This window comes from Colletotrichum costaricense (genome assembly GCF_030867565.1).
Source record: "Colletotrichum costaricense strain IMI 309622 chromosome Unknown Scaffold_35.1, whole genome shotgun sequence".
Lineage (NCBI taxonomy): Eukaryota > Fungi > Ascomycota > Sordariomycetes > Glomerellales > Glomerellaceae > Colletotrichum > Colletotrichum costaricense.
Window position 1 is genome coordinate 146,626 of NW_026848264.1, and position 72,089 is coordinate 218,714.

Consider the following 72,089-nt stretch of genomic DNA (forward strand, 5'->3'; position numbering starts at 1 on the left):
TTAATAAATTTATGTAATAGATTTATTTAATAAATTTATTTAATTTAAATAAAGAGTAGCTTTAAGTAATATTAAAAATAATAAAGATAAAAAGAATCTTTATAAGCTCTAATATAAATAAGAAATATTAACCTATTTAGCCCTTTTTTCAAAAAACCTCTATATTATTATTAAAATTTAAAACCTCTATAATTAAAAAAGACCGCCTCTAATTATTATAACTAACTATTATAACTACCTATATTAAATTAAATAGTAGTTTTTATATTAAAATTATTATATTATATTAAGTATATATTTAAAATATATTATATATATTATATAATTAAAAAATATACTATATTATATAATTTCTTTTAAAAACGTAATCCTATTAAGGTCGATCTTTTATACTTATAAAGCAAAAAGAAAATAAAAAAAACTATTATATATAATATTAATAAATACTCTCACTATCTCGAGAGACTAATCTCTGTTTTAAATTTTCTACCTTTTTAACTTTCCCTCTTATAAAGTTCATAACCACGTTTTATATTACTATATAACTCTTTTTATTAAAATTTATTTAATTTAATAAACATTTTAAAATCCTTAATTATTTTAAAACCTTTAAAAAACCGAAATATTTTAAAGTTAAGATTTTAAATAAGACCGATATTAACTTATTAAAGCCTTAGCCTCAAGCTATATAGGACTTTTTATCGGAATCGACTTTATCTAAAGTCGGTAATTCAGCTTTATTAAATGCACTAGAAAACCACTCGTTAATATTCTAGTCGCTGGGTGAATAAGCTCAGGCAGAAGATTTCCACGTTTAGGTATTTGAAATTTCTCAGGATCAAATGTACTCTTCATACGTTTCATGGGAAATGATCGTCGATCAAGTGGTACAAAGTATTTAGGTCTAGACGTCCTGACGTAACACGTACTCAATATTCTTTAACTAAGTTAAATTATGACGTAAAGGTAATGCCTAAAGAAGTTCTGAAAGTTTAAACATTTACTTTGGCATAGAAATTGAAAATCCTGCTCTCGAATATCCGAAGCTTTTTCTCTCCCTTATCGAAACAGGTTCGTCCATCTAGTTAATTAGCGAGACGGGCCCCTTTAGAACCTTAAATAAATCTTTCTTTCGCTTAACGCAATAAGGTTCGTGTCTCGCAGAAGAGTGCGTTATGTTGCAATACAATAATCGCTGAAATTTCAACACACCCATTCAAGCCTCCGTTATCGACTGGACTAGACGGGAGGTATATTATACCTCTATTACGCGGCGTAATAACAAGCTTGAACTACTCATACGCCGAGACCCCTTCTTGACGTTTATCTTCGCTTGAGATATCTTTTTGCCAATACTCTCGCGGAGCCGCTTTACCGTAATGAAGCTTTTCTCACTCTCAAGCCTTCTTTTTGCGACTGTTGTGCTTCGGCCTGTTTTTTGTAAAGTAAGTGTCAACTTCCCTAAGACATGACGAACACCTTAGGGGAAAGTACCCGTGCTTACGAATTGTCTTTTGCAGCTTGCGGTATGCAACCATGATGATGTGGAAGCTTCGAAGTTACTATAAGACTCACTATCTGCTTAGGGCCATAGCGCGTACGATGTCACGGAAGATGGAAATGAATATTCCGTCTTTACCAATGGTTACGAGAGAGGTCGAATCGCTGTGACTAGGGTCATCATCAAGAAGCCAAAGACACTCGAGATCAAGACGGCATATAACGGCAAGGATACGACCAACTCGAAACTACACCTTAATCAAATTCTGATGGCGCTGTGGACGGAAAAGGGAGGTTTACGAGCTTCATCTTTAAAACGCGTCAAGTTTCTTGAAGTGGCAAACGACAGTGTCAAGGCTGCCATACAAGCAGCTCGACAAGAATTGGAACTAGAGGATGTTGATGACTTCGAGTTGGACGTGGAAGACGCCGATGAGGATCTCTTGTCTAATTTCCGAAACTCTGTGTTTGGTAAGGTCGTCGCCAGATTGTGTGAGGCTTCTGGGCATACACCGGAGTCTATTTCAATTGAGCACACGGCTGGCTGGGACGATATCACCTGGGATCTCGCGTGAGACTCGCCGGCTGCCAGTTGTTTTCAGACATTTTCTTTCACTAGTGGCACCTATTCATCATAGACTTTGAGGTCTTGAGTCAACAGTGAATAAATAATGGCTGAGATGCCAGCATCAATAATTTCCAACCGGCATTCAGATGTTGACGGAAGCACACTTATTCTCAAGCCAACCACATCCGTCTATAGCAATACTCAGTGATGACACAGAACTTTCTTTTCCTGTTTTCCTGCCAACTACGTCTGACTACCTTCCATAATTTGACTGTTATGATCAAGGTAGGTATATCATATGAAGCATCAACGCGGCCGAGAAGTTAGTAGAAGATATCGAACGCAGTTTTATACTTGCCTACGATTGCTCTTGACGTGGTATACAAGTAGAAGGGCCGTTTTTATGGCTTGACTACCGTGCAGATTCATAAATCTTCGAACTGTGCAATCAAACAGTCTTATCTATACCATCTTCCGGTGCCAATTATTCGAAAGGACGGCAGTCCGAGGGCTTCTGAATAAGCTCGGAGAAGGGCTAATAAAAGCTGCCAAAGTTACATTACAGCTTCATACATTCGTTTGTCTCGCGGGCGGACCCCAAAACGGACTGCGTAGTGGTTTGGCTTATAAAGTCCCCTCGTGAGTCAGATCACCTCATGTCTCGGTGATCGCTTCAGAATGAACTCCGAAAGAAGGAAAGTTCGATGTATTGCAGCACATAATCGTTCAAGGTGTTTGAAAAGAAATAGGACCAGTCCCAGATCTCTTTAGCTCAGCTGGGGCAGACAACTCATCGGTTTCTCTTCCAATTGATCAGCTCAAGCTGGTAAACTCTTTCACTCTCAATTAGAATTTCCCTAAGCATCTTATACTCATGATCCTTGCCAATCGATAGAGAAACATTCTGCATCACCACATAAGTACATAGATTGAGCTAAGAAATTTAAGGATAGCTGCTACGAGGGCACGACCAGTAGTGCAATGCGAGGGAAAAGATGACAAGATATCACTTGAATAAGTTGAATAGCTGCTTCATTTACCGTGGCAAAAGGATTTGAAATGCAATATTTGTCAGTAAGTGAGCGCGTGTGAGAAAGAGAGAGAAGGGAGGGCTTAATGTGGGACGCGAGATCTGAAGTATGAGGTCTCGAGTCGACGATCAGTCGAGACATTAGAATACACGCACATGATAGATAGATATCACAGAAATGTTTAAACTTTCCCTTTTCCTTCCCAAGAAATACGCGAGTACTTTCCCCTTGGATACCTATTTAGGTCGCTCAGAAATTTCGGCAGAAAGATTGGCTAAGCAAAATGGGTGGTACGGCAGATGAGAGTCCTGCTACAGGTTGAATCATCTACTATTCCACCTTAATTCCTCTGAAGTTATTGCGAAAATCGAGTCAGCAAAGCACCGAAGAGCAATAACAACAGCGTGGCCTACAGGAATATGCACATAGTTCACGATTAGTATACTAACTTGTGTACGTAACCTAGGGTCAATTTAGCTATTCTTCTTGCCACATCTGGTAGAAGCCTTACTCATAATGATGAACCTAGGCCATAGAGATAGATCATTGTGGACTTCGACCCAAAAAGCAGCAGGCACAATAGTCTTTCACGCCCAAGACTTCTCATGGGGCTGAATCTGGGCACAACAAGTGGCAGAGTCATGGGCTGCAGCAACCCTCCTCACAGACGGAGAATAAAGAAGGAGACAAAACTAATCAATCAGATCATCTTGATGAAGTGATGAGCCGTCATGCTATCAAACACTGCTTTGAGAAGAGATTCCAGGATGCGGTTTTGGTGGTGCTGCAAACGCCCGAGGCCATGACTGATGTTCTGTGGTTTCCTCACTTTTTGGCCTCTTATCAAGCTTTCTTAGGTCGGAAAGCAGGGAATGATGGATTTGTATCTTCATTAAGATGAAAGAAACCTTATTACTCAAGTGGGCATTCATACACCGATGTGCTCTAAGTCCCTGACACTCCACATGACACCTAGCTGCAAGAGCTGTTGTCATCACATCTGCAGACCTACTCTAATCGGAGATCTACTCATAGAATTTCTCCTAAATCGTGATTGTACCTTAACGTCGGCGGTTCCTGATCTTTTGTGGCGAGATGTTTTTCGTCCCCGAGAAATGGCCATTCGCAGAATCACGAACTGGCTTCTACTTCTAGGCGTGGTATTTTTGGATTGGCATCGTGATGAGACGAAAGCCGGCATTATCGTAGTCAGAAACTCTTTTTTTTTTCAGGGCGAACCGAGTCAGTAGACATTACCGGACCTCCTGGCGGTCGTGTTTCTTGGCGGTCTGAAGCAAATTGAGTTTCATAATGTCGCTGTCAATCTCAGTAAGGTTTATCTATGCGCCAAGTGCTTTACTTCATTTAATTGACTTTCTGCTCAGACTTGTGTTCAAACTCTAATCGTAACATTTCCGGATCAGCTCGGTTGACTGAAATGAAAGACGAGCGAATTTCAGCGTCTCCAATGAAAGTCTAACAAAGGCCTTTGGGGCATTTGTAAGCCTGTCGTCTCATGTCATTCCCATGTGGAAGGCGGGAAAGTTCAATCACGATCAAATCAGCTCTTGGTCGCATAGGTCCTGCAACTCCATCCGATTGTGATTAGCTTTTTGTCTCAGTCTTGGTTGTCAGCAAAATCGAAAATGGCCAAACAGACCTTTCCTAGAAGTTTCGTCACCCCGAGAGTTCGTCCCAGAACTTTGCTTTTGCTGGCTTTTGCTGGCATTGTCATTCATTTTTGCTTCAAATTGAGAAACGAATCGAGTGTGCAGCTTGTCTCCTGGCACGATGTTACACACGAACCTCCTCCCGAGGGCCTTGTCGACCAACCGCCTGTCTCCTCTATCGAGCAGCCCATTTCACCTATCGACCTGTCCAAGAACAAAGACGAAGAACTGCAACAAGAAAAGGCAAAGGCATCGGAACAAGAGGCTGAGAGCTTGAAACAAGAGGCTGAAGCATTGCAACAAGAGGCGGAGGCATTGAAGAAGGAGGAGGAAGCATTGAAAAAGGAAGAAGAAGCCCTCAAACATGAAGCAGAGGCTGTAAAGCAGACCGAAAAGAAGCAGAAACAGGAAGAAGAAGCAAGGAAGCATAAGGAGGAAGAACACGAACAGAAGCTACGGGACCAGTTTGCTAGGGAATACGACGCGGCTAAGAAGTGAGTATTGTACAAACGTTCTGCCGTCATCGTATACACACACAGAGCTGACTTGACTTTGACACTAGGCTTCCCGGTAGTGGTGCGATCTATGGCAATACCTTGAACTCCCTGGTCGACATAGACAACAGAACAGATCTACATGCGGCGCGATTACGAGAATCCAGCGAGGAAGAACAGCCATATTCAAATCATCGACCTGTCCATTTCAACCCATATCCCGATTATAACGGAGAGGATTGGAAGAAGGAGAAACATCGCCCATATGTACCATGTATCGGTGCTACTGGGGAGCTTGTGGAGGACTTACTTGTGTTCAAGGGCAGGCCTGCTAAGTTTCCGAAGCCGTCCTTTGGCAGCTTCGACATTTTCAACATGGACGGCAATCTCTGCTATGAACGCGAAAGTAGACTGGGACCTTACGGCCACACATTGCAACTCAAAGCGAACAGTCTACCAGTAAATTGGGACAGCGTCGATTGGGGTAGCCTTCAAGAAAACTGCGTCAAGAAAAACGCCGCTCGTTTTGGTACTGGAAAGCCCAATGCATTTGTTGACACCGTTTATGGAACTTCTGGGACCGCTCAGAGACGAGAGGTCAGAGCAGATGGAGGGGTCATGGAGGTCCCGAACAAACTGTCAACAACATCAGCAGGGACTGAGTCCCGAACTGCTGTTCTTCTTCGCACTTTCACTGGCAAACGATATACGGAAAACGATAAACAAGCTATCAGATCGTTGATTTCTGAGCTTTCCCTCCGTTCGGGCGGCGAGTACCAAGTCTTTCTTCTATTGCACGTTCACGACCGTTCAGTCAACCTGAAGGGCGACAAGACAGCGTATCAACATGTTCTAGATGAACACGTGCCTCGAGAGTTCCACGGAATTACCAAACTATGGAACGACCAAATCGTGTGGGACATCTATACAGCTCTCACCGAAGATGACGAGAAAAGTGTTCACCATGCGCAATGGCTATCAGTTCAGAAGTTTAGCATGGATCATCCCGAATTCGATTATATATGGAATTGGGAGATGGATGTACGGGTCGTCGGGCATAACTATGATTTCTTGGAGAGTCTGAGGGGATTCGCGAGGAAGCAACCACGAAGGGGTCTTTGGGAACGCAATGAGCGTTACTACATTCCTGATCATCACGGAACGTGGGCTGAGTTCCGCGACTATGTCGAGAAGCAAACCGCTGGTACCCAGGTTTGGGGTCCACCAAGCGTACCCTTCATCAATCCGGTCGGACCGAAGCCACCTACTGGAGATCCCCGAGATGACCAATATGACTGGGGAGTGAACGAGGAAGCAGATCTGATCACTCTCGGTCCCATTTTCAACCCGATCAATAGTAGCTGGATTTTCGCAGACCACATTTGGGGCTACAAAGATCAACAGCATCCAGCAACGTCGCTACCTCGACGATGTACTATTGTTACACAATCGCGCATATCGAAGCGTCTCCTAGATATCATGCACGTCGAAAATCTTCGTGGTAACCACATCGCCTCGGAAATGACGCCCCAAACAGTTGCACTTCTCCATGGGCTGAAAGCAGTCTTTGCTCCCCATCCCACTTGGTTTGATCGACCTTGGAACGGAAAGTTTCTTGATCATTGGTTCAACCCTGGGCCAAAAGGTGAAAGTGGTGGTCAAGGGAGTGCAATGGGGTACGGGAGAGAACGCAGATACCAAGGGATTACTTGGTACTATCGTGCTGAGCCTCCTTCTAGGTTGTACAACAATTGGATGGGGTATATAGATACCGATATTGGGGGTCGGGACTGGGAAATAACCAACGGCAGACCTTGCTTGCCGCCCATGATTTTACATCCCATCAAGGATGTCAATCCAACCAGCCCGGGGTTCGCGACTAAATTCGAGCTTTTCTACGGCTAGTAACCTCCAACAAAAGAAACCATGGTGTGATGGATCTTAATCATGAATAGAACTCAATTACGAAAGGAGACCCTAGTGCTATATGTGATGAAGAGTTGTTTCCATCCTGCGAAGAGCATGGAAATTCGTGGCCGTTAAAAGACCTGTCAGACAGGAAAGGTGATCCAGTAGAAAGCACGCAGAATAAAAGTTAGGTTTAATATCATCACAGGCTTGACGCCGAGAATCGTAGATTCAAAGGACAGGAAGGATAGATGAAAGATAAAAGATGCTAAATCTTCACTTCCTAAAGTCATATTAGTTAGCCACGTCAAACCTTTTAGTGAGGTCTCCGCTATTTAATCCGCAACTTTTGCAGCACGAATAACCTTTATTTAACGAGTCTCACGGCCTATGCATGTCAGGAATGTTTTGTTACGACGCTCATTTCATCGAGGAAAGTACAGGTTGACTCCAAAAGGTCATTATGTAGTCCACGGAGTATTTGCTTGGACTATAAGTATTAAAAAGTCATCACGTAATACCAGAAACAGCCGTATAAGTATTTCACACGGTCTGGACCCCAGAGGGACAAAGCCAATGACTGGTAGGTCCACTTCGAGGTCTCATGTTCTTATGCAATATTCTGCCCATGCTTGAAGTCTCAAGGTTGAGATCATTTGCCTTACCAATATTCCCTAGCTTTATGACCATAAGTAGAAACATTGAGGGCAGATCCTTAACTGGAACTGAGACAACTACGGTAGACTATAGACATAGCACACAGTCAAACCATGAATTTGGACAGCACTGAGACTGCTTTGCACAACAAGGGCCAAGTCAGGGGTTATAGTTGAAACAATCTTTTTGCTAATCTTCCCACTTTAGTTGTTTCAATGCAGAATCGATCTTGACCATATTGAATAAGAGAAACATCCGTATTTCTGGTATTAAGGATTGTCATGCTCATAGTGGACGAGTCTTCCTTTGTCTCTGATTGAACGCGAAAATAATGCCCTCTACGGACACTTCGCAGTGGCCAGCTTAGTTGACTGTTTGACGACACCATCAAGCTCTGTGATAGAGATCTCACCCTCGCCCGGGCCATCACTACTCATGCTCAAGTAGTTATTGATGATCATAGTGAACTTGCCTCCGTTAGAGTTGCAACCAGACTGGAATTCGGTGGAAAGATTGTTGGTGAACTCGGTTGCAGCATCGATCGGTGCTTTGAAGGGCCATTCCAGGTTGATAGTTCCCCGGCTTCCTTTGAACTTGTATTGGTTCTGGTTCTTGGCCCACGCCCCTTCGGTCAATCTGACGTGTCCCTTATAGGTTCCGCTGCGAATTGTCAGTGTGTCAAACATTTCTAAAACGTTTGGCCACATAAGAGTCGCCATGTGAAGATCTTGATGCATACCTCAAAATAACCAGCTGTCTATCAGCAGCTGTCTGGATGTCGACTTCGATCTGACACTTGACCTTTACTTTGTGGTCTCCAGCCTCTGAGAGAGACATTCAGTGGTTAGTATAAGGCGCTTGCATTTATTCTCGAAAAACGTACTGATCGTGGTGTTCAAGGCTTCATATAGCACATCAAAGCTACCACTAGGGTCGAGATTTCCACTCAGGGACCCAACAGGACAGCCCTCTCCAGTGTATCTGATACCAGTGACGGCAAGAGTAGCATTATCTCCAGAAACCTGACGTCCTAGGACGTCACGTGGCGGACTGGCAACAGCAGCACCGGCAAGGAATGAAACTAGGATCGAAGATATATGGACCATGGTTGCGATGCAATCAAAAAATCTGGAAAGCCTAAGATAGTACAATATAGTATATCGTGAGGACACGAAAGATTTAGTCCTCATGAAACAATCGATCCCCAGGTTAGTACTTATAGCTCTTCAAAGAGCCAAGGAGAAATGATAATGTTCAAGGTGGCAGAAACTTAAGTTTCGGGAAGCCCGAATCTCAATTTCATCAAGTGGAGCTGACACGAACAGATCTACATTGGCCGGTTTTCACTTTCAACTACCCTTGCTAGATTCGGGATTTGTCTAATGAATTAACAAATCTTTATACAGATTCTATAGAACATAATGCCTCAGTGAGTTGGACGCCGGTGCGGTCTTAAATGTTTATTATAAAACTCGTATCATCTCTAATTTAGCAGCTAATCCCTAACCTAACACTCCTAAGATAAATATTTTCTCATTTTTACGCTTCTTTTTAATTTACAAAATTACTATTCGATTTTCTAAGACTTACTTTACCCTCGTATTAAGTTTATATTAGTCTTACGTATTAATAAGTTAATAGTTAGTAGTTAGTTCATTAAATTAAAAAAAACTTTTTAATATACTAACTAAGTTTAATTATAAGAGAATTCTACTTAAACTAATTTTAAACTAAATAAATAATATTATTATAACTTAACATAGGCTTTATACTTAAATAATTATATATATTTATTTTTATATTCTATTTTTCCTAGCTACTTAGCCAGTTCTTAATATTATTTATATAACATTAAAATATAGTATTAATAAATACTTTTACTATTTTAATAAACTATTTTTTAAATTTCCTTTCTCTTTTTTAACTTTTTCTTTAATAAAGCTTATAACGGATTTTAATTAAAATATTATTTTTAAATACTAAAATAGAGTAAGACGACTAGTCTTAGTAGTTCTTTTTTAAAGCTAATTAAGTAAAAATAATAATAAAAAAGCTAATTAAGTATTATAGCTAGTTAGTTATAATAAGTATATTAATAAAAATTAAGGCTACGAGTACTAAATAAATAGTATTATAATTATAAATAACCTTTTTAAAACTATATTTATAAGTTATAAAATAAATAAAGCTTTAATAATTAATTATAATTTAATTAAAAGGGGTTTTTAATAAAAATAGTTAAGAATAATTATAAAATTTAATACTAAGTTAATTTTAAAAAAAGCTATCAAAAGTCTATTCTTAAGCCTAGTTTAAGTTTATATTATATATATAAGTCTCGTTTTTGAATATATTTTTTATAATATTTTTATTTATTATTATTTAACTATTTATTAAATAGTCGTTTATTTTACTTATTTATAATTATCTATTTTATTTATTTACGGATTTTTATTTTTTATTTTATTATATAATTATAGTTACATAACTTATTTTATAGTTTTTTTATTTTAAAAGAAGTTATTTTACGTTCGGTTTTATATATATATAATACAATAGCTACTATTAGTCTTATGGGGCGGCCCTAGCCTTATTATATATATTAAGTCGTAATATTAAAATAAAAATAAAGAGAGGGGCCCTAATTAAAAATAGAGGTTTTAATAGCGCGCATTTTTACTTTAATTAGATATATACTTTTTAAAATTAAACTAGAGCCTTTTTAATAATTTATTTTTAAATATAATAATATAAAACGATTAGGGAAATCTATTTTTCTAATCTAATTAATATTATACTTAGTTTATAAATAGTAATTTTTCTAATTAAGGCTATATTAAGCCGATTAAAAGAGATAAAAATATTATTTTTAAAAGTATTAATAGTTCTTTTAAAGTACTATACTATAAGACTCCCTTATATTCTATATAGTTCTAATACTTAAATAATTTATTTTTAATATATAATATTATAATATAATAATAAATATATATCAAAAAGTAATATATTTAGATAAGAATTATTAGTATCATAGTCGTTTACAAAATAAAAGTAGGATTTTAATACGGTAGCTAGGCGGGATTTATTCGTAGTCTTTCCTAGCTAAACTAACCCAAATCCGGTGATACTCGAAGGGAGAAGAGCAACATTGATATAGGTGATTTGACCTTGTCTATGTCTCTCTCAAACTTTAGTTCAAGTTGCTAAAAAGGATAGCTATAAAGCGATAAAAATATATCTTAAGCTAATGTAACTTGCACGCATCTTCCAAAGTAGTTCCGACACTCTGTGTTGAAATTATTATAATCTAGGTAGGCGTTTGGCTTGCCTGCGCGCCAGTATGTTGCAGCTTGTGCACCATCACTTCCCTCTACCCCCAACCCCGAAAGTTTGTGGACTTGGCTAAGTCTGCAGGTGGTATAAGGATGACGGTAAGGCACATATATTGGCATCCAGTTGATGTTCTTGCGAAAACAGCAATGTCATTCATTGAATACTTTTGTTGGGGATGCCTGGATAATAGTAAAATCCTTGTGGAGTCGAAGAAACGTCGACTCGCACTTTGAGAAAGGAAGGCAAACGAAATTGGAGCGGACTGCCGAGCCAAGGCTCTGTCAGTGATGTTTGTTTCATTGTTTAACGCCGGTTGCGCCCTTCTATCAGTGATTGCGCCAGCCCGGCGCGACTTGGCCGGTTGGATCGTTCAGTTCATGCAGTTCCGCTAAGCCATGATCAAGCTTCCCCGTATCATAGCTGTGGCACCACCTCCTACCTACCTAATACATTGATCACCTAGCCTTCGCTGCAGAGGAAATGAGTGAGCAATTATGTAGTATGAATGGCGATGACCACGCAGAGGGATGGTCACGTATTGCAGTAATAGTAGCTGCATCACCTGACGAAATATATTCCCAAAGAATTTTTTTGAAGAAAGACAAGCTACGGGGCATGTGTGTTGGTTCATTTGAAGAGACCCCGACACAGACCAAAGACATTGCCCATGTTCGCTGATCGGTCAAGTTCGCCGCTCGGCTCGGAGGCTCGGAGATTCGGATGAAACTCCACACATTTAGATTTTAGGTTCGTAAGGTGTGGAGATACTCAATGTGCCTATAGTGAACAAAAGAAAAAGGTGGCAGCTCTCGCACCAACGATTAAATTGCTCTTCGTGTCAATTTGACAGGAGGTATACACCACTGACTAAACAATTAGCAACAGTGAAACAGGGTGAGGATTTCCAACTATTATACATGGTTAAACATCAACCTATTTCTATAATCCACACAGGGTAGTAGTGTTTATAAATCGTTGACCAACGAGTTTTGGCCGCAAAGCTCGTCAGCATGGTCTCCGCCGAGCACGAAGACGGCCACCTCGTGTTCCCGGCCATCTCTCCGATAAGTCAAAACGGCTGGTGGAAACCGTGGATCTGACTCGACTTTATCCCGACTTGACTGTGATTGCAAGGATGTGATGCTCGGTAAAGGTCGCTTATACGACAAGTTCTCCAGATCAGGAAGTCAGCCATCACTACCTCAGCAAGATTTTCCGTTCGCCTGCGAATCGAATTCTTGGCAAGGCTATCTCGGAGAAAACCCCAGCGAGCATCCTCCCGGGTCGAATTATCAGATTTTCAAGATAATCGCCAATATAGCGGGGACGCGGTTAATCATATGATCTCCACGCAAGTCGTGTTGTGATGTGGTTGACTCCCTTTTTCATTCTTCACTCACGTCAACGCCCCAGAAAAGTATTGAAGTGTAGCAATGCTGAAAATGAAGACCTCCGAAATCATGTTGACTAACAAGAGATCCGTCGGAGAGAAAGTCAGAAGTGAGTTGCGTTGCGCTGCGGTGCAGAGCTTACCTTGGAATCAGTCTGACCGGAGTCTTGCAGCTTTCTTCCTTGGAGAAGGGGCCAAAACTAAGGAAGAAAGACGACTCGTACAGAAAATCGGTGAGTCGAAATCTCCCGCTCCATGCGTTCTCTGGCTGCTACTTGATATCTGACTGATTTATCAGACTTTTTTATTTTGGTATTTGCTAGGAAGCTTGCTTGCTTGACTTCGATTGCCTGCTGATCTTCCTGACAGACATACTGTTGTCTAAGTTATTTTTTCAACTTTCTAGGTACGTTCGCTTGTCAAGTCAACCATTCTTAGAGATAATCTTCCGTTGTACTTACTTGCCTACGGATCGAGCCGCCTTTGCCAACGCCTATGTAAGTCAAAGACGTCTTCCTGATCTCTCCGAGGTGTACTGAATTGTTTGACAGGTTGCCGGGCTGCGCGAGGCTCTTCACATGTCAGGACATGATTACAACACTGTTCTTTCGGTCACAACTGCGGGGTAAGTTACTTCATGACAACATGGCATTGGCGATAGCATCTGGCAGTAACTAACATTACGGAAGCATGGCGATTGGTCAAATCCCTCACGGGCTGATTATTCAAAAGGTCCCGCCAAGAATCTGGCTTCCGTCGATGGTTGTAGTTTGGGCTGCGTAAGTGACAACCTGAAGCATCTCACTCAAATTTTACACGTGGAACTTCGAAAATTAAAAGCTGATGTCAATAAAAGGTTGACCATGGTCAGCGCTACAGTCAAGACCGTAACACAACTGTGTGTCGTTCGGTTTTTCCTTGGATTAGCTGAAGCTAGCACATATGCAGGGACTATTTACATCATTGGATCATGGTATACCCCTAGCGAAATTGCAAAGAGAACGGCCATTTTCACTGCTTCTGGTCAAGTCGGGACCATGTTCGCGGGAGTTATGATGGCAGCCATCTACAAAGGCATGGGTGGACTAGGTGGCCTCGGAGGCTGGCAGTGGGTGTTCCTCATTGGTAAGATACTTCCATCAAAGTCAAAGTGAAGCTCGCTAAGTGGCTCCAAGATGGCATTATCACTCTTCCAGTCGCATTCTTCGGTTTTTACTACTTTCCTGATATTCCAGAGAACACTCAGGCATTGTACTTGAGTAACTCAGAGAAGAAGCTGGCGGTCAGCCGCCTCCCGCCTATTAAAGAAGGAGGGCATAGTATCAGTCCCATATCACTGATGAAACGATTGGCTATGTCACCCACTTTGTAAGCTTTGTAAGCGCCATTGCAATTTGAATTCAGCTGACACTGCATAAGCTGGATTCTCTTATTTTGGTCTCCAGTATGCGCCACCTTGGAAGCTTGGGCAGTTCAAAACAACTTTCTCATTTGGCTCAAGTATCAATCGTCCCACTTCTCACAGACCCAGATCAACACGTATCCTCTCGGGGTTCAAGCTGTTGGGATTGTTTCGAACATGTTTGCTGCTTGGCATATGGATGTAACTGGCACTCGCATCCCCATGGCTACTCTGGCAATCGTTCTACAGCTAGTCTGTGCCATCTTACTGATCATACCCAATATTCCTTTTGCTGGCACATTCTTTGCTTTTTATCTTTCCGGTACTGCTTATATGGTCAACCCTCTCATTTTTGGGTGGGCAAGTATCATCCTTCAGAGGAGTGGCGATGACGCTGTGCGCAGCGTCACGGTTTATTGCATGAACGTTGGGAGCTTGACTCTCTATACGTTCTGGGGCATCGTGTTTTATTCTGCCGATGAAGCACCATACTGGCGGAAAGGGTGCATAGTCATGATAGTTTGCTGCTTCGTCATGCTTGGCTACATGTGGGCAGTTTGGAAAGTGAGTTAGACTACAAAAGGCCAGAAATCTCGATATATGCTAACATATGTCTAGCTTGACAAACACACTTTCGAAAAGTTCGCCCAGCCAGTATCTCAAGACGCAGAGGCTGAGACTCCTGTGTCGGAAGTTATGTCTGGGGTTCCAATAAGTGATGGCCAGGAAATTCAGAAGAGAATTGCCCCAGAAAAGGTACCGGGCATTTAACAACAGCGGTGGCATACTGTACGTGACATGATAGCTAGCCTAGTGAAGGTACTGCGGCTTTGGTGAAGATCATTCTCGTGTATGATTCTGAAGAAAAGAAAGCCGTGCTTCCAATCATATTATGCCAGAAGGGTGGCGTATAGAATGCAATCCTCTCTCCCTTTTCAGAGCTATAGTTGGCTCAATCACATGACGTTGCTCATCTCTGCGGCACTTTGCTTGAGCTGTGTTGAACCTAGTCCCGTCTACTGTTTGTACTTATAGGTAGACTGTAGTTATTGGGATCTCAGCATGAATTCTCGACTACTCTATGAAGAAGGACACTGACTCACTTAAGTATTCCTCTACTTAGACGTGGGAAACCTGATTCCTAAACGCCGCTTTGCGAAGCTCTGAATCATGCGTGGCTGATGAGACTCTTTCAAGTGGTTGCCTCGAAAGTTATTCGACATCGAGTAGCAGAAAGGCTAGGGCGTGCAATCTTTTTCAATTCGTTTAAGCCATGAATATGAGGCTGATCTCGCCATGAGAATCCTAGAAAAGCAATATTGTTGACGAGTCGTGTCCTGTAGACATGAGTTCTGGGTCAAAGTTTCGTTCATGGGTAAGGACATCGGAGGAGTAATACTATTTGATGGCAGTCTCGAATAACATTACGTTTGTCATACTATCCTAGCTGTAGCACGGGAAGCAAACCCGGGCACATATCTCGATGTAACGTAGTAGAAAGTGGTTTGTAATCGTATCTGAATGCATGTCATTGCCAACGTGCGTGTTGGTGAAAAGCAATCACAACCCAAGTGAGGGCGGCAGCTGCACAACTGTCAGCCTCACGGCCGTCACTTGCATTCGACTCTAAGGAACAAAAATCTCTTACATTCCGCTGTCTCACTTCACCCAGGTAGATACTACCTATGTATGCTTTCAAGCGCGGGTTCTGGATGCCATTGCTAGCGATTGGTATGTGCCTTAACCAGCGGATTACGGCGTAGTAGACCCGCATGAGAATCAAGAGGCAAAGTGTCAAAAAGTTCTTCCATCAGGTAGCCATGATGCAAACGCGCGGGGCTCCCCTGTGATTGTGTCAAAGGGGGGGGGGGGGGGGGGGGGGGGGTTTTACCTTAAAAGGGCCCCTTGCCTTTGGGTCAAAAAAAGGGAGAAAATTTAAAAGGGTGGGGGGTGGGGGGGCAGGGGGGGGGCGGCGGGCGTGGGGGGGGGGGGGGGGGGGGGGGGGGGGCAGGCAGGATTTAACCTTAAAAGCGACCATGCCTGTTGGTCTCAATCAAGTGAGAATATGTACATGGTTGGATGCAAGGGGCATGCAGAACAGTCCCTTTATTCTGGTTCAGAGACGGGGTCAGGGAGATAACGCCCATGCGAAAAGGATGAAGTTCCATCCACTATTCGTAGAGAGCAAACTGAAAACCCAATGGACAGGAATCGTTCTTCGGAAGAGAAGGCTTGGTTTTCTTTTAAGAAGATGTTCATGTGTCTTTGCGCCAAGTTACTTCACCAAACAACCGCGATATGGCCTTTGTGGGCTGAAGGAGGGGGCTGGTACGGAGTATCCATTCCCAGGACTGTACATAATCACGTGAGTGAAAAGTTCCGAGTCTTGATGGAAACGAGGAGACAGAGAGGAGGGGGAAGGGGGTGGCGAATGGTACAGGGAAGGGAAAGAGCCACAAGCACAAGGTGAGATAGGTATTGCCAGGACTGCATAGGCGGGATTGAAGTGGAGAGTGAGATCTGAGAGTGAGATTTGGGAGTGAAATTTGAGGGTGAGACTTGAGAGTGAGACTGACAGGAACAAGAAGAGAGGAACTGTTAAGTCCATTGCACCTAAGGCGCCCAAGCTACGTACCCACCGCCACGAAGCAGAAAGGTAAGGTACGTACCTGCCTGAGAAAGGCACGGAGCACATGCCTACTCCGTACACACTCACGGTAAGGTAGGAAAGGTGACTCCAGGCTTCTCATCAGGGTGACAACGGCGGGAAGCCGCAAATTAGCCGTTGAGCGGACCTGGCCGAAATGGACCGAATTAGGGAAGCCAATGAGAAGTCGTTTTCGTCAGCAGACTGGGTGGCTCGTAACCGCCCGGACTTTGATTGGGGGAAATCCCTGCCGTTAGGACCGAGAGTGGATCTTCTTGTTGTACGTACCTCGTGTAGGGGAGGTGAGAGATGGAGAAGGACGCGTCCAGACCGCCGTGAGCCGTCATGCCACGCTGCATCATCCATGTCATTTCTTCCTGTCCACGCTATTACTACTATGGTAGCCGCCAAACAAGGCACAAGAGTCAAAGCTGCTTCGTACATACGGAGAGCCAGTAGTGAATGATACGTACAGATACAGACTGGAGTTAGGGCTCACAGGTTACGGAAACTGAAGCACATTTTAGAAAGATGTCCATAGCCCCGACTTTTCACCGTCTGTGATCTATCCTAAAGAGCACCGGCCAATACCCAAGGTAACTGCCAACTGGCGGTGGTGGTAGTGGTGGTGTTGGTGATTGATGGTGCTCCGCCCCTCGTCACAGTCTCCGGCCCTAGCCTATCCTCGAGCCCACATTCGACAAGCCCATGTCTCCGTCTATTGCTCCAGTCCAGTCCAGCCCAGTCCAATCCAGTTCAGTCCAGTCCAGTCCTGGCAACTGGTTACCGCTGAGGAAAGACACATGGAGAGGAGAGAGAGAAGGAACAAGAGAGAAGAGGAGAGGAGACTGGACGTGCAGAGGAGGCGAGGTGAGGCGAGGCGAAGCCAAGCGAGCGCAGCCAGGCTCATGCGAAAGGAGTGAGTGGGCGCTTAGCTTACGGATGCCTTAGCTTAATTACTGTACGGAGTACGTACGGGTACGAATACAGCAAGGTAATTATGGTTGCTTTGCTCTGCTCTGCTCTGCTCTGCTTTGCTTTGCTCTGCTCTGCTCTGCTTTGCTTTGCTCTGCTCTGCTCTGCCTTTGCTTCGCCTTGCTTGAAAGAGGCTGAAAGTTGGAGCCTCCTCCACGTGTCAAACGCCATCCCGTCTCGTCTCCGCCTCCTTGGGTTTTCCCCTTACTCGCCCGCTCGCGCACCCGGCGGAAGTGTGCAGTGTGTGGACGCGGACGTGGACTGTTGGAACTGGAAGTGAGACACGATGCGGATGCCCGCCAACGCCAACGCCAAAGCCGTCGCCGTTGCCGTCACCGTCGCAGCCGACAACCGGCCGGTCGTTGCCGCGGCTGGTGCTGCTGGTGCTGCTGTTGTTTCTTCACCCTCAGAGATTCTTCAGCCTCCTCCTGCTCCTCCGCCTCCACTTCCTCCGCCCTCAGTCCCGTCCATGTCGTTGCCGCTGGCTCGCCCGTCGCGCCATGACACCGCCCATGCTACCGGCCGCCTCGAACCTTATTCCTTCTCTGTCAACCATCCGCCGCCGCCAACCTACTACCGCCGCCTGGCTGCCGGTCCAGCTCCGGCTCCGCTGTCGGGTGTGCCTTCGGCTTCCACGCCGGGTCCTCCCGCTGCAACCGCTGCAGCCTCCCGTCATGACGCGCTCAGATTTCCTCCATCGCCCTCGCCAACACCCTCGCATCCCGCCACCTTCGGCGTCCTCGGCGGCAGCAACCACGACAGAAATCACAGTAATTCAAGCTTCGTTAGCAATGCCAGCCATGGCTATGCCACTCTTACCCCGCGTTCCGATCCCAAGCCCAGCCGCTGTTCCGTCATGGACCTTCAGAATGTGCTGTGCGACCCGGATGACGATGTGAACATGTCTTCGTCGCGCTCGAGTCACCCCCCTACGCCCCCCCATCTTGCTGATGTACTTAACCCTCCCGCCTCGAGTTCCATGCCCGCCTCTCCAACGTCGGATTCCTTGGAGCCCCTGACATTTGTCGCTCGTCCGAATCCCTCTCACGTCGTCATGACTACGAGGCCTCAATTGCAGACTTCTCAACCCCAGCACGCGGAGCCTGGCTGCAAGACCTGTCAAATTCGTAAGATGCCTTGTGATGAGGGGCGTCCCTCATGTAAGTTTGTACCTCGCTGAATTAGTCGCGTCTATTCGTCGATCAATGGCTTTCGTGGTCCGAGTCTCCGTCTGACAAGCTCAACAGGCCAAAACTGCTCACGCATGGGCATCCATTGCTTGGGCTATATTTCTCCGAGTCATGCCAGCACCCAACAGGCGTCGGACCGTTCCGTGCCCAGCGTTAGTGCCAACGCCAGACGCCAGGATCAGGAAGAGTATCTCTTCTTCCTCCTTGATCATTACCGACACACCAAACGCCACTGCATGTGGGAACTCATCACCCTCGATTTCAATGAGCATTTTTCGTGTAACATGCGTAAGGAGGCTCTACAGATGATCAAACGCCGAAGATTGAAGGACAAGGAGTAAGTCGTTCATGATAACCATGATTTCTGTCCGGGCGCCTATATGTAGCTAATACGATTCTTAGCACTCGGGAAGCTTCACCAAATGATGTCTTGGGCAATGCGCAACGTCACAAGGTTAAGAGAGGCCGCCGACCGAAATCTAACGTCCCTTCTCTGCAGTCAAATGGGGATGGGCACGGCAGCGAGTCTGCCGCCGGGTGAGACAGCAAGACAACTCATTCTCGTGACGTCATCTATACTGAATGGCCTATCTCGCCACTCCTCTTGGCCTCTATCTGCTCTGGGCCAGTCGGTCAACGCACCAATTTGAGTGGCGTATCTAGCGGTTGTCGGCCAGTCAGCTAGAACGCCCACCTATCGAATCTAGATGGGGTTCATTCCGGCATGATCTAATATCACAAGCCGAGCGTTTCAGAAAGAAGGCTCTCAACACCTGAAGACTGGTCTTAGCTGGATCCAAGATCAAGGTAGCAGACTAGTACAATTATCCAGTCTCTGCAAGTTCTTGTCCAGCAACCTCCGGAAACCTACCTATAAGGACTCGGTCAAGGCAGCGTGAGAGACAAATCTTGCCACTCCGTCGACTCTATTATTCGTTATCCTCCATCATCCACTTGGCTTACAATGCGTCCCAGGGCGCTGGCTCTCTGAGGGTGCACTGCCAGGAACAATCAGGCGGTGGCCAATTGCAGGATCAAGGGACCTCTCGAGACTGCCATGGGTGCATCGAAGCCAGTTCTGTATTCATTCGCCGAACATTCGCAATGTACGGCAATGTACGGCAATGTTTTAGAGGTTTCACCGAGACCCAAAGCCAATGTCTGCCCGTAGCTAGCTATAGGGTCTGGTCCCCATGGCTTCAGAGATCTACCCGAATGCTCCGCATCTAGAGGTTAGCAGAAGACATGATGCAGACTTGGCTTGGCATTTCTTCAACCCAAGTCGGTGTGCGTTGATTTGCGCCAAGGTTCGGAGGCGACGAGTGCGATACCGACCTCGACCGGTCACCGTAATTCACTGTCAATTCTCATACGATGCCCGCGTAGATCACGGAGGGCTACTGAGAGCACGTAGGCTCGGCTGTTTGGGGTTTTGACTGTCCATATGACATCACCAACACTCGGAAGACGTCTCACTCGCGAATCCAGCCAGCCTTGAGTCGATCACGAGGCATTCAAGGCCACTCATATCTTGCCTTCTTTCTTTGTACATCCCTGTGAGAAAACAGTTCCTCGAACGTCGCAGCCGGGTTGGCGGGCCGTCGTTCCTGCTGGCTACTGACGGGAGAAGGCAGCCTACGATTTTGAACGCCTCTTTAGTCACAGCACCCATATATGAGATCGACAGTATGCTCTCGAGTTTCTCAAGCGGAGCTGCTTTCGCCCCCGAGACTTCTTGCACAGGGCAGGGGCCAATAGCATCGACAATGATGTCTCACCTTGGTGAACGATGATCTCCTGTCCACCTTGGCGCGAGTTTGACGCAAGGGAGTTCGGGCAACAGTAGAACCTCACACAAGAGAGCATAAATATGTAGTAATGCGATTGTACTTAGGTGACAAACTCATCACTATGGCAGACTAGATTAGCGAGTTAAATTAGCAGCTTAGATGAGCAGCTCACACCATAGTGTGCGCATTAATAAGCTTCGCTTTTGATGCGGCCATCAGGTGGTCGCCCTAGAGGAATATTACTAAACCAGAGATCATGCAGTTGTCTGCCTGTGCCGCGTGCACTTTGTTTTGCATTTTGTCAACTTTTTTGGGCGAATAATCCAAATACTCCTCTCTCTTGCTCTCGATCACGAGTGGATCTTAGTAGAAAGTAATACCTAGATAAGGGTGGCCGTTGAGAAGCACTTATTCACTTCACTTCGTCTCTTTCCTTCTTTTTTTTTCTTAGACTTTGTCGTTCCCTTGGTTCTATTACCAATTGAACCCATGTAAACTTACGAGAGATTCCGTTATTTTGTGGTCAATAAAAATGGCGTATTCACTTAGTCTCGCGTGCTGTAGGAGCACGATAAGCTGTTGTGTTCACACTGTTGGATATGCCGTAGCGCACTGATCAGCCTTTCGGATTTAAGGTACGTCAAGCAATACCGACATTGCTTCAGCCACAAATGATGTATGCTACGATAGACCTTAAACTTGATGCGGCTGTTATATTGGGAAACTTCTAGAATCAGCTGAGACTTTTAAGAAATACTTCGTGAAAGGGGACATGCAGTCAGTATTATCCAACAGCGCCATGCATAGGGAAGCACGACAGCTGAATCTTTGATCATTTCACTTTCCACTCGCAACGACTACGACCAATCAAATTGTGCATTCGAAAAGCGCACGAAACATTCAATATGAGCATCGCATTCAATTTACAAGCGATGATACGATTTCCAATAGATCTCATAAGTCTTTTTCAGTTTCATCCCCGAACGTGATATTTGACATTATGAGCTAGGATCATAAACGCTTGGCTACATAGGGAATCGGCTTGATGTGATACCACCCCGTACGGTTCTTATCAATGTAGCCACTGATAGTGGGTGACACAGGTCCCAGTGTACCTAGAACATGGAACCGCTCATCTCAACTCATCTCATGCAATTTTCTAGCACTTACATTTACAGGGTTCTGGTTCCGTCTATTACCTTGTGCAGAGGCATATAGTCTCAATAAGAGGGGGAATCGGGGCACCCAGCACACCGGTCAACTAAGTAGGCTACCATAATTTGACGGTTGGAACAAGCACTTGATCTGATACCATTGATTTATATCCTGACTACATTGTGGCCATCGCTCAGGAGCTACAGCTAGCGGCATGAGGCGACATGCAGAATGCCACTTAGCCATCCACAGTCGTAGTGAAGGATCTCATACAGATCTTTAGGTCGTCTCGTGGACCTAAATTGACATGTTTCCGGCGTCCTTCGACTAATCTCCTGAAGTTCGGTACTGAGAAGGTGCGGGGTAATTATTACGGAATCGATTCACATGCGGGCGGGTGGGTTCCCTTTGTTTCCTAACGCTGGTCTCACTTAACCTCCTTTTTAAGGACTAGCCTGGCTAGCCTGGGATCTCGGGTCTCATTGAAGGAGGCGAGTGGCGTTGAGTCCCAAGAAACATCGAGCATGAAGCCGCCCAACGCAGTTTCTCCTCAAACAACTGATTTCGAGAGAAGAAATCGCCACCTGAGCAACAATTAATGAGACTATTCATGTCTAAGATCCCACGTATGATCTATTGTATCTCGCCTTTGCATGACTCAGCCTCAATAATGCTTCAGTTGAGCAACCTAACTCAGAATGGTATCCCGCAAGCCCCGGCCCTATCGACCTAAGATAAGAGGTCGGTACTTCTTCCAGATTCGCCGTCTTATAATACCCATCTAGCTCCTTGAAACTGATCGATATCGGCGGCAGGTTGCTACGAATGCTCGAAGCGTCGGATCAGCTGCGATCGCGCGGAGCCTGAATGTGAGAAGTGCTCCAGGAAAGGGTTAAAGTGCAGCGGTCTAGGGGTTCGACATCGATTCAGCGATGGGGCGGCATCGCGAGGCTTTTGGAGAGGCAAAACCGTTCAGCAAGCATACGAACAGTGAGTGCAAACACGCGATGTCGTTGGCTGAGAATGTTGGGAAGTAACCACTTAAAAGACCACGAGACCACGAACGGGGCTACCATAGTGTACAAATATGGCGCACAACAAGAAAAAGGCACTTCTCCCCGACTTCAGGTCCGGTCGGCATGGCACAAGGTCTGGGACCAGCTACCGTCTACTCTGGATTATTCCCACCAGCTAATGATGTGCGAGAATTCAGCTGAGCCAGCTCACGTAGAGTCCGACGGTGCTACTATTGTGCCCTCCGGACGGCATGAAAACACCGTTCGTAATATTATTCTCGAGAGTTTAGACAGGCCTGCTACTCTATGGTCCGAGATGGAAGCCGCTGCCACCCGCTGTTTCACTCATCAACCAACCTCAAGCAACTTGACCCCTTGGGAGACTCATTTGCTGTCGTATTGTAATGACATGATATTCTTTCTGTAACTATAACGCGCTGCTAACAATCACATCTCCAGTCTCAGCCCACATTGCGGTAGAAATGGTGGCCGCGGATGGTCACCATAACGGCTGGCGCCACCTTGTTCTACCTATCGCTCATATGGATCCCTTAGTATTGAAATCCGTGCTCGCCGTTTCTTCGTTTCATTTAAGTAATCAAAGACGTACGGCCGAGTCTGAGGGCAACACGCACCAGGTCACAAGGTCAAGGCTACACAACACGTCGGTGGTTCCGATGCAGCTATACGCAACAACAATTCATGATCTAGGAAGACGACGTGACCTCGAAGCCCATGATCGTTCAAGTAAGATTCGCACATTAGTCGTCATACTTGTCCTACTTGTTTCCGCCATGGTGACAGGATCGGATGACTTCCCAATGTTGTTTCGTCTCCTAGAATCTGCACTGGCAACTATTGGTGGAGAAGACTCTCTGGGACACGATGAGCTTTCAGCCTTTATAATGCGCCAGGTTTACAAGTAAGTGACTTAGATTCGATTATCTCGTGGTAAGGTAGGGAGACCAGGTGCTCGGTGGCACAGCCGGAAGTTTCCCTTTTGAACGGTAAACTAATTTGTGGCCTGGCAGATTACGCGTATATTCAGCTCCTCTTCTGAGCGAGGATAGTGGCATTCTGACTCTATCTTCACGAAAGCAAGTCACTAGAGCATTCGAATGCATGAAATACTGCTCGCAGCAGCGACCAGAGCATTCGGAGACAGTATCGCGCATTATGAATCTAGTTCAGCAGTCGCACAATATCTATCTCCACAGAGCAGGTACTAGTGTGATGATATCACATTCTGCCGTAATCAGTCTTGATAATCACATGAAGAAATCTGTCGAGAGAGTGCAATTGTTCATCGAAACTTTCCAATCATTCCCCGCTGACTCACCAGGAAGAGAAGTGTTGGTTTGGGCATTCTTTGTGGTAGCTTCAGGATGCATGACGGATGAGCATAAGGACTTTTTCAGAATCACTCTACGTGAATGTCACCAGAAGAGTCGTTTTGAGAACATCTTAAAGGCTCTTAATCATCTAGAAAGAATCTGGGATCGTCAGCTCTTTGGACTTCGCTGGGCTTCTCAGCTCCCTGAAGCTCGTTTGCTCATCATGTAAGGAAGCTATTTGACTGTCTGGACAAGTCAAGTAAGGTGTGGGACGAGGCAGAGGATTGCATAGCTTGAGGTATTTTGGAGGATGTGTATATGATGTTTGGAACTTACATTCTAAATGGGGTTTACGGCGTAGTAATACGCACAACATACACGGGAACAATGATTTTCGGAGTATATCGATGGCTTTTTCGCGATAGGCAGAGCAAATATTGAAACTAGAATAGCTAGAAGTATACTCCTTGCTCAAGGGCTGACGCAGCCTATTCCCCGTTATCAGTAGGAGGCTCATCTCTTATTCTACTTCTGTGCGTGACTAGGCAATTCGAAAAATGCAAATACAGAGAACAAAGGCATCATTGATCTAATTTCCCGTGCCTCAGAACGTCTGATTGCACTTGGTAATACTGTTGACCCATAGCCATAGCTCATTTTCGATCGAGTAAATAGGTGGAATATTCGTCAATTTGATTCTAATGTCACTTGGATTTCATACTAAGCCCCAGAAAATCCAATGATACAAGACGCGTTGGCGAAAAAGACGATAGCTGCAGACAAGGATGTCTTCGACAGTTTAGACCAAACTCCTTCGTCAAATACGCTAACACCAGCTACATGCCATCCCGTATCATAGCATTTATGAGTTGGACATGGCGGTTGGCGTTTGTCTCACTCCACTCAGTATCGTAGTTCAGCCCATAAGGCCAAATGTGCGAACCACCACAGTTGATGACTGCTCCTGAGCCATCCCACGACCGTAGTAATGGCAGCGCAGTGGCCCAATCTCCAGCAGCGCACTTTCGATCGAACGCAGCAGTTTGACCAACTCCCAGAGTATGAGAGACCTCATGAAGGGCCGTTCTCTCATTCATATATGCTCGGTTTGAGCCAAATCTGACGTCGCCGTTGTAATTTGCCTCCGCAGTTGGTACGCCAGGAGTATAGTAAACGCGCAAGTTCTTTGTTGCGCTTCCGAGGCGAGAATGACGGGCAACAGCAAGACGCATTGCAGCTTCGATTTTGTTATAGGCGTCTGTCTGATCCGCCGTAGGGCTTGCGGCCTTCTCGAGGCTCCAAGTGATTGCGCTCTGCACAGCTGCGGCGTAAGTTGCAGCTGTCATGAGAAGAGACAGCTTCATGGTGGTAAGTTTGTGACAAAGTTTCTCTCCAATGATTGGCAGTGTATGTTGACCGATGCTCTACAAGAAGGAGGAGTGACTCGTAAGTTGTGTTGTTATGAGCGCCACTCGAAAGAGTGAAAATGACATCTTCTTATACCTCTTCAGTTTTGCGGGCTCGGCTCTCATCTCGGACTTGATTGCAAGAGTCCCAGGTAGTTTTTCGTAAGGAAATGCTGATTTGCAGATTTCGGTGCCGTGGACTGGCGACAATGCTAGCCTCGCTTCGCATCCCTGGATGGTGTGATTCGACGCACATGGGAAAGGTCCCGGATTTGAATCACCCGGCGAGTATGACACCGAGCGCCCAATAGAGATACTTGGCCCGAGAAAGGCCCCTCAATTGTGACATATTTAACCCATTTCCCCGCAGGCGTCAAGCTCAACTGCCGTTCCAAGACTATGTTTCCGGCGAGCCATCTAGGATCGTCGCCGGGCTTTAATATAACCTTATCTTCCACCAACCTGCTCTCCAAAATCGACATGGCGCTAAAACAATTCTGGCGAGCCTGTACGACAAATTGAGGATCCTGCGTAGCAGTTCGGGGGCGAAAATGGAAGGTCATAAAACCAATTTGATCCACAGACTAGTACTGATCATACCGCGGAAATTAAGAAGATAGATGATGAACAGGCTTGTTTTGTGAACGTGTACTTCTCGTCGATTGGTCTTTCTAATATCAAGCCCCAGCTCCTCTTTGTTTGTATTGCCTGGGGCTGTCTAGGTACGTATACACTCTAGGAATGTGCAAGCTTTACTCGGCGCCGGCTGTGTGATCACTTACGCAGTAGATGCCGTCATCGATGAATGATACCTTATATGTAGAGAACGACCAGCCACTAGCTTTTGCTCATCTCAATTCTAAGCTTCCCAGTTATAATCGTGGCGACGCAAAGTCTCGATCCTGGTTTTGCAGCAAGTTACAGCGCACGCGGTGCTGCTGAGAGCCTGGAAATGTGGATCTGACTCTCAAGATAGACATCATTTACATCGGGATTTGGAAGCGGTCAGATAGGGGAGTCTCGAATCGCAGCCACCTCGCGCATCCTTCAAATCTGCTTGGAATGTCTAATGGCCTTTAATAACAGATGAAAGATTGTTATACAGTTCATGACGGCCACGTAAAGTGGGACTCTCCGGCCAGCACTCTGCTTTGTCCTTAAGAACTGCAATGGTGAGTCTTTCTATGCCAATTCTCTTTTCAGATTCTAGTCAGTTTCTGTGGATCTTGTGGTCTCTGGGTTGTGCTCCATCTGGGCAATGTCCCCTGCCACCCTCTCTTCCAGGCTCACGGCCAATCAGGCGTGGCAGGCCAGTAGAGCAAAGTCATGCGCATAGCGAACGACACAATCAGTATCAGCTCAAAGTGCTACAAGCTTTTCCAAGCCGATGGCAAAAGCATGAATGAATTAATATATGGGATCTTAGTACGTTAAGGTGTCTTGTACGAAATTTGTTGTGAGAGAGGGTTATTAAACCTAACAATGTCAGCTTCTCTTGGTCCATAGAGGGATTAACGAAAGTCTACCTTGTTTCTTCTGAGTCCAATCATTTGCGCCATTTCAGTCCAAAAGCCAACTGGCGGATCAACCAGGGAATCTTCATAGGCTTCGATCAAAGGCCGCTCCCAAACAAGATCGACCTCGTGAGGTCTTATGTATCTGGTCTTCTTAAAAAGCTTCCATCCACAAAACAGAACGACAGCTAGTATCTGCATAGTGTAGCTCTGGAAGAACAGCTCTACTGACCATGGGCGGAACGCGTAGTAACCGTACACCAAGAGAATGAGTAGCTGAAATCCCAAAGCAATATATGCACCGTAAGGCTGGAAATATCCATAGTAGGGTCGGGTTTTGCGGTCAACTCCCTGAGCGACACAGGCCTTATGATAGTTGATAAACGTGATCGACATGATGATGAAGCTGATCAGCCCGCCTCCCGTGATAAGCGCAGTCAGCCACGTAATAACAACGGCAGAACTGCTGCTAACTTGGAGGAAAGACAGCATCGGGAATAGCATAACAATGGCAAAACAGTAAATGGGAGTTCCATTCTTGTTACAGCGACGTAGGAAACGAGGCGCTCGTCCTTCGAGGGATAGCGAGTAGAGCGCTCTAGTGGCACAGTAGGTGTAGGTATTGCCAGCCGAGAAGATAGATGTAAGGATGAGTGCGTTAACGATGTGAGGAAGCACGCCAATACCGAGGGTCTCCATGGCAATCACATACGGAGAAGCCGCGGCAGTACCGCCACCACCGTCCCCAAAGTAGAGATCGACTAGGGTCGGGTGATTGTACGGAACTACGATGCCAACAGCCAGTGCGCCAATGATGAAGAAGATACAGAACCGGTAGTAGACGGTAATGAATGCTGATTTGATATAGATGCTTGGGCGTTGGGCTTCAGCAGATACCATGGAGATGTACTCAGGACCGACGACGGTGAAGGAGGCACTGAAAAGTGCGGCGAGAAACCCTTCGAAACGACCCAGGTCGCCGCCCGATAGATATGTTGCAAATGAGCCGGGGTTTGTAAAGTGGCGGAAGCCGTATGCATCACGTTGAGGGTTGCCGCCGACCATAGTCACAAATGTGAAAGCGAAAAGCATGAAGATCAATATCAGCTTGCCTCCGGAAAGCCAGAACTCAGCTTCGCCATAACCCCGTACCGCTAGAACGTTGATCAACCTGTGGACAAAGGTAAGTGTTACATTGCGTTTATGTTTTCAGCAGGTCTCCCCTTCATAAAAGGGGGTAAGAGATAGAAGCAGAGGGGGCCTGCAAATTAGAACGATTTTCTTACCCATAAAGAATGATCACAGCAGCACAAATCCCCGCTGTCGGTCCTGGTTTAACGACTTCGTCACTCCAAAACGAAATGACGATGTTGAGAGCAGTAATCTCAAAGGGAATCAAGATGGCTTCGTAGAGGAAAAAGTTCCATCCGGCAAGAAATCCAAGTGCGTCATCGACCCAATACCCAGCGAGACGGACAAAGCCACCTGCGACGGGCATATACGTGTTCATCTCAGCAACAGAATTGTTGACGAGAGCGAGAATCAGGGTGTAAACGGTGTAAGCAATCAGCAAGCTGCCGGGACCACCTTTGGCGAGACCACCGCCGATGCTAATGAAGAGTGCAGTTCCAATGGATCCACCTGCTGCGATGAGCTGGATTTGGCGATTGTTGAGCCTCCGATGCAGGTGACCCATCTTGTCTTCCGAGTCGACATTCCGGATGCTACCGAGCTCGGCGGTCATCGCGTCGCCGGAGCTCGGGTGCTTCTCTGTATGCGACTCCTTCATTGTGGTAGCACCGGATGAAAGGGGAATGAAGGCCGCAGCCGTTAAGCGGTACCACAAGAATGAACCAAGAACGGGTGGGATTAAAAGATTCAATCACAGCAGCATGCAAAGTTTGCGACACATGAAGTCTGGCAGGCTTTGCGGAACGAAGGAAAGGGGAGTGAGGAAGAAGATCAGCGTCAGGATGAGTGGGAAAGAAGTCGCTTTTGTTAAACGACTAGCAACAACAGGCTTGTCGACTGTTATCGGGCTGAATGGTTGGTATCTCCAGAAACCGCGTCCAGACTCCAGACACAGACTAGCTCCACACCGGCCAAGGCATACCTGTAAAGCGAAGGGAAGCACGGCAAAGTGGGTTGGCAACGGCACAAACAGTCCAACACCGACGTTGCCTGGAAAATAGCACGGAATCCTCTTCCATGTCGTATCGCGACAGGGCCTACAGTATGTACATAGATGATAAGGGAACAGGGACCAAGATTCTTGGCCCCATACTAGTTAAATTTGAGCTTGTATAATTGGTTGCACCCCGCGTCCGGCGTTCATTTCTTGAATCATCCTAGCACTTGGCACGCTTCCCAGATAGAGTGCTACGTCAGCCCAGCTGTCTAGCCCTGGTCGATACGCATCAGCAATCAGTCGCTGTCTGAGTACCTTGTTATCGAAGAAAATAAATTCTTTGTGAGTCACAAATACGAGGATACAGTTTTGATAAAATAGTGTAGTGCTCATCCAGCACTTGAATTGATATGCTTCTTCAAGCTTGCCATGAGAGAGATGGCTGTACAATCAGTCGCTGTCAGACGACACGGATATATATTCGTACGGAGTACATGCAGGTGAGCATCTGGGGCTGTTTTTGATAAGATGGCTTGCACCCCCCTGCCATAGGAGGACCACTCCCCGAGACCCCACAACTATCAACAGGCGGAGTTACGGACGCCTGGGGTACCCGGGGGAACCATGCAGTCACGATAGGTAACTTTGTCCTTTGTGATGATGGCCGCCATCGTCCGGTCCGAGTGTCTGAGCGCCTAGGGGAAGTATTTTCCGTACGTAGTACAGGCTGGGTTACCCAAGCACGCTAACAAAGGTAGCTTCACTGCCAGGGTCTTGGTTTGATCACCTGATCCGCCAAGCCCCTACTCTTCACAATTGGCCCCGAGAAGCAAAAGTGAAGCGTTGCAATGTTGCCCGCAGGCCTATTCAGCAGGTTTTGAGCTATATGAATACGCCGTCACAAGGCCTACGGGGTCAATCAATACACAAAGACCAATAAGCAGCGGTATCGACTCGCCTTTATTAGGAAAAGAACATGACCTAGTCTCCTCTTACTTATAGTCATCCTCATAGAGTAAGATGTAGCCAACCGACTAGGCACTCGTACTATGGATATTGTCTAGATCCTATCAGTTTTAAAATTTTCCTTGATCCTCGAAGAAAGTATGTGTGCTAGCTGTCACGACTGCCTACTTATGTATGTGTCTCCTTAGCAACAGCGGATATCTTTCATAATTCTCGGTGGCTCCCAATTCACTTCACTGCGCGCGTTATTCAATTAGGATAATGCTGCCCAGGTCCAGATGCTGACGCCTTTGCCGGGCTGGGCATCTATGTATCAATACAATGCTAGACCTTTCAAGCGGCCACAGTCGAAGCCTTCAAGCATTGCTATGTATACGATCGTCAGATGTATATAGGCTTCCGCATACTCATAACTCGATACCTCTTGTTCCCCAGTGGCGACGCTAGCAGTTGTATCGACGTTTTCTTGTCTTGCCAGTCATATCTGTGGCCATGGTGAATCGACACTCTGTGACTTTTTTCGTGTTTTTCTGGGCTAAGACACCTGACACTGAGCTCTTCGTAGTTCTCTATTGGTCACACAGGAAGAACACGAAGTTCGTTTAGACAAACCATGCTTCTTTCCAGTAAAATTCGATGCGCGAAGGGAATCCGGAGAAAAAGGCAGCCCGAACCTAGCGGATTGGGGTGCGCAAGGCTCTGAATACACATTCATGCCCATTGATACAATCTTGCTCGATTTCAGATTTTCAATTATTTTGACTCAATCTGCGGCCCAGAAATTACAGCTACTAGAGAATTTCCCAATACAACGTCAACATACTATTCATTTTACACAGCGAAAAACGATGTAGTCCTTAGACCATCTCTGGGACAGTGTCGTCCCCTTAAATCCCCCACTGCTAAGCCGAAGGAGAGCAGGCACGACAACGGATCGCAATACCCTTTTTCTCTGGTAAGTTAGAAAAACATCAGATCGTGGGTTATTGTCCTACCATATCAGTTCCCGTGGTGTTTGAGCATTCTGCAGAGAGTGGGTAGTACTGTTGAATTGACCAGAGAGACGTGATAGGGGAATAGTTGAATAGAATCCTAGCCCGAGGCACTTCATCGCGATATAGTTGCACAATATCTATAGGTTTAGCAAGTTAGTACACAACACAATGCCTAACCCAGAGGAAAAGCAAACCCATGAGACGGCGCGTGATCACTGGCGTCGGATTCCCCCGAACCCCGAAACCAACACCCGTTCCGATCCAGTCCACACCCTTCAGTTCATCTGAAAGAAAGTCCAAGCCATCTTCAGGACCAAGAAGAACAGCTACGATCGAATTAGTGTATGGAAGCACAGTAATAGGAAAGTAGTAAACCCTTGATGTTATAGCCGGCCTTTATAATTGCTGCCATGTCTGCCCGGATGCCGGCCTCCACCTGCTTGGGAGTATATCCACTTGCTGCGACAGCAGGATGATTCCAAGGCAGACCTCTATAAAGCGATTGTGTCAGTATGTGTAGGGGAGTGACGGGGCTACAGCGTCTCTAGTTTCTGATTCTAGGTGCCTACGTGAAAACAAAATTTCGTTTGCCGCAATCTGATGAGCATCGGCCGGTGTTAGAAGAACCGGATCTTGGGGCAACTGAGGTCGTAGCGTTTGGTTTGATTGGTGAAGCCGCAATCATAGACCAGAGTCCAAATGCGATGATTGCCCAAGAATTGACCATGATGTTGTTCAGTTGAGGGAAGTAGTTGGACGATGAAGTGTCCAAAGGGTGGCTAAGAATGATGAAGATGGTGACTGGTATACCCAGACCGACGCTCCTGGTAGAGCATGATTACCGTAGCTGCAAGGCTTTTGAAACAAATGCCAATTCCTCCTTTGTCTTCACGAGGGGGAATGCTTGTAATGCCCCCCTCTATAGTGACTTTGCACGGACGATTAAGACGAGGCGGTCGACTTTAGTTTATTTCGAAACCCCGCATCTGATAGCACGAGTTAGTTACTTTCCGGTCCTACTATACTTTGATTGGTTACTCCTTTACATAGCGATCTAGCGGAAATAAGAACATCTACTAACCCGGCTGGCTCAGCTATTTACCTCGCTTTTTATATTCTAATTGTTTATTTTAAATATATATTTTTATATTCTATCACAGCAGTAGGCATCAGGGCCCTATAGGCCCTATAGCTTAGCCTTAAGCTACGAGGCTAAGCTCTTAATAATTACGTAACGAGCTAAACTACTAGGCCTGGAAGGCTAGCTAGCTTTTACTTATTATTTTCTTTTTTCTTTTTTTATATTAAGTTTTTAATTAATTAAGTTAATATAATAGTATTTTAATTTATTTCTAGTTTCTTTTTATAATATTACTTAATATTAAAATAATTATTTATTTTTAAAAATAAAATAATAGTATTTTAATTAATTAATTAATTAGCTACTCTTATTAAAATAAGTATATAAAAAGGCTAAGTAATAGCTAATTAAATTAATTATATATAAGTAATATAGTAGTTTTTTTCCGGTTTTATAAGCGTAAAAAATCGACCTTAATAGGATAACGCTTTTAAAGGAAATTATATAATATAATATACTTTTTAATTATATAATATACGTAATATATTTTAAGTACGTACTTAACGTAATATAGTGATTTTAATATAAAAACCGCTATATAATTTAGGATAAGTAAGTTACCCTACGATAGCGCTAATTAAAAAGGTCGATAGTAAAAATCGGCTATAATAGTTAGCTATAATAATTAGTTATAATAGTTAGAGGCGGCCCTTAACTATAGAGGTTTTAAATTTTAATAATAATATAGAGGTTTTTTAAAAAAAGGGCTAAATAGGCTAATATTTATTACTCTTCGTACTAAAGCTTATAAAGATTTTTTTTATTTTTATCGCTTTTAATATTACTTAAAGCTCTATTTAAACTAAATAAATCTATTAAATAAATTTACTAAATAAATTTATTAATATATAAACTACTACTCTACTCTTAGTATATAGTTAGTAATTAGTAAACTAAAGATATTTATTAATAAGTCTGCCCTTTTTAAGCTAAGCGCCCTTAGTTAGCTTAACGTTATAACTATTATAACTAATATAAATATACTTAAAGATTAGTAAAGTACTTTTTAATAATACGGAATTTAGTTAAGTAATAATATAAATATTATAAATAGCTAAGTTAATACGGATATTAAGATTTAATATATTAATATTAGTTTAGAAATTATATTTTATAAAACTAAAAATCCTTTTAATACGGGCTATATTATAAATATAAGGGAATATATAAAGGGCTTTTTAATTTTTAATAAGAAGGAGTATATAATATAGGATCTAGTTACTTACGTAAGCTAATATTAAGAGGTTTTATATATATTAAAATAAGTATAGCTCGTCCTTTAGATAGTTAGAATTACGTAGGGGAAGGTTAGGAATTATTTTAATTAGTAATTAAGTATAGAGCGTAATATACTTAGTTTTCTTTAATACGTAATATATAGTACGGCCCCGGCGGATTACTCCGTTAGGGGGTATATATAAGTAATATAATTAATACTTTTTATATATATATATCCCCTTTATTAAATATAATAATTAAAATATATAACTAGGGAAATTAAGCCTCTTTTTATATTAACGGTTTTTAATAAAATTACTATTTTTATAAATTATAATAGAGCGTTAGGGGCTTTAATAAAGGCGCTAAGCTTCTAGTTATTAAGTCTAAAATTATATTAACTAATTAACTTATAGAGCGCTTTTTATTTTTTATTACTTAGGCTAATTATTTAATATACTTTAATAACGTAACTAATTAGCTTCTTTTACTTATTTATATTTATAATAATCGCCTAATATTACTATTAATAATCTATAGTTATAAACTTTATAAGAGGGAAAGTTAAAAAAGTAAAAAATCTAAAAAGAATAATCTATTAAAATAGTAAAAGTATAAATTAATACTATATATTAATACTATATAGTAGTTTTTTTTTCTAGCTTTATAAGTATAAAAGATCGACCTTAATAGGATTACGCTTTTAAAAGAAATTATATAATATAATATACTTTTTAATTATATAATACGCGTAATATATCCTAAGTACGCCCCCCCGATAGAGTAATTTGCTAGGGCCGTACTATATATTATATATTGAAGAAAACTAAGTATATTGCGCTCTATACTTAATTACTAATTAAAACTCCTAACTTTTTCTTACGTAAAGTCCTCTAAGTTCTAGCTATCTAAAGGGCGAGCTATACCTACTTTAACGTATATAAAACCTCTTAATATTAGCTTGCGTAAGTAGCTAGATCCCGTATTATATACTCCTTTTTATTAAGGGTTAGGGGGCCCCTTATATATTCCCTTATGTCTATAATATAGCCTATATTAAAAGGATTTCTAACTTTATAAAGTATAATTTCTAAACCGGTATTAATATACTAAATCTTAATATTTATACTAGCCCGGTTATTTATAACGTTCGTATTATTACCTAGTTAGATTTCGTATTATTAAAAGGTATTTTATTACTTCTTAAGCGTACTTACGTTAGCTACGATAGCTATAATATCGAGCTAGCCGAGGGTACTTAACCCGAGAGGGGTAGACTTATCGACGGGTATTTTTAAAATAGGTTCTCGTCGAGGTAGTATTTTAATTAGCTAACCTTTTGACTAGTTATCTAACTAGCTATCTAGGTGGTGGTTTATGTATTAATAAGTTTATTTAGTAGATTTATTTAGTAGATTTATTTAGTTTAAATAGAGCTTTGGGCGATATTAAAAGCAATAAAGATAAAAAGAATTTTTGCGAGTTCTAATATAATAAAAAAATAGTAAATATTAGCCTATTTAGCCCTTTTTTTAGAAACCTCTACGTTACTATTAAAGTTTAGAACCTTTATAGTTAAAGGCTACCTCTAATTATTATAGCTAACTATTACGGCTAATTATTATAGCTAACCTCTACTATTAACCTTTTTAATTAGCGCCGCTACTAAAGAGGGTAACTTACTTATCTTAAATTATATAGTAGTTTTCGTATCGAAATTACTATATTACGTTAAGCGCATACTTAGGGTATATTACGCATATTATATAGTTAAAAAGTATACCGTATCGTATAATTTCTTTTAAAAGCGTAATCCCGTTAAGGTCGATTTTTTATACCTATAAAGCCGGAAAAAAACCACTATATATCCTAAGTACGCGCTTAATATAATATAATAATTTTAATATAAAAACCGCTATTTAATTTAAAATAAATAAGCTACCCTATTACTTATTAATAATAGGCTAAGTAATATACTTACGTAGTAGCGCCGGCTAAAAAGGTTAATAACAAAAGTCGGCTATAATAATTAGCTATAATAGTTAGCTATAATAATTAGTTATAATAATTAGAAGCGGCCCTTAACTATAGAGGTTCTAAACTTTAATAATAATATAAAGGTTTTTAAAAAAAGGGCTAAATAGGCTAATATTTACTACTCTTTTATTATACTAAAGCTTATAAAGATTCTTTTTATCCTTATCGCTTTTAATATTACCTAAAGCTACTCTCTATTTAAACTAAATAAATTTATTAAATAAATTTATTAAATAAATTTATTAAATAAACTTATTAATATATAAACTATTACTTAATAAGAACTTACTCTATTCTTAATATATAATTAGTAATTAATAAACTAAAAATACTTATTAATAAGTTTACTCCTCTCGGGCTAAGCACCCTCTTTAGCTAGTTTAATATTATAATTATTATAATTAATATAAGTACGCTTAAAAAGTAATAAAGTACTTTTTAATAATATAGAATTTAGCTAAGTAATATTATAAATACTATAAATAGCTAGGCTAATATAAATATTAAGATTTAATATATTAATACTAGCTTAGTTATAATAGTTATAATAAACGGGCTAGAAGTATATAAAGTTAGAGTAATAAGCTAGCGCTTTAAATAGCTCTTATAAGACCCCCTAAGTAATAATAATACTTATATAAAAAAATAAATTATATTAGACTTAATTATTTATATAAGCTAGTATTAAGAGGTTTTATGCGTATTAGAGTAGGTAAAGCTTACTCTATAGGCGGGTAGTAAAAGGTTAGGAGCTATTAATAAAAGGGAGATAATAATTAAGTCGGTTAACTATTTTAGTTAGTAATTAGGTATAGAGCATATTATACCTAGTTTTCCTTAATACGTAATATATACTACGGCCCCGGCAGATTACTCTATTAGGGGGATATATTAATACTATATAATCGATATTAAGAACTATTTAATAAATTAATAAAAGTAGAAAATATAAATAAATATTTATAATAATATTCTTTTTAAAAAAAATACTAAATAAAATATTAACTTTACCTTTATTTATAAACTATATTATAAAAATAATAAAAAGACTTTATTTTAATAAATTAAATAGTAATTAAAAAAATATATTACTTAGTATTAATTAGAATAGGTTTTAGTTTTTATTATTAATTAGCTAAGTAATAGTACTAAGCGCTTATATAAATAATTTAAGAGAATTTTAATTTTATATATATTACTATTATAGCGCTTTATATTATAAAAGAAGCTTTTACTTAAGCTTATATTAATAATATAATTATAAATAAGATACTTAAGTAATTAACAAACGGCTTATAAGCTATCTTTATTTAAGGTATTAGTACTCTAAATACGTTAAAATAGTACTTAGTATACTTAAATATATCCCCCCAACAGAGTAATTTGCCGGGGCTATATTATATATTACGTATTAGGGAAAACTAAGTATATTATACTCTATACTTATAGTCTATGGAGATAGTAAGAGTATGTACTAATACTATGTATTAATACCGTATAAACGATACTAAAAATCGCCCGAGTAGTTAGCAAAAGTAAAGTAAAAAACAAAATACTCTATACCTAACTACTAATTAAAATAATAATTAACTAACTTTATTATTATCTTTTTTTTATCAATAGTTTTTAACTATTTATTATTTATTTATAAAGCGAGCTTTGCTTATTTTAATATATATAAAACCTCTTAATATTAGCTTATATAAATAATTAAATTTAATATAATCCGTTCTTTTTTTATAAATATTATTATTACTTAGGGGGCTTCTAAAAACTATTTAAAATATTAAGTTATTATTTTAATTTTATATACTTCTAGCCTATTCAGTATAGTTATTATAACTAAGCTAATATTAATATATTAAATTTTAATATTCGTATTAACTTAGCTATTTATAATAATACTTATCCCCCCGATAGAGTAATTTACCGGGGCCGTACTATATATTATGTATTAGGGAAAACTGGGTATATTACGCTCTATACCTAATTACTAATTAAAACTCCTAACCTTCCCCCGCCTATTTAGAGAGCGAGCTATACTTACTTTAATATATATAAAACCTCTTAATACTAGCCTACGTAAGCGGCTAGATCCCGTATTATATACTCCTTCTTATTAAGAGTTAAGGGGCCCTTTATATATTCCTTTATATTTATAATATAGCTTATATTAAAAAGATTTTTAGTTTTATAAAATATAATTTTTAAATTAATATTAATATATTAGATTTTAACGTCCGTATTAGCCTAGCTATTTATAACGTTCGTATTATTACTTAACTAAATTCTATATTATTAAAAAGTATTTTATTAATTTTTAGGCATATTTATATTAATTACGATAACTATAATATCGAGCTAGTTAAAGAGGGTACTTAGCTTAAGAGGGGTAAACTTATTAATAAGTATCTTTAGAGTTCTAGCTTATTAATCACTAATTATATACTAAGAGATTATCTAAGTAGTAGTTTATATATTAATAAGTTTATTTAATAAATTTATTTAGTAAACTTATTTAGTTTAAATAGAAAGTAGCTTTAAGTAATATTAAAAGCGATAAGGATAAAAAAATCTTTACGAGCTTTAGTACGTAAATATTAGCCTATTTAATCCTTTTTCTAAAAACCTCTATATTATTATTAAAGTTTAGAACCTCTATAGTTAAGGAAGGCCGCTTTTAATTATTTTAGCTAACTATTATAGCTAATTATTATAACCGACCTCTATTATTAACCTTTTTAATTAGCGCTATTATATAAGTATATTACTTAGCTTATTATTAATAAGTGGCTAAAGAGGGTAACTTACTTATTCTAAATTATATAGTAGTTTTTATATTAAAATTATTATATTATATTAAGCGCGTATTTAAAGTATATTACGTATATTATATAATTAAAAAGTATACTATATTATCTAATTTTTTTTAAAAGCGTAATCCTATTAAGGTCGATCTTTTATACTTATAAAGCCGGAAAAAAACCACTATATAAGTATACTTAAAAAGTAATGTAATATTTTTTGATAATATAAAATCTAGCTAAGTAACAATATAAATATTATTAATAACTAGGCTAATACAGTCTTAAAATTTGATATATTAATATTAATTTAAAAATTATATTTTATAAAATTAGAAATCCTTTTAATATAAACTATATTATAAACGTAAAGGAATATATGAAGGGTCCTTTAATTTTTAGAAAAAGGAGTATATAATACGAGATTTAGTTACTTATATAAGCTAGTATTAAAAAGTCTTATATATATTAAAATAAGTATTTTTATTTTATTTTATCTTTACTAACTACTCGGGCGGTTTTTAATTTATTTATATAATATTAATATATAATATTAATAAAAACTCCTACTATTTTAATAAACTATTTTTTAAAAACTTTCAGCTTTTTAACTTTCGTTTTTATAAAGTTTATAACTACGGATTATTAATAATAATATTAAGTACTTAATACTATTACTTTATAAGCCCGCATACCTAACTAAGTTCTTTACTTTTTTAAATAATTATAACTTATTATAATAGTATTAAAAATACCCTCGTTATTATTATTAAGAATAATATTAACCTTATAATATTTACTTTAATATTCTTAATTTTAACTCGTATACGTATATATATTTATTACTTCGTTTTTTTATTAAAATTAAAACACGCTACTTCCCTTATTATTTATTATTATTACCTTATTATTATCGCCCTATTATTATTACTATCGAATTATTTATTTTAAATATATATTATTAAAATACTAAGACGCTTAGTTATCGTTAACCCCTAGGACGTCTTTAATAACTAGAAGTTTAATTTTATAAATATTATATTAAAAAACCCCGAATTATAATATAATTATTTTAAAAAATACGGATTAGATATTATTAATTTAAAAATTAAAAAGAGATATAGAAATATAGTTATTACCCTAATTAGTACTTAGCTTATATAATATAATAGCCTCGAAATACTTAATTAACTTTAAAATATTATTAATATTTTAAAAACGTAATATAAGAATAAAAAAAAAGATTAAAAAGAATATTTTAAAGTTATTAAATAGGGCGAAAAATAAGGGGTAGTTTTTAACTATTTAGAGAGCGATTAATATATTATAATAGCGGGGTTATTAATATCTTAAGTTTAGTTAATATTAATAATTAATAATAGTTATACTAACTATAGCCGGCTATTATTAGTTAATATAAAGTTTTATAAAATACGTAATAAAAACTTAATATTACTTTTAATAAACTAGCTTATTTATAAAGACGAAAATAGCCCTTAATAAAGCGGGCCGGACCCTAAAGGGATTAAAATAAGTATAGCTCGCTCTTTAAATAGACAATAAAAAGTTAAGAGCTATTTTAATTAATAATTATGTATTTGATTTTATGTTCTGCCTTTGCTAGTTGCTCGGGCGGTTCTCGATATTGATTATATAGTATTAATACACAGTATCAATAGATACTCCCACTGTCTCGATAGACTATTTTTTTGGATTTTCCTAATAATTAAGTATAATACGTAGTATACTTAGTTTTCCTTAATACGTAATATATAGTACGGCCCCGGTAAATTACTCTATCGGGGAGTTAGGATATATTATATATATTATATAATTCTTTTTAAAAGTATAATCTTATGAAAGTTAATTTTTATATTTATAAAGCCCTTTAGGGTCCGGTCCGCCTTATTAAGGGCCATTTTCGCCTTTATAAATAAGCTAATTTATTTAAGTTAATATTAAATATTTTTATTACGTATTTTAATAAAACTTTATAACTAATTATAACCGGCCGTAGTTATTATTAGATATTAAGAATCTTATTATAATATATTAATCGCCCTCTAAATAACTAAAAACTACCCCTTATTTTCTATTTTATTTAATAACTCTAAAATATCCTTTTTAATCTTTTTTAACCTATTTTTATATTACGTTTTTTAAGTATTAATAATATTTTAAAGTTAATTAAGTATTTTAAGCTCGTATTATATAAAATAAGTACTTATTAAAATAATACTATTATTAATATATTTTTTTTTAATTTTTAAGTTAATAATATTTAATTCGTATTCCTTAAAATAACCGTATTATAGTTCAAGGTCCTTTAGTATAATACGTATAAAATTAAACTTCTAGCTATTAAAAAAGCCCTAGGGGTTAATAATAATTAAGTATTTTAGTATTTTAATAATATATATTTAAAATAAACGATTTAATAATAATAGTAATAAATAGTAAAAAAAGCGTTTTTTAAATTTTAATAAAGAAAACGAAGTAATAAATATATATATATATATATAAGTAAAGTTGAAAGTATATATTAATAAGGTTAGTACTATTTTCAATAACGGTAACGAGGGTATTTCTAATATTATACTATTATAAGCTATTATTACTTAGAGAGTAGTAAACTTAGCTAAGTAAACGTAGGCTTATAAAGTAATAGCGTTAAGTACTTAATATTATTATTAATAATCCGTAATTATAAACTTTATAAAAAGGAAAGTTAAAAAAGTAGAAAATCTAAAAAAAATAAGTTTATTAAAATAGTAAGAGTATTTATTAATACTATATATTAATATTATATAATTCATATTCGTCAATTTGTAATTATAAATTTTACAAGAGGGAAAGTTTAAAAAGGTAGAAAATCTAAAAGAAAATAGTCTAACGAGACAGTGGGAGTATCTACTAATACTATATATTAATACTATATAACTAATATCGAGAATCGCCCGAGCAGCTAGCAAAGGTAGAAATAAAAAACCAATAATCGATATTAAGAACTACCTAAGTAGCTAGTAAAAATAAAATAAATAAATAAATATAATTATAAAATTAAGTTTTTAAATAGTAATAAGAAAAAGCTAACTTATTAGTTTTAATATAAGTAGTTAATACTTAAATTAGATGTTATAAGAGCTTATTTATGGAAATATTTATAAAAAAAGATTTGTTAAATTAAATAATACTCTTCTTATATTACTAATGCTATTTATAAAAAAGTATAATCGTAGTTACGCTATTATATCAATTTTGATAAACTAAATAAAGTTATAAAAAAAACTACTATTTATTATTATTTATTAATAAAACCCTTGTATAACTAAGTAAAATAGAAGTACTTATTAAACTAAATATTAAATAGGCTTTTTATAGGATTCAACTTAACTTAGTTTTCAAAAATTTAAAAATATTTTAAACTTATTTTAGGGTATATAAATCTAACATAATACCCTTTAGGCTTTATAATAAGCTTATTATATATTAATAATACTTAAATAAGATATTAATAAAATATTTAAATAACTTTTATATAATATTTGTTTTGTTTTTTATTTTTACCTTTACTAGCTACTCGGGCGATTCTTAATATTAATTATATAATAATAATATATAATATTAGTAAATACTCCTACTATCTCGTTAAACTATTTTTTTTAAATTTTCTACCTTTTTAAACTTTCCCTTTTATAAAGTTTATAATTACGGATTATTAACGGCGATATTAAATACCTAACGCTACTACTTTATAAGCCTGCGCACTTAGCTAAGTTAGCTACTTTTTTAAGTATAGTAGCTTATAACGGTAGTATTAAAAATACCCTCGTTACCGTCGTTAAATAATATCGACCTTACGATATTTACCCTAATATTTTTAATTTTAAATCGTATATATATATATATTTATTACCTCGTTTCTTTTATTAAAGTTAAAAAACGCTTCCCTTACCGTTTATTATTATTACCTTATTATTATTATTTTATTATTATTACCTTATTATTATCGCTATTAAATCGTTTATTTTAAATATATACTATTAAAATACCGAGATACTTAGTTATTATCGACCCCTAGGACTTTTTTAATAGCTAGAAGTTTAATTTTATAAATATTATACTAAAAAACCCCGAATTATAATACAATTATTTTAAAAAATACGAATTAGATATTATTAATTTAAAAATTAAAAAGATATATATTAATATAGCTATTACCCTAATTAGTACTTAGCTTATATAATATAATAACCTTAAAATACTTAACTAATTTTAAAATATTATTAATATTTTAAAAACGTAGTATAAAAATAAAGTAAAAAAGATTAAAAAGGATATTTTAAAGTTATTAAATAGGGCGGAAAGTAAGGGGTAGTTTTTAGCTATTTAGAGGGCGATTAATATATTATAATAGCGGGGTTATTAGTATTTTAAGTTTAATTAGTATTAATAATTATAACTAGCTATTATTAATTATAAAGTTTATTACGTAATAAAAACTCGGTATTAACCTTAGTAGACTAGCTTACCCGTGAGGGTAAAGTTGGCCCCTAATGAGGCGGACCAGACCCCAAAGGGCTTTTATATAATATATATAAATAATATCCCCCAGGTAGTGGTTTATATGTTAATAGGTTTGTTTAGTAGATTTATTTAGTAGATTTCTTTAGTAAATTTGTTTAGTTTGAATAGAGAGTAGCTTTGGGCAATATTAGAAGTAATAGGAATAAAAAGAATCTTTACGAGCTCTAGTATTTGTTTTTTATTTCTACCTTTGCTGGCTGCTCGGGCGATTCTCGATATCGGTTACATAGTATTAATACACAGTATCAATAGATACTCCCACTATCTCGATAGACTACGAGCTCTAGTATAAGTAGTAAATATTAGCCTATTTAGCCCTTTTTTTAAAAACCTCTATATTATTATTAAAGTTTAGAACCTCTATAATTAAGGAAGGCCGCTTTTAACTATTATAGCTAATTATTATAGCTAACTATTATAACTAACCTCTACTATTAACCTTTTTAATTAGTACTACTATATAAATATATTACTTAGCCTATTATTAATAAGTAACTAAAGAGGGTAGCTTACTTATCCCGAATTATATAATAGTTTTTATATTAAAATTATTATATTATATTAAGTACGTACTTAGGGTATATTATGCGTATTATATAGTTAAAAAGTATATTATATTATATAACTTTTTTTAAAAGCGTAATCCCGTTAAAGTTAATCTTTTGCGCCTATAAAGCCGGAAAAAAACTACTATATAAGTAATATCCCTTTAGGGTCCGGTCCGCCTTATTAGGGGCCATCTTCGCTTTTATAAATAAAGTTAATATTAAGTTTTTATTACGTATTATTTTAATAAGACTTTAAAATTAATTATAACTAGTTATAGCTAGCTATAATTAATATTAATTATTAATATTAACTAAACTTAAAGTATTAATAAGTCCGCTATTATAGTATATTAATTACCCTTCAAATAGCTAAAAACTACCCCCTACTTTCTATTTTTTTTAATAACTTTAAAAATTTTTTCTAATTTTTCTAAATTTTCTATTTTATTATAATAATATTAAAATATTAATAATACTTAAGAGTTAATTAAGTATTTTGAAACTATTATATTATATAAGCTAAGTATTAATAATAAAAGTAATATTTATAAAAATATATATATAATAGTTTGTTTCCGGCTTTATAAGTATAAAAGATCGACCTTAACGGGATTATATTTTTTAAAAGAATTATATAATATAGTATACTTTTTAATTATATAATATATTTAATATATCCTAAGTACGCGCTTAATATAATATAATAATTTTAATATAAAAACTACTATTTAATTCGGGATAAGTAAGCTATTTTATAATAGCCCTAGTTAGAAAGGTTAATAATAGAGGTTAGCTATAATAATTAGTTATAATAATTAACTATAATAATTAGAAACGGCCTTCCTTAACTATAGAAGTTCTAAATTTTAATAGTAACGTAGAGGTTTTTAAAAAAAGGGCTAAATAGGCTAATATTTATTACTTTTTATACTAGAGCTCATAAAAATTCTTTTCATCTTTATTATATTTAATATTACCTAAAGCTCTATTTAAACTAACCTCTATTTAAACTAAATAAATCTATTAAGTAAATCTATTAAATAAACTTATTAATATATAAATTACTACCTAAATAACTAGTTAAATAACTAGTTAAGAAGTTAACTAGTTAAAATATTACCTCAACGAGAACCTACTCTACTCTTAGTATATAATTAGTAATTAATAGGCTAAAACTAAAAATGCCCGTTAATAAGTCTACCTCTCTCGGGCTAGGCGCCCTCGGCTAGTTTAATATTATAATTATTATAACTAATATAAATACGCCCGAGGAATAGCGAAGTACTTTTTAATAATATAAAGTTTAGCTAGGTAATATTATAAGTATAATAAATAGCCGGGCTAATATAGATATTAAATTTTAATATATTAATATTAGCTTAGTTATAATAATTATAATAAATAGGTTAGAGGTATATAGGGTTAAAATAATAAACTAGCGCCTTAAATAGCTCTTATAAAACCCCTGGGTAACGATAATACTTATATAAAAAAAGAGATTATATTAAACTTAGTTACTTATATATAGTAGTTTTTTTCTAGCTTTATAAGTATAAAAGATTAACCTTAATAAAATTACGCTTTTAAAAGAAATTATATAATATAGTATACTTTTTAATTATATAATATATATAATATACCCTAAGTACGTACTTAACGTAATATAATAATTTTAATATAAAAACTATTCTATAATTTAGAATAAGTAAGCTATCCTTTATATAGCGGCGCTAGTTAAAAAAGTTAATAATAGAGGTTAGTTATAATAGTTAGTTATAATAGTTAGCTATAATAATTAAAAGCGGCCTTTTTTAACTATAGAGGTTCTAAACTTTAATAATAATATAGAGGTTTCTAAAGAAAGGGCTAAATGAGTTTTATTATCTAGGCAGTACTATTTAGCTATCCGGGCAGTAATCTACTTTTTAGACCAATAAGGGCTCATAGCTACAGAGCTCGGGCCATAGCCCCATACCCGTACCCGCTATACCTACCCACGGGCTACCCGGCGCAGTTACGTAAAGTAGCCGTAGGTACGTTCAGTCGTAATTACCTACGGTCGTAATTACCCACGGTTATAATTACCTACGGTTATAATTACCTAGAGAAATAAATAATTAAGTAGGTAATTAAGTAGGTAATAAAGTAGTTAATTAAGTAGGTAATTGCTACTATAGGTAATTATAACCGTAGGTAATTACGACCGTGGGTAATTACGGCCGTAGGTAATTACGGCCGTAGGTAATTACGGCTATTTTACATAATTATAGCGTATATATACTAGGTAGCCCTTTGGGGTCCGGTCCGCCTCATTAGGGGCCATCTTCGCCTTTACGGGCAAGCTAGTTTATTAAAGTCAATATTAAGTATCTTTATTACGTACTTTAATAAAACTTTATAACTAACTATAGCCGGCCGTAACTATTACTAATTATTAATACTAATTAAACTTAAGATATTACTAATAACCCCGCTACCGTAGTATATTAATTACCCTCCGAATAGCTAAAAACTACCTCCTACTTTTTACCTTTTTTAATAACTTTAGATTTTTTTTTTTAATTTTTTTAAATTTCCTATTTTATTATAGTAATATTAAAGTATTAATAATACTTAGGAGTCGGTTAGGTATTTTAAAGCTATTATTATATTATATAAGCTAGGTACTAATAATAATAATATTTATAAGGGTATATATATCTTTTTAGATCTTTAAGTTAATAATAACTAGTTTATACTCCTTTAAATAATCTTTTTATAGATCGGGATCGTTAAGTATAATATTAGTAAGATCGAATTACTAGCCCCTAAGGTATCCTTATAGGTCGACGAGTTAGCGTTTTAGTATTTTAATAATATATATTTAAAATAGACGGTTTAATAGTAATAGTAATAAATAGTAAAAGAAGTAGCGTTTTTTAACTTTAATAAAGGAAACGAGGTAATAAATATATATATATAAAAGTAAAATTAAAAACGTTAGGGTAGATATTAGTAAAATCGGTATTATTTTTAACGATAGTAACGAGGGTATTTCCGATATTATACTATTATAAGCTATTATTACCTAGAGGGGTAATAAACTTAGCTAAGTACGCAGGCTTATAAAATAATAGCGTTAGGTACTTAGTATTACTATTAATAATCTTAAACTTTATAAGAGGGAAAGTTAAAAAGGTAGAAAATTTAAAAAAAATAGTCTATCGGGATAGTAAGAGTATATACTAATACTATGTTTTAATACTATATAAACGATACTAAGAATTGCCTAAGCAACTAGTAAAGGCAGAACACAAAAATAAATATACTAAGTGGCCCGTAGGTAGGTGTAGCGGGGCAAAAAAGTTTAGAGTTTAAACAGCAAGTTCTAATTAGTCTAAAAAGTAGATTATTACCCGGATAGCCAAATAGTACTGCCCGGATAGCAAAACTCGGCTAAATAGGCTAATATCTACTACTCAGAGCTCGTAAAAATTCTTTTTATCCTTATCGCTTCTAATATTACTTAAAACTACTCTCTATTTAAACTAAATAAATTTACTAAATAAATTTACTAAATAAACTTATTAATATATAAACTACTACTCTTTTAATATATAATTAGTAATTAATAAGTTAAAAATACTTATTAATAAGTTTACCTCTTTTAAACTAAGTACCCTCTTTAGTTAGCTTAATACTATAGCTATCGTAACTAATATAAATATACTTAAGGATTAGTAAAGTATTTTTTAATAATATGGAATTTAATTAAATAATAATATAAATATTATAAATAGTTAGGTTAATATAGATATTAAGATTTAATTTATTCATATTAACTTAAAATTATATTTTATAAAATTAAAAATCTTTTTAATATAAGCTATATTATAAATATAAAGGAATATATAAAAGGCTCTTTAATTTTTAATAAAAAAAAGTATATAATACGGGATTTAACTACTTATATAGGCTAGTATTAAGAGGTTTTATATACATTAAAATAAGTATAGCTTACTCTTAAAATAGCTAGAACTTAGAGGACTTTATATAGGGGAAGGTTAGGAGTTTTAATTAGTAGTTAGGTATAGAGCGTAATATACTTAGTTTTTTTTAATACGTAATATATAGTACGGCCCCGGTAGATTACTCCGTCGGGGGGCTAGTTACTTATATAAACTAGTATTAAGAAGTCCTATGCGTATTAAAATAAATAAAGGTCGTTTTATAAGTAAGTAATAAAAAGTTAGGAATTTTAGTTAGTAATTAGGTATAGAGCGTATTATACTTAGTTTTCTTTAATACGTAATATATAGTACGGCCCCGGTAAATTACTCCGTTAAGGAGTAGGGCGCTCCTTATATATTCCCTTATATTTATAATATAGCTTATATTAAATTTTTTTTTAGCTTTATAAAATATAATTTTTAAGTTAATATTAATATATTAAATTTTAATATCCGTATTAGCCCGGCTATTTATAATATTTTTATTATTACTTAGCTAAATTCCGTATTATTAAAAAGTACTACGCTACTCCTTAAGCGTATTTACGTTAGTTAAGATAGCTAGGGCGTTAAGGGGGCCTAATTTATCGAGCCCTAGAGGGGGGGACTTATTAAGGGGTATCTTTAGCTTACTAATTACTAACTATATACTAAGAGAGTAAGTTCTTAACGAGGTAATAATACTTTATATATTAATAAGTTCGTTTAATAAGTTTATTTATTAAATTTATTTAATTTAAATAAAAAGTAGTTTTAAGTAATATTAAAAATAATAAGGATAAAAAAATCTTTATAAGCTCTATAACTAAATATTAGCCCTTTTAGCCCTTTTTTTAAAAACCTCTATATTATTATTAAAGTTTAGAACTTTTATAGTTAAGGGCTGTTTCTAACTTTTATAACCGACTTTTATTATTAACCTTTTTAATTAGTACTATTATATAAGTAAAAAGGGTAGCTTATTTATTTTAAATTATATAACGATTTTTATATCGAAATTGTTATATTATATTAAGCGCGTACTTAGAGTATATTATATATATTATTTGGTTTTTTATTCTACCTTTACTAGCTACTCGGGCGGTTCTTAATATCAACTATATAGTATTAATATATAGTACTAATAGATACTCTTACTATTTTAATAAACTATTTTTTTTCTTTAAATTTTCTACCTTTTTAACTTTCCCTCTTATAAAGTTTATACCTACGGCTAGATATATTATTAATAATAATATTAAGTACCTAACGCTATTACCCTATAAGCCCGCGCACCTAGCTAAGTTACCTACCTTTCTAAGTAATTATAACTTATAATAGTAGTATTAGAGATACCCTCGTCGCTATTATTAAGAATAATATTAACCTCTATAAGTACTAATATTTACTATATATATATATATATATATTCGTTACCTCGTTTCCTTTATTAAAATCGAAAAACGCTACTTCCCTTACTATCTATTACTATTACCCTATTATTATTACTATTATTATTACTATTAAATCGTCTATTTTAAACATATGCTATTAAAATACTAAGACACTAAATTATCGATCTATAGGGATACTTCAAGGGCTAGAAGTTCGATCTTATAAATATTATACTAAAAGACCCTTAATTATAATAGTTTTGCTATTAGGGCAGTACTATTTAGCTATTGGGGCAGTAATCTACTTTATAAGCCAATCAGAGCCTACCTTCCGAACTCTAAATTTTTAAGCCCCGCTACACCTACCCACGGGCCACCCGGCGTAATTACCCACGGTCGCAATCGCCCACGGTCGCAATTACGTAAGGCAGCTACGGGCACGTACGGTTATAATTACCTACAGTCGCAATTTCATATAATCATTATTATTTACTTCATTACCTATTTAATCGTCTTTTTTAATAAGCAATTACAACCGTAGGCAATTATAACCGTACGTACCCGCAGCTACCTTACGTAATTACGACTATAAGTAATTACGACCGTAAGTAATAACGCCGGGTAGCCCGTAGGCAGGTGCGGGTATAGGTGTAGGGTTATAGTCCAAGCTCTAGAGCTATGAGCCCTCACTAGTCTAAAAAGTGGATTACTGCCCCAATAGCCAAATAGTACTGCCCCAATAGCAAAACTTAATTATAATACGATCGTCTTAAGAAATACGGATTAAATATTATTAACTTAAAGATTAAAAAGAGGTATATCGATATAATTATTACTATAATTAGTACCTAGCTTATATAATATAATAACCTCGAAATACCTAACTAACTCCTAAGTATTATTAATATTTTAAAATCGCTATATAAAAATAAATTAAAAGAAATTAAAAAAAAAAATCTAGTATTATTAAAAAAAGCGAAAAGTAGGGGGTAGTTTTTAGCTATTTAGAGGGTAATTAATATATTATAGCGGGATCGTTAGTAATTAATAATAGCTATAGCTAGTTATAGTTAATTATAAAGTTTTATTAATATACGTAATAAAAACTTAATATTAACTCTAATAAACTAGCTTATTTATAAAGGCGAAGATAGCCCCTAAGAAGGCGGGCCGGACCCTAAAAAGAAAATCTAACTTATAATATTTATTTATAATAGCTTTTATAATTAGAGTTAGAGACGTTCCCTAAGGCTAATTTTAAAATAATACCCTTATTAAAAAACTTCCCCCCTTATAAGAATAATTATTAATGAATTATAATTTCTTATTATTATTAAGCTAATTATTATTATCTCCCTTTTTAAAAAATAGCCGCCTTAGTATTAGCTAATTTTATAAAATTAGTAATTTTAAAAAATAATATAACTTTATTACTAAGTTCTTAGTTAATATATTATAAAATATAACGAATATATAAGAGATTAAGCTATAAGTACTTAACTAGCGAGGCTATAATATAAATATAAGTATATTATAAAACTAAAGCTTATAAAGTCTTTTATACGGGCTTTATATTATAAAAAGTTCTTTTATAATACGATCCGTATATTAATTACTAAGTTATTAGCGTTTTATTACTAAGTATATTCCGAATTTATTATAATTACTCCCCTCTTATATAACTTTAATTCCTAAAATTATTATATAATATCGTTTTTTAATATTAATAATAAAGTTATTAACGTCGTTATTTATAATATCTTTTTTAAACTATTAATAATATCCTTTTTTATTTAAAAATAAAGTATTATTCTTATTTTATTATTTAATAAATACTTTATTATTATTATTTAATAATAGCGCGCTGACTAGTTATTATATTAATAATACGTATTTATAATAAACTATTCTAACTATTATAATATATAAGATCTTATTTAACCTCGTAATTATTATTATTATTATTATTAAGTAAAGTAAAAGATTTTCTCTTATTATTAGTTATGTATTTATTTATTTTTCCTCCCTCTATTTAATAACCGTTTTATAAATTCTTTTTTATATAACTTTACCTTCTTTTTTTATAATATTCTAATTTCCGTATCGTTTTTTAATTATAATTCTTTTATTATACTATCGCTAAGTATTTATTAAAATATTTACTATTTTATATATTTAGGATATACTTAATATTAAATATAATTTTAAAAAGAGCTTTTATAGTTTTTATAATAGTACTCTTTATATATATTACTTATTCAATATATATTATATTATTAATAAGCTCGTTTATATTACCGGCGCTTACGTTACTAAGTATATTTTTTATTAAATTAATAAAAAAAAGTATATTATTATAAATCGTTAAGTTCTTACTAATCCGTTATTAAATATTTAGCTAACAATATTATTTTAAATTTTTAAAGAGCTATATCGCGCTACTTAGTTTATTTAAAATACTTTTATAAAGTTTGATTATATTAAAGAATAGGGTAACTTTAAGTTTTATAAGCGTAGCTACGTTTTTTATACCTTTAGTTATATTAATAATATATAAAATAAAGTAAGCACTTATATTATTAACTTATTAATAAATAACAAGGTCTGATTTAAATAAGCTACTTTTTAAGAGCTCGTTATTAATTACAAATATCTAAACTTATTAATCTTAATTATAATAAGTTATTAATAATTGTTCGGTAATTATTTCTTCTTATTAATTTAAATTTCTCTTTTTAAGCTAATATTATTAATATTAATAATAAGGCTAAGATTATTTTTTATTTTAATTATTTTTAGCCAACTTATTTTTATAATAATAGCTATATAATTATTTTATAAAATAACCTTAACTCTTTATTTTAATATTATAAAAAAACTCTTTAAGGCGTTATTATTACGTATATCCTAAAGTTTTTTAATTTTTTTACTTTTTATAAGCGCGTTATTAAGTATTTAGCAAATAATATACTTATTTATATTATTACTATTTATAGCACTCCCCTTATTACTTATAGTTTTAAAACTTAGACTCTTATTAAAAAATATATTCTTATTACTAATTATATTTTTAATAATAAAAATAAAAATAACGATTTTAAAACTAAGTTTAAAAAGTCTTAGCTTAAAATAATTAAGTTTAAAACGTTTAGGAGCCAATTAAAGGATTTTCTTAGTTAATAATATAATAAGTATTACTACTTTATTATTAATAACTTACTAACCCCTTTTTATAATACTTTTTTTATTATAAATAAGCCTACCCTAGCCCTTAGTTATATAGTTTTAAATCTTAATATAATTAGTATTATGCTCTTTTTATTCTAAGTAAAGGCTTTATAATAGCTTAATAAGGTTATTAATTTAACTAAGGCCGAAGCTAAGGGTTATAATAAGTAGTTTAATATTAATAAGTTTATTACGAATATTAACGTTACTAAAGCTTTTTAAATAAATAATAATAATAAGAGCGTCTCTTTAAAAAATACTCCCCTTCTCTGACTTATTATTAATAATAATAACGTTTTACCCCCTACTCCGCCTCTTATTTTACTTTTTATTATAATTCTTATTATAGTTCTTATTATAGCTCTTATTATAGTTCTTATTATAGCTCTTATTATAGTTTTAATTATAGTTCTTATTATAGTTCTTATTATAGTTCCTATTATAGCTCTAATTATAATTCTTATTATAATTCTTATTATAGCTCTTATTATAGCTTTTAATAGTAACTAAGTAACGAACGCTCTATAAACTATTATTATTAATATATATAATACTCTACGTAACTTTAACTACCTCTTTATAGCTTATTATATTATTAATAAAGTTAATAACCTTATTTTAAATAATTAGCTAAGTGTGCGCATAAAGCCCGCCCGCTTTTTTATTTTTAAATAAAATACTATAACTAATTATTATATTTTAAAAATATATACTAAAGCTATTATTATTATTACTAATATTATATAAGTTACTCCCTTAATACAACTAAATCTTAGCGATTTTTTAATAATATATTATTAAAGGTTATAATAATATTCTTTTTTTAAAAAATTATATTAAGCTAAATAAAAAGGGTTTTATAAAATATTATTAATTAACTTATTTTTAAGAACCTTTTATTACGAACTTAACGTTTATTATCTTATTTTATATATATCTTTTTTTATAACATTCGAATTTTTTAACTATTTTTATTACCTTATTAAGATATTTAATAAGCTCTTACGTATTATACTTAATAAGCTACTTAGTCTATTTAATAAAATATCATAAGTTTCCTCTTTTATTTTATTTTATAATAATTTTTTTAATTTTTTAAATATCTTACTTATCTTTTAACTCTAAAAAATTTACTATTTAATTATTAACTATTTAGTAATTTTTTTATAGTTTAGACTAAAAAACTAAGAAAATATTATATACTCTCTAGTATTATGTTAATAAATATACTTAATAAGCTTATTTACTTATTTTTTTAACTATTACTATTTTAATATATCTCGGTATTAATTTATTATTTTTAAATTATATATTCTTTATTAATAGAGTTTTGCTATTGGGGCAGTACCATTTGGCTATCGGGGCAGTAACCCACTTTTTAAACTAATTAGAGCCTGCTATCTAAACTCTAAACTTTTTTAGACCCGCTATACCTACCCACGGGCTACCCGGCGTATATACGTCGTAATTATATAAGGCAGCTACGGGTACGTACGGTTACAATTACCCACGGTCGCAATTACCTACTTAATTACCTATTTAACTATCTTTTTTTAATAAGTAATTATAACCGTAAGCAACTACGACCGTATATACCCGTAGCTACCTTATATAATTATAATACGTAATTACGACCATAAGCAATTACGACTATAAGTAATTACGCTAGGTAGCCCGTGGGCAGGTATAGCGGGTACGGGTATGGGTTAGTAGTCCGAGCTCTGTATTTATAAGCCCTCATTAGTCTGAAAAGTGGGTTACTGCCCCAATAGCCAAATAGTACTGCCCCAATAGCAAAACTCTATTAATAAGCCGACGACTTTTTTATAATTAAACTCCCTTAAGGTATATTTTTTATTATAATAAGCTATTTAGCTCTTAGAGGCTTATACCTAGGCTTATATAACCTAGGCCCTAATTTTTTTTAATTTTTTAAACCCTTTTCTAAACCCCTTAAACTATAATTTTATAATTAAATATATATTTAATATACTTAGGATAATAGTTATATAATATTATATATAAAGATATTTTTATAATAAAATATTAATTATTATTATATATAAACTCGGCCTTTTTTAACTATATTACTTATTTATTTAGCGAGCTTTTAGTATAAATCCTTAAATACTTTTTTAATATTTAATAAATCTACTCTATTTAGCTATCCGTTTATAAATAATATATAATAAATAATTAGTAATATATTACCTATTTTTTAACAAACTCTTTTTAAACTACGCTTATAAAAAACTTATTTCTATTTATAATAATACTTTTTAATATACTAAACTTATACTTAACCTCTTTATATAAAATACTTACTATTTATATAATATTAAGTCCCCCCGACGGAGTAATCTGCCGGGGCCGTACTATATATTATTATTTTTTTATTCTACTTTTACTAGCTACTCGGGCGATTCTTAATATCGTTTATATAGTATTAATATATAGTATTAATAAATACTCTTACTATCTTAATAGACTATTTTTTTTAAATCTTTTACTTTTTTAACTTTCCCTCTTATAAAGTTTATAACTACGTATTATTAATAGTAATATTAGGCGCCTAGCGTTATTACTTTATAAGCTACCTACTTAGCTAAGTTTACGGCCCCTCTAAGTAATAGTAGCTTATAATAATAGTATTAGAGATGCCCTCGTTGCCGTTATTAAGAACAATATTAACCTCATAATATCTACCCTATTTTAACTTTACTCGTATATATATATATATATTCGTTACCTTATTTCCTTTATTAAAGTCAAAAAACGCTACTTCCCTCGCTATCTATTGCTATTGCCCTATTACTATTGCCCTATTGCTGTTGCCCTGTCGCTATTACCCTGTTACTATTGCCCTATTACTGTCGCTATTAAATTATCTACTTTAAATATATATTATTAAAATACCGAGACGCTTAGTTATCGTTAACCCCTAGGAGTTCCTTAATAGTTAGAAGTTTAATCTTATAAATATTATACTAGAGGACCCCGAACTATAATATAATCGTTTTAAAAAATACGGATTAGATATTATTAATTTAAAAATTAAAAAGATATATATTAATATAGCTATTACCCTAATTAATACTTAGTTTATATAATATAATAGCCTTAAAATACCTAATTAATTTTAGAATATTATTAATATTCTAAAAACGTAATATAAAAATAAAATAAGAAGGATTAAAAGGGATATTTTAAAGTTATTAAATAAGGTAGAAAGTAAGGGGTAGTTTTTAGCTATTTAGAGGGCGATTAATATACTATAGTAGCGGGGTTATTAGTATTTTAAGTTTAGTTAGTATTAATAGTTATAGCTAGCTATTATTAGTTATAAAGTTTATTACGTAATAAAAACTTAGTATTAACCCTAGTAGACTAGCTTGCTTATAAGGGTAAAGTTAGCCCCTAATAAGGCGGACCAGACCCCAAAGGGGTATTATATATTATATATTAAGGAAAACTGGGTATAATACGCTCTATACCTAATTACTAACTAAAATAGTTAACTAACTTAACTATTATCTCTTTTTTATTAATAGCTCTTAACTTTCTATTGCCTACTTATAGGGCGAGCTTTACTTATTTAGATATATATAAAACCTCTTAGTACTAGCTTATATAAGTAACTAGGTTTAGTATAATTTATTCTTTTATATAAGTATTATTATTACCTAGGGGGTTTTATAAGAGCTATTTAAAGCGCTAGTTTATTACTTTAACCTTATATATTTCTTGCCCGTTTATTATAATTATTATAACTTAGTTAATATTAATATATTAAATTTTAATATTTATATTAGCCTAGCTATTTATAATATTTATAATATTACTTAGCTAAATTCCGTATTATTAAAAAGTACTTTACTATTCTTTAGGCGTATTTATATTAATTATAATAGTTATAATATTAAGCTAGCTAAAGAGGGTACTTAGCTCGAGAGGGGTAGACTTATTAACGGGTATTTTTAGGTTCTTATTAAGGTAATATTTTAACTAACTAACTTCTTAATTAGTTATCTAATTAGCTATCTAAGTAGTAGTTTCTATATTAAGAGGTTTATTTAGTAGATTTATTTAGTAGATTTATTTAGTAAATTTATTTAGTAAATTTGTTTAGTAAATTTGTTTAGTTTAAATAGAGCTTTAGGCGATATTAGAAGCGATAAAGATAGAAAGAATCTTTACGAGCTCTAAAGAGTAATAAATATTAGCCTATTTAGCCCTTTCTCTAAAAACCTCTACGTTATTATTAAAATTTAGAACCTCTACGGTTAAGGGCCGCCTTTAATTATTATAACTAATTATTACGGCTAACTATTATAGCTAATTATTATAGCTAACTTCTATTATTAACCTTTTTAATTAGTACTACTACGTAAAGGGTAGCTTACTTATCCTAAATTAAATAGCGGTTTTCGTATTAAAATTATTATATTATATTAAGCGCGTACTTAGAATATATTATACGTATTATATAGTTAAAAAGTATACTATATTATATAATTTCTTTTAAAAACGTAATTTTGTTAAGGTCGATCTTTTGTATTTATAAAGCCGGAAAAAAAAAAAACTACTATATATAATATTAAGTATCTTAATAATAAGTAAGAACTTCGTAAATTTTATTAAATAATAATTAATAATTAAAATATAGTAATATTTAGTATTATTATTATAAGCGCTTAGTAATAGCCCTATAATAAAATCTATAAATACTTTTTAAAATAGGTATAAGGGTAATAGTAATAACTATAACTACTTATATAGCTTATATTTTAAAGTTATAACTCTTAAATAATACTCGTAGTTCTTAACGTATTTTTAAATATCTTATTAAATATATTCTTAATAAAACTTTTTTTAAATTAGCTTAAGAGTTTTCGTAGTTCTTATATAACCTACCCTATAATCGTCGTAATATTAATAAAAGATTTCTATTTAAAAAGACTTTATTTAAAAAATAATAAGTCTTTTTTAAAAGAATAATATACCCTATTTATTAAGTAAATATACTCTTAGCTCGCTAATTATGATACGAACTCTTATTAATTATAATATATAAAACTCGTTTTTAATTTATAATCCTTTAATAAGCTCCTTAGTTTTTAATAAAAAATAAAAAATAAATACCGTTTTACTTTTTATAAACTCTTTTATAATAAGACGTAAGATATATTATTTTAATATAATAATCTTAGTTCTATTTAACTCCTTTTTATTTATATTAAATTATTAATAAGCGTTTATTAATAACTCTTTTATATTTTTACCTCGAGTTATTATAATAGTAATTATTATTACTTTATTAATATATCCTATAGTACGTTATTAATATAAGGGAGAGGATTCTTTATCCTTAGAGCTAGTTAATATTTAGCTAAGATTATAAAAAAAGGCCTTAACTACTTAAATATATACTTTAATAATATTTTTTTTAAACTAATTATCCTTTACTAAACGTTAAGTAGTAATTTATTAATAAAATATAGCTTTTAAGTTAGTATAAAGAGGACGTCTTTATAGAATACTTTCCCCTTTATATAATTTAGTTTATTAAATAGACCGTCGGCTAGGTTTATTTTCTTTAGTTAGTATTTTAAGTTAAAGTTAAATATTAATAACTTATATACTTATCTCGCGAGCTTTTTTTAAAAGTCCTATATTAATATACTATTTACTTCTTTAAATATTTAATAATCCGTTAGAACTATAAACTTTTATAAAAAACCTTAAAAATAATAAGCTTAGTATTCTAACTTTTTTATTATAATAAGTAGTTCTTATTAGCCTATAGCTTATTATTACTTTATATTTAAGAGCTTTTATAAGTAATAAATAACGAGTTACTATTCTTTATTAGCTTATTATAATAAGATTATTATAATAGCTTTAATTAGAATATTAGTTTTTACTTATATAATATATTATAAGTTCTAATATATAAATATAATTACTAAAATAAAAATAACTTTTAGCTAATTAAACGCCTTATTTACTTTTTTAATCCAATAGAATTCTTTTACTTACCCCTTTTTTATTTTTAATAAAGCTATTATTAATATAATAATACCCGAGTATTTAGTAATAAACTTTTAATAAAAGTTATAAAACCCTAAAAATACTTAAATATCCCTAATAAACTTTAGCGCTTTCTAATTAACGATTATTTATACTCGTAATAAGTTAATTTCGATTCTTTTTAAAATAATAATATAGCTTAAAAATTCGACCCTTTTTTAATAAAATAAGTACTTCGATAGTTTAGTAAAAAGCCTATATAGTTATAAATATTAAAAGATCTTTTTAATATCCTCTATATACTACTCCCTTATTATTAAATAAATTATTAAATCGTCTATATATATTATATAATAAGTATTTAGTAAGTTAGCGAGCGTTTAGTGAATATATACTTATAATATTATAAGTACGTTCGTTAGTTTAAAAAATAAAATAATATATTTAAAATAACCGTATTAGCTCCGAAACGCTATTTTTTATTAGTCTTCCTTCTTAATTTAAATATAATAATAAGTATTCTTAATATCTATTTTTAAAATCTATTTTACTCCGTAAAGCTTATCTAAAAACTCGCTAATAAGTAATAATAAGTATTAATTCTTTATAATTACTTTATTTAGCTTATAATAATTTATATAGAGGTATAGCGTATTATTTTTTTTTAATATAATAAAGATTAATACCCCGGCCTTATTAATTAAAAATATAATATAACTATTTACTAAGTTCTTAGTAATATATATATAAAGCTTATTAAATTATTTCTTACTTAATAAATAAATAAGGCTATATAGTAGTTTAGTATTTAAAATTAAGTTAATTAAGTATTTTACCCTATTATATAATTACGGTCCCTTTACTAACTATTTATTAAATATTTTTATTTCGGATTAAAACTTTAATAATAGACCTCTTTATAATTTAGTCTTTATTATCCTTATAATACTTTTTATAATAATAATATATAATATATAAGCCCTCTCATAATTTTTAATAATATTACGAGTTATTATTTTTAATTTAGTAATAAAAATAGGCTTATATAACTATATATTTATTATAATATTAATATAAATACCCTCCTAGCTTATTAATAATTATAATAATAAAAAGTTTACTATTTTTTAATTCTTATTAATTATAGTAAATAGTTATTAAATCTTCTTTAGCTATTGATAATAATTAATAAAAAAAAGCGTTAATTAATAAGCCTTTTTTTAGCCTACGGCCTTACCCTAAAAATCCCTTAATAAAAAAGCTATAGTAATAACTAAGGTTAGCCCTAAATAAGTTATAAGCTTAATATTAATAATATTAATCTTAGAGTATATATTTATATTAATTCTTATTAGCCTTTTAATAACCCCTCGTAAAACTATTACCTTACCTTTTATAATTATTCTTATTAATACCTTTTTAATACTTAGTATAAGTATATTAAGTATATTACTTATACTTATTCGTTTTTTAATAAGTTAACCTCTATAACTCTTAGTTTAATAATAACTTATTAAATAGTTATTAATATTAACTTTAATTAAGAATACGTCGGCTTATTATTACCCTTATTTCTTAACTTATTCCTTTAGTACTTACTAAGTATATAGCCCGTCTTATTATATATAAAATACTTAATATCGCTACTACGACGCTTTTATAATAGCTTAATATAAATAGTTTTATTATATAATTTTTATAATACTATTTTTAATAAGTCTTTAAAATATAGCCCCTTAAAGCTCTCCTTATTCTTTTTTTTACAAAAAAGGGATATTTAACGTAGTTACTTAAATAATAAATATAACTTCTTTTTATTATTTTTTTATAACTAATCGCTACTTTTTTATTAATTTAATAATTATCATTTATTAACCTCGTAAACTATATTATATACTTTTTTAATTAAAACCCTATAATAAATTAAATCGTCCTATAACTAAAATAATAATTTAAAAAAAGATTAGTATATTTTTGTTTTCGAATTTTTTCTATTTTTTATATTTAGGTTATAATAAATCGCTAATTACTTAGTAAAAAACTAAGTAAGAATCTAGCCCTTTTTTAGCCTCTTTATCCTTAGTTTTTTATAATATTTTTATTTTTAAATCTTAGGGTTTACGTATTATTAATAAACGAATACTAAGAAGTTACCCTAAAAAAGGGGATCTTAAAAACTCTTTTTATAGTTATATTATTATGTTTATAATAATAAGGATATTTTAAATAGGGCCTATTTAATATACTACTTTACTATACTTTTTATATAAAAATTATTATTTATTTTATAATAATAATCTAGTTTACTACTTAGGTACTTGTAAACTCTTTTTTAATTAGTTTATAATTATAAAAAAAAGGTTTTTTATATTTTTATTAACCTAAATACGTCGCTAACTATTTAGTAAGCTATTAAACGAGCTCTTTATATTAATACCGTTTTTAGTTTTAGTTTTTAACTATTATTTCTATTATTTAATAAAAATAAGTTATTATTAAGCTTATAGGGTTTATTAAACTAACTATTTTAATATTACCCGCGCTTTTTTATATACTTAAACCTCGTATATTTAGTAATTAATTATTAATAAACGCCCCGTTTATAATAAATAGGGTCCTCGGGGTATTAATAAAGTAATTAGTCCGTAAGAATACTCTATTTTTTTTTTTTTAACTCCTCTATAAACGCTAGTATTTGAATAAAACTCGTCCTATAATAAGCTCGTTATTTTAAATAAAATAAAGTTAAATAGTTCATTTTAAATAGCTATAGCTCGTTAATACTAACGGCTTTTTATTAACAGCTAAGTATTATTTCGTTAACGTTTCGTCCGTTTTTATAATTTATTATAATTTATATTAATTACGCTCTTTATTTATTTATCTTACCTTTACTAGCTACTTAGGCAGTTCTTAATATTAATTATATAATATTAGTATATAGTATTAATAGATACTCCTATTATCTTAATAAACTATTTTTTTTAGATTTTCCTTAACTTTCCCTCTTATAAAGTTTATAACTACGGATTATTAATAATAATATTAGGCACCCGACGCTACTACTTTATAAGCTCGCGTACTTAGCTAAGTTAGTTACCTTTTTAAATATAGTAGCTTATAATAGTAGTATTAAAAATGCCTTTATTACCGTTATTAAGAATAATACTAACCTTACTAATATATATTTTTAATTTTAACTCGTATATATATATATTCGTTACCTCGTTTCTTTTATTAAAGTTAAAAACGCTACTTCTCTTATTATTTATTATTATTATATTATTACTATTATACTAATATTATTATTATTACTATCCAACCGTTTACCTTAAGCATACTTTATTAGAATACTAAGACGCTATTAATAACTTGTTAACTTTTAGGGCTTCTTTAATAGCTAGAAGTTCGATCCTATGAGTATTATATTAAATAACCCCGAGCTATAAAGAAACCGCTTTAATAAATACTATAGTGGTAATATCGATCTATAAAAAACGGATAAATATATTATAATAAGTATTGCTCTTATTAACGCCCTTTTAATATAATAAAATAATATAAATAAGCCTAGACTTAATAATATAATTAAGAATTTAAAAAGAGCGTAAATAAGCGTATTAAATAAGAATATTAAGGAGAGGTTATTATTAAATAAAATAAAAAGAGAAAGTAAGGGGTAGTATTTAGTTATTTAAAAAGTAATTAATATATTACGGCGGGATTATTAATATTTACTTAGTAATAGCTACGGCTAGCTATAGTTAGTTATAAAGTCTTATTAAATACGTAATAAAAACTTAATATTAACCCTAATAGACTAGCTTACTTATAAAGGCAAAAATAGCCCCTAATAAAGCGGACCGGACCCTAAAAGGATTAATTACTCTATAAAAATAAAAACTTTAAAATTATAAAAAATTAGGTTATAAGCACTTAATTAATAAAACTATAATATAAATATAAGTATATTATAAACCTAAAGCTTATAAAATTCTTTATACGGGCTCTATATTATAAAAAGGTATTTTATAATACGATCTATACGCTAATTACTAAATTATTAGCGTCTTATTACTAGGTATATCCTAAATTTATTATAAAATATATATATATATATATATAACTTGAAATTAAAAGTTTTAAAATAAATATTATAAAGTTTATATCGTTCTTAACGATAATAATAAGAGTATCTTTAATACTACTATTATAAACTACTATATTTAAAAAAGTAGCTAACTTAACTAAGTACGCGGGCTTATAAAATAGTACTATTAGGCGCCTAATATTATTATTAATAATCTTAAACTTTATAAAAAAAAAGTTAAAGAAATAGAAAATCTAAAAAAAATAGTTTATTAAGATAGTAAAAGTATTTATTAATACTATATATTACTATTATATAAATAATATTAAGAACTACCCGAGTAATTAGTAAAAATAAAAAAACTAAAAAGCTATTATAAAATATATAACTTTTTATAAATACTTATTTTGATATAAAACTTATATTATATTTTACTTATTATTTTCTTGAAAAAATAATAGAAACCTAGCGAACTACTCTCTTATAACTTTTTCTAAAATATAACCCCTCTCTTTTTAATAAATAATCCTAGTAAGCTTTTTATTTTATAATAAAATAATTTAGTAATACTCTTTAGCTAATTAAATAAGTTATTAAAACTAATTAATAACTAATAATAATACTATTTTAATAATAAAAATATATCCGTTAATAATAATAAATGCAAAGTCCCTAAGTTGATTTCCTACCTTATTTACCCTATAACTATTTTTTATTTAAAATAAAGCGTTTTTTTAAACTATAACCTCTTATTATATTCTAAATAACTAATCCTCTTCTCTTTTTATAACTTAAATCCTAAACTTATTAATTCTTAGTAATTTAAAATAAACTTATAATATCCTTTTTAACTAAGTTAATAATTTTATAATACCTAATAACTTTGGTATGATAAAATAAAATAAATATAAACCTTGAGGCCGAATTATTTAATATAGTTTTTAATATAATTAGTTTAATAAGCCTAAGCTTATATAAAATACTAATATTTAATAATATAAATCTTATAAATATAATTATAAATAATAAGTTATTACTAAGACTTAAGAAAAATAAGTAGTTATTATATTATTATTTAGACCCTTAGTATAATTAATATAGTTATAACCCTAACTTTAAAACTTTTATATACTTTTTATATTATAAGCTTATTAAAATAATTAAAGATATTATTAAAACTATAAGTTAATAAGTTAAGATTCGGGCTCGTAATATACGTATTACTATTTAAAAATAGTTTTTAAAGTTTTTATTTACTTAGTAAAACATTTATAATACTAAGGCTTATATAAACTAAAAAAAACTAGCTAAATACTTATTAATTATAATATTAATTAACCTCCCGATAGAGCAATCTACTAGGGCCGTACTATATATTACCTATTAAAGAAAATTAGGTATATTATGCTTTATACTTAATTACTAATTAAAATAGCTCCCGACCTTCCGCCGCTTCTAACTATTTAAATGGCGAGCTATACTTATTTTAATATATATAAAACCTCTTAATACTAGCTAATATAAATAGCTAGATTTTATATTATATACTCTTATTTATTAAGGGTTAGGGGGCCCTTTATATATTCTTTTATATTTATAATATAGCCTATATTAAAGGGATTTCTAGCTCTATAAAATATAATTTTTAAACTAATCTTAATATATTAAATTTTAATATTTATACTAGCCCGGTTATTTATAGTATTTATATTATTATTTAATTAAATTCTATACTATTAAAAAATATTATATTACTTTTTAAGTATATTTACATTAATTATAATAACTAGGGTATTAAGGGGGCTTAAAAATTTATTAAGCCCTAGAGGGGGGGACTTATTAAGGGGTATTTTTAATAAAATAGGTTCTTAATAAAGTAATAGTAGTTTATATATTAATAAGATCGTTTAATAAGTTTATTTAATAAATTTATTTAGTTTAAATAGAGCTTTAAGTAATATTAAAAATAATAAGAATAAAAAGAATCTTTACGAGCTCTAATATATTAAAAATTAGCTTTTTTAGCTTTTTTCTTTAAAAACTTTTATATTATTATTAAGGTTTAAAACTTCTATAGTTAAGGGCCGCCTCTAACCTTTATAACCGATTTTTATTATCGACTTTTTTAGCTAGCGCTACTATAAAGTAGCTTATTTATCCCGAATTATATAGCGGTTTTTATATTAAAATTATTATATTTTATTAAGTACGTACTTAGGGTATATTATATATATTATATAATTAAAAAGTATATTATATTATATAATTTTTTTAAAAGCATAATCCTGTTAAGGTCGATCTTTTATACCTATAAAGCTAGAAAAAAACTATTGTATAATATTAATTAAGTTATTTAATAAGCGAGATATTTTATATATAATAGAATGAGTAAATAATAAGCTAAATTACTTTATTAGCCTTATTTAAACTTTCTTTTGTTATTTTTGAATATAAAAACGATTCCTTAAAGTAATTACCTTCGATAATACTTATAGTACTAATCGCTTTAAGCTCCCTTTTTTTTTAAAAAAAATTACTTAGTAAACCTTTTTAAAATTTATTTATAATACTATATTTAGCTGTATTAATAATAAGAAACTGAAGAGTTTCCGGTTTTCTTTAGTAAATATTTACTAGTTTATAAATCAATACTTAGTCCGTTATATTATTATTATTATTATAAACTATAATAAATAAATAAAAGCTATACTAAACGAGCAGTTCTTAAATATTTAGTAATAACTTTATATTTATTGTATTAACTTTAATATTATATTTAAAACTAAATAGAAGTAAGTTAAGAACCGTAATTATAATAATAATAATAATAATAAATTTAATAATAAGGAATATTAAATAATAAAAATAAGGCCTATATTAATATACTTATTAATAAGCCCGTTATTTTATTTAAAAATATTAAAACTTTAGTATTTATATTATTTTTAATATTAAGTTAAATAATAGTAATATTAAAAATTATTTTTTAAATAGTTTTAGTTATTTATATTAGCTTATTAACGTTATATAGGATATAATTAATAATTAAGAGCTACGTTTTTATTAAGTTTATATAAAGAACGAGGTAGTTATAAGCTAGGAGTATATAAATACTCGCTTTAAATACTTAAATAAACTTTAAATAATACTTTTTTTTTAAAATATCTGATTTTAATTAAGATATAAGGCTAGTTTCCCTTTGGGGTCCGACTTATCTTATTAGGGGCTATCTTTTTTTATAAGTAAGCTAGTTTATAAAGGTTAGTAAAGGAGTTTTATTACGTATTTTAATAAAACTTTATAACTAACTATAACTAACTATAATTAGCTGTAGTTATTAATAATTATTAATATTAACTAAACTTAAAATATTAATAACCCTATTATTATAGTATATTAATTACCCTTTAACCCTTTGGGGTCCGGTCCGCTTTATTAGGGGCTATCTTTACCTTTATAAATAAGCTAGTTTATTAGGGTTAATATTAAGTATTTTTATTACGTATTTTAATAAAACTTTATAACTAACTATAGCTAGCCGTAGCTATTACCGAATACTAATAATCCCGCTATAATATATTAATTACCTTTTAAATAGCTAAAAACTACCCCTTATTTTCTACTTTTTTTTAATAATATTAGACTTTTTTTTAATCCTTTTTAATTTATTTTTATATAGCGATTTTAAAATATTAATAATACTTAGGAATTAGTTAGGTATTTTAAGATTATTATATTATATAAGCTAGGTATTAATTATAATAATAGCTATATTAATATACCTCTTTTTAATTTTTAAGTTAATAATATCTAATCCGTATTTCTTAAGATAATTATATTATAGTTCGGGGTCTTTTAGTATAATACTTATAAGATCGAACTTTCAGCCCTTAAAGTATCCCTATAAATTAATAAATTAGCGTTTTAGTATTTTGATAATATATATTTAAGAGTAAGTAAACGATTTAATAGTAATTTGTTTTTTATTTCTACTTTTACTAGCTACTCGGGCGATTCTCAATATAGGTTATATAATATTAATACATAGTATTAGTAGATACTCCTACTATTTTATTAAACTATTTTTTTTAAATATTCTTCTACTTTTTTAAACTTTCCCTTTTATAAAGTTTATAACTACGGATTATTAACGGCGATATTAAGCGCCTAACGCTACTACTTTATAAGCCTGCTACGTACCTAGCTAAGTTAGCTACCCTTCTAGGTATAATAAATTATAATAATAGTATTAAAGATGCCCTCGTTGCTATTATTAAATAATATTAACCTCTATAAGTACGATATCTACCCTAATACTTTTAACTTTAACTTATATATATATATATATTCGTTACCTCGTTTCTTTTATTAAAGTCAAAAAACGCTTCCCTTATCGTCTATTACTATTACCCTATTACTATCGCCCTATCGCTATTACCCTATCGCTATTACTATTAAATTATTTACCTACTTAAATATATATTATTAAAATACTAAAATACTAACTTATCGATCTATAAGGATACCTTAAGGGCTAGAAGTTCGATCCTATAAGTATTATACTAAAGGACCCCGAACTATAATAAGGTCGTTTTAAAGAATACAAATTAAATATTATTAACTTAAAAATCCAAAATACGTATATTAATATAAGTATTACCCTTATTAGTACTTAACTAATATAATATAGTAGCCTCGAAATACTTAATTAACTCCCGAGTATTATTAATACTCTAGAATTACTATATAAGAGGAAATTAAGAAAAATTAAAAAAGAAAATCTAGTATTATTAAAAAAAGTAAAAAGTAGGGGGTAGTTTTTAGCTATTTAGAGGGTAATTAATATACTACGGTAGCGGGGTTATTAATATCTTAAGTTTAGTTAGTATCGATAGTTAGTAACGGCTACGGCCGGCTATAGTTAGTTATAAAGTTTTATAAAGTACGTAATAAAAACACTTAATATTAGATTTAATAGTAATAGTAATAATAATAGTAATAGGGTAATAGTAATAGGGCGATAGCGATAGGGTAATAGTAATAGGGTAATAATAATAGGGCGATAGTAATAAATAGCGAGAGAAGTAGCGTTTTTCAATTTTAATAGAAGAAACGAGGTAACGAATATATATATATATATATATATATATATAATATTAGTAATAAGAAGGTTAATATCGTTTTTAATAATAATAATAAGGGTATTTTTAATACTACTATTATAAGCTATTATTACTTAGAAAAGTAGCTAACTTAGCTAAGTACGCGGGCTTATAGGGTAATAGCGTTAGGTACTTAATATTATTATTAATAATCCGTAGTTATAAACTTTATAAGAGGGAAAGTTAAAAAGGTAAAAAAATTAAAAAAATAGTTTATTAAAATAGTAGGAGTATTTACTAATATTATATATTAATATTGTATAACTAATATTACGAATCGCCCGAGTAGCTAGTAAAAGAAAAAAAAAAAAAAAGCTAGTTTAGGTATAAACTTTAAAAGAGGGAAAGTTAAAAAGTAGAAAATCTGAATTAAAAAATAATCTATTGAGATAGTAAGAGTATTTATTAATACTATATATTAATGTTATATAATTTATATTAAGAACCGCCCGAGTAGCTAGTAAAAGTAGAATAAAAAAAACAAATAAGGCTAGTTTATAAAAAAATAATACTATTTAATAAGAGGCTATTCTTAAACCCCCTTTGATTTTATATTTTAAATTATACTATTTTAGTTAAGCTAAGTATCTTATATTATTATAAAATCTATTTTAAAATATTAAATTTAATTATTTTTAAAAAATAAGAAATATACCCTTAGTAACGTCTTTAAAAAATATCTTTTTTAAATCTATATTATTAAATTCTTAACCCTACTATTATTATATCCCTTTATAATGAACTAAAAAATATATAGTGGTTTTTTTCCGGCTTTATAAGTATAAAAGATCGACCTTAACGGGATTACGCTTTTAAAGGAAATTATATAATATAATATACTTTTTAATTATATGTGTTTTTTATTTCTACTTTTATTAGCTACTCAGGCGATTCTCGATATCGGTTATATAGTATTAATATATAGCATTAATAAATACTCCTACTATTTTAATAAATTATATTTTTAGATTTTTTTTCTTTTTTATCTTTCCCTCTTATAAAGTTTATAACTACGGATTATTAATAGCGATCTTTTTAATTATATAATACGCGCAATATGTTCTAAGTACGCACTTAACATAATATAATAATTTTAATATAAAAACTACTATTTAATTTAAAATAAGTAAGTTATTATGGCAGCGCTAGTTAGAAAGGTTAATAATAGAGGTCGGCCGTAATAGTTAGTTATAATAGTTAATTATAGTAATCGGCCGCAATAGTCAAAAGCCCCCTTCTTTAATTATAAAGGTTCTAAACTCTAGCACGTATAGCTATAATAAGGTACGGGATATTTTTATAAAAGAATATAAAAAGTAAATATTTATATAAAAGTAAGAATATATAAATATAAGGGTAATAAGCGTATATAAAAGAGGTTTTTAAAGTAAAAAGAGTAATATAATTAAATTACTATATAAGAAGTTACTTACTTAACGAAAGGTTTAAATAAGTAAATACACGCCTATATATAGGTATAAAAACCTCTTATTAAAATATTTTATTACTTATTAATTATAAAATAATTAATAAGCGTATACGTAAGTAAATATATAATCGTAATACGTAATTCTGTTTCGAGAGGATTCTAGCTTATTCCGTTACTTTCTAATACTTTCTATTACTTACGTAAGCTTATATAAGCAGTATTACTTATATAATTAATACCTATAATAATTAATAGAAAATATAGATTATTATAGTATATATATTGCTTACGTAATATTAATAATAAGGCGAATAATAAGGTAAACAAAGTTACCTTCGTAATATAAACTTTAATAATAATATATAGGTTTTTAAAAAAAAGGGCTAAATAGGCTAACATTTATTACTTAGAGCTCGTAAAAATTCTGTTTATCCTTATCGCTTCTAATATTATTCAAAGCTACTTTCTATATAATAGTTTTTTTTTAGTTTTATAAGTACAAAAGATCGACCTTAACGGGATTACGTTTTTAAAAAAAATTATATAATACGGTATACTTTTTAACTATATAATATATATAATATACCTTAAGTATGCGCTTAATATAATATAATAATTTTAATATAAAAGCCGCTATATAATTCGGGATAAGTAAGCTACCCTATAGTAGCGCTAGTTAAAAAGGTTAATAATAGAGGTTAGCTATAATAATTAGCTATAATAGTCGGCCGTAATAATTAGAGGCGGCCTTTTTTAAGTATAGAGGTTCTAAACTTTAATAGCGACGTAAAGGTTTTTAAAAAAAGGGCTAAATAGGCTAATATTTACTACTTAGAGCTTATAAAGATTCTTTCTATCCTCATCGCTTCTAATATCGCCCAAAGCTCTATTTAAACTAAATAAATTTACTAAATAAATCTACTAAATAAATTTACTAAATAAACCTATTAATATATAAACCACTACTCTAAAAATGCCTATTAATAAGTCTACCCCTCTTAAGCTAGGCACCCTCGGCTAGCTCGACGCTATAACTATCGTAGCTAACGTAGGTATGCCTAAGGATTAGTAAAGTACTTTTTAATAATATAAGATTTAGCTAAGTAATAATATAAATAGTATAAATAACTAGGCTAATATAGATATTAAGATCTAATATATTAATACTAATTTAAAAATTATATTTTATAGAGCTAGAAATCCCTTTAATATAGGCTATATTATAAATATAAAGGAATATATAAGGGGCCCCCTAACCCTTAATAAAAAAGAGTATATAATATAAAATCTAATTATTTACGTAAGCTAGTACTAAGAGGTCTTATATATATTAAAATAAGTATAGCTTACCCTCTAAATAGTTAGAACTTAGACAATTACGGGGGAAGGTTAGGAGCTATTAATAAAAAGAAGATAATAGTTAAGTCGGTTAACTATTTTAATTAGTAATTAGGTATAGAGCGCAATATACCTAGTTTTCCCTAATACGTAATATATAATACGGCCCCGGTAGATTACTCCGTCGGGGGGAAGCTACTTTCTATTTAAACTAATTTTTATTTAAACTAAATATGTTTACTAAATAAATTTATTAGATAAACTTATTAATATATAAACTATTACTTTACTCTTAATATATAGTTAGTAATTAATAAGCTAAAAATACCCGTTAATAAGTCTACCTTTCTTAAACTAAGCGGCTTTTTTAATTAGCTTAATACTATAGCTATTATAACTAATATAAGTATACTTAAAAAGTAGCGAAGTATGTTTTAATAATATAGAATTTAACTAAATAATATTAAAAATATTATAAATAGCCGGGCTAATATAAATATTAAAATCTAATATATCAATATTAACTTAGTTATAATAGTTATAAAAAACGGGCTAAAAATATATAAAATTAAAATAATAAGTTAGTACTTTAAATAGCTCTTATAAAACCCCCTAAGTAATAATAATACTTATATAAAAAAAGAGATTATACTAAACTTAGTTATTTATATAAGTTAGTACTAAGAGGTCCTATACGTATTAAAGTAAGTAAAGCTCGCCCTATAAGTAAGTAATAAAACGTTAAGAGCTATTTTAGTTAATAACTAGGTATAGAGCGTATTATACTTAGTTTTTTTCAATACGTAATATATAGTACGGCCCTAGTAGATTACTTTATTAGGGGGTATTAATATTATATATTAATATCATATAATAGTTTTTTTCCTAGCTTTATAAGTATAAAAGATCGACCTTAATAAGATTACGCTTTTAATAAAAATTATATAATATAATATACTTTTTAATTATATAATACGTATAATATATCCTAAGTACGCGCTTAACGTAATATAATAATTTCAATATAAAAACTACTATTTAATTTGAAATAAATAAGCTATTTTATAATAGTACTAATTGAAAAGGTTAATATTAAAAGTTAGCTATAATAATTAGCTATAATAATTAGTTATAATAATTAAAAATAGCCTTCCTTAACTATAAAAGTTCTAAACTTTAATAATAACGTAGAGGTTTTTAAAAAAAAAGGGCTAAATAAGCTAATATTTATTACTTATACTAGAGCTTGTAAGAATTCTTTTTATCCTTATTATTTTTAATATTATTTAAAACTACTCTCTATTTAAACTAATCTCTATTTAAACTAAATAAATTTATTAAATATATCTATTAAATAAACTTATTAATATATAAACTACTACTTTAACAAGAACTTCTTAATATATAGTTAGTAATTAATAAACTAAAAATACTTATTAATAAATTTACCCCTCTTAAGCTAAGTACCCTCAGCTAGCTCGACGTTATAATTATTATAACTAATATAAATATACTTAAAAAATAGTAAAGTACTTTTTAATAATACGGAATTTAGCTAAGTAATATTATAAATATTATAAATAGCCGGGCTAATATAAATATTAAAATCTAATATATCGATATTAACTTAGTTATAATAATTATAATAAATAAGCTAGAAGTATATAAGGTTAAAATAATAAGTTAGTATTTTAAATAGCTCTTATTAAACTTTCTAAATAATAATAATATTTATATAAAAAAAGAGATTATATTAAACCTAGTTATTTATATAAGCTAATACTAAGAGGTTTTATATATATTAAAATAAATAAAGCTCGCCCTATAAGCGGGTAATAAAAAGTTAGGAGCTATTTTAGTTAGTAATTAGGTATAGAGCGTATTATACTTAGTTTTTTTTAATACGTAATATATAGTAGGGCCCCGGCGGATTACTCTATTAAGAGGATATATTAATATTATATAATTAATATTAAGAACTGCCCGAGTAGTTAGTAAAAGTAGAATAAATAAATAAATATAATTCTTTTTAAAAATATAATTTTA

At 32.7% G+C, this 72,089-nt stretch overlaps 12 protein-coding genes across 12 annotated transcripts, besides 1 other annotated feature; 7 read left to right on the forward strand and 5 right to left on the reverse strand.

Annotated features, from left to right (window-relative positions):
- Positions 1–1,379: 1,379 nt before the first annotated feature.
- On the forward strand, positions 1,380–2,075 carry CCOS01_16911 (uncharacterized protein; the record flags this gene model as incomplete). Its single annotated transcript, XM_060465046.1, has 2 exons — positions 1,380–1,445; positions 1,587–2,075. The coding sequence occupies 2 exons, from the start codon at positions 1,380–1,382 to the stop codon at positions 2,073–2,075; spliced, it is 555 nt and encodes a 184-aa protein (XP_060304411.1).
- Positions 2,076–4,745: 2,670 nt separating this feature from the next.
- CCOS01_16912 (uncharacterized protein) lies at positions 4,746–7,168 on the forward strand (the record flags this gene model as incomplete). Its single annotated transcript, XM_060465047.1, has 2 exons — positions 4,746–5,263; positions 5,332–7,168. The coding sequence occupies 2 exons, from the start codon at positions 4,746–4,748 to the stop codon at positions 7,166–7,168; spliced, it is 2,355 nt and encodes a 784-aa protein (XP_060304412.1).
- Positions 7,169–8,166: 998 nt separating this feature from the next.
- On the reverse strand, positions 8,167–8,934 carry CCOS01_16913 (uncharacterized protein; the record flags this gene model as incomplete). The annotated part of the gene is made up of 3 exons (XM_060465048.1): positions 8,167–8,488; positions 8,568–8,652; positions 8,712–8,934. 3 exons carry the CDS (start codon positions 8,932–8,934, stop codon positions 8,167–8,169), a joined length of 630 nt encoding a protein of 209 aa, XP_060304413.1.
- Positions 8,935–12,603: 3,669 nt separating this feature from the next.
- On the forward strand, positions 12,604–14,724 carry CCOS01_16914 (major facilitator superfamily transporter; the record flags this gene model as incomplete). The annotated part of the gene is made up of 8 exons (XM_060465049.1): positions 12,604–12,661; positions 13,029–13,048; positions 13,103–13,176; positions 13,241–13,330; positions 13,408–13,676; positions 13,727–13,919; positions 13,971–14,517; positions 14,572–14,724. The coding sequence occupies 8 exons, from the start codon at positions 12,604–12,606 to the stop codon at positions 14,722–14,724; spliced, it is 1,404 nt and encodes a 467-aa protein (XP_060304414.1).
- Positions 14,725–15,481: 757 nt separating this feature from the next.
- On the reverse strand, positions 15,482–15,727 carry CCOS01_16915 (uncharacterized protein; the record flags this gene model as incomplete). The annotated part of the gene is made up of 1 exon (XM_060465050.1): positions 15,482–15,727. One exon carries the CDS (start codon positions 15,725–15,727, stop codon positions 15,482–15,484), a length of 246 nt encoding a protein of 81 aa, XP_060304415.1.
- A 1,581-nt stretch (positions 15,728–17,308) lies between these two features.
- Positions 17,309–17,551, forward strand: CCOS01_16916 (uncharacterized protein; the record flags this gene model as incomplete). The annotated part of the gene is made up of 1 exon (XM_060465051.1): positions 17,309–17,551. One exon carries the CDS (start codon positions 17,309–17,311, stop codon positions 17,549–17,551), a length of 243 nt encoding a protein of 80 aa, XP_060304416.1.
- Positions 17,552–17,861: 310 nt separating this feature from the next.
- Positions 17,862–19,306, forward strand: CCOS01_16917 (uncharacterized protein; the record flags this gene model as incomplete). The annotated part of the gene is made up of 3 exons (XM_060465052.1): positions 17,862–18,735; positions 18,823–19,102; positions 19,168–19,306. The coding sequence occupies 3 exons, from the start codon at positions 17,862–17,864 to the stop codon at positions 19,304–19,306; spliced, it is 1,293 nt and encodes a 430-aa protein (XP_060304417.1).
- A 3,336-nt stretch (positions 19,307–22,642) lies between these two features.
- CCOS01_16918 (uncharacterized protein) lies at positions 22,643–23,153 on the forward strand (the record flags this gene model as incomplete). Its single annotated transcript, XM_060465053.1, has 2 exons — positions 22,643–22,700; positions 22,759–23,153. 2 exons carry the CDS (start codon positions 22,643–22,645, stop codon positions 23,151–23,153), a joined length of 453 nt encoding a protein of 150 aa, XP_060304418.1.
- A 55-nt stretch (positions 23,154–23,208) lies between these two features.
- CCOS01_16919 (uncharacterized protein) lies at positions 23,209–24,289 on the forward strand (the record flags this gene model as incomplete). Its single annotated transcript, XM_060465054.1, has 4 exons — positions 23,209–23,316; positions 23,365–23,648; positions 23,758–23,948; positions 23,982–24,289. The coding sequence occupies 4 exons, from the start codon at positions 23,209–23,211 to the stop codon at positions 24,287–24,289; spliced, it is 891 nt and encodes a 296-aa protein (XP_060304419.1).
- A 607-nt stretch (positions 24,290–24,896) lies between these two features.
- Positions 24,897–25,424, reverse strand: CCOS01_16920 (ricin B lectin; the record flags this gene model as incomplete). Its single annotated transcript, XM_060465055.1, has 1 exon — positions 24,897–25,424. One exon carries the CDS (start codon positions 25,422–25,424, stop codon positions 24,897–24,899), a length of 528 nt encoding a protein of 175 aa, XP_060304420.1.
- A 1,553-nt stretch (positions 25,425–26,977) lies between these two features.
- CCOS01_16921 (uncharacterized protein) lies at positions 26,978–28,769 on the reverse strand (the record flags this gene model as incomplete). Its single annotated transcript, XM_060465056.1, has 2 exons — positions 26,978–28,151; positions 28,267–28,769. The coding sequence occupies 2 exons, from the start codon at positions 28,767–28,769 to the stop codon at positions 26,978–26,980; spliced, it is 1,677 nt and encodes a 558-aa protein (XP_060304421.1).
- Positions 28,770–30,976: 2,207 nt separating this feature from the next.
- Positions 30,977–31,796, reverse strand: CCOS01_16922 (uncharacterized protein; the record flags this gene model as incomplete). Its single annotated transcript, XM_060465057.1, has 5 exons — positions 30,977–31,018; positions 31,070–31,206; positions 31,264–31,395; positions 31,445–31,560; positions 31,639–31,796. The coding sequence occupies 5 exons, from the start codon at positions 31,794–31,796 to the stop codon at positions 30,977–30,979; spliced, it is 585 nt and encodes a 194-aa protein (XP_060304422.1).
- Positions 31,797–64,664: 32,868 nt separating this feature from the next.
- Positions 64,665–64,751: a sequence feature (Short protein (CCOS01_16923, KAK1504330.1) was converted to a misc_feature.).
- Positions 64,752–72,089: the final 7,338 nt, after the last annotated feature.